The sequence below is a fragment of the Equus caballus genome, chromosome 15 (assembly GCF_041296265.1).
Source record: "Equus caballus isolate H_3958 breed thoroughbred chromosome 15, TB-T2T, whole genome shotgun sequence".
Lineage (NCBI taxonomy): Eukaryota > Metazoa > Chordata > Mammalia > Perissodactyla > Equidae > Equus > Equus caballus.
The window spans coordinates 52,981,119-53,053,207 of record NC_091698.1 but is presented as its reverse complement, the minus strand read 5'-3'; the positions used below and the strand labels follow the sequence as shown (position 1 = coordinate 53,053,207).

Genomic DNA, 72,089 nt, shown 5'->3' with positions numbered 1-72,089 from the left:
GCTCTGGCCAGTGGTTCTCCCTCCTGCCAAACATTGGAATTACTGGGGGAGCTTTAAAAAATGCTGATGGCCTGGGGGGGCGAGTCCGGTGGCACAGCAGTTAAGTGTGCATGTTCCAATTGTCAGTGGCCCGGGGTTCACCGGTTCGGATCCTGGTGTGTACATGGCACCACTTGGCAAAAGCCATGCTGTGGTAGGCGTCCCACGTATAAAGTAGAGGAAGATGGGCATGGATGTTAGCTCAGGTCCAGTCTTCCTCAGCAAAAAGAGGAGGATTGGCAGTAGTTAGCTCAGGGCTAATCTTCCTCAAAAAAAAAAAAAAAATGCTGATGGCCGGGACCGTCCCCAGAGATTATGATTTCTTGGTCTGGGTGTGGCCGGGTTGTCCATAGTCTTCAAAGCTGCCCAGGTGAGTCTGATGCACAGCCAAGGCCAAGCACTCTATTCCAGGCCATGCTGGCACTAGCTTCACATGTTTTTTCTTCACCACAGCTGATATCCAGCAGTAGGACTTCAGCTCCAGAAAGCCACAGGTTTGCATTTATCCTGTGTCATCTTCCCATCATGTCCAGTGTAGGTTTCTCTTTCCCCAATAGACCGTGAGTTCTTCGAGCACTGGGGCTGTGTCATTCATCTGTTTCTCTACGTCCAGGACACCAAGTTAAATGTCAGCTCAGTGAACGGATGGATGTCCCAAGATGCTTGCTGCCAGTCCCCATGCCCTGCCTTCACCTTTGGGGTCTGCACCATCAGCTGCACGGTGGGTGTGCACTTTGTACACAATACATTCCAAGTTCAGGTGTCCCAGGTTCCCAGGCAGGGCACTCCGAGTGCTTCCATTGTTCTGCCGCCTCCTCCATCAGGGCGGGGAAACCCATCACAATAGGTTGGTTCCCTCTTTGCCACTGGTGGAGACTGTCACCCAAGAATGTTTCATCCAGCCACTCCAAGCCTGCTCTCCCACTGGCCCAGGAATGTGGTACCCTGAACACCGGAAGGTGTGGAATCTAAGGGGTGGATCTGAGAAAGCTCCTGGAGGCCTTGGAAGCAAGTGTTGCATGAGGGATGGTTTCTCTTTGGGATGTGTCACTGGTTTGACTTTGTCATCTGTCATTCTCTGAGTCTCAGGATGACATCATTTAGCTCAGAACTCTGGGTGTGGTGCCAGCATTGTTTGTGTTCTGCTTTTGTCCAGCTCTGTTCCTCAGGACTGACCTTCAGAATGGGATGTCCTAACCCAGGCCTGACAGATGAGTCTTAGGGAGGAGGACTTGACTGCCCGAAATTGTATGTACAGTACTGCATCAGTACGCTTTAAACATGCTTCTCCAAGGAAAGAGCCCCTTGGTTCTCATCAGACTCTTAAAGTTGTCCAGGAAACTGCAAAACTTTTGGCCCATCAACCTCCCACTGTCTTTCCCTCTTTTAACTTCCCTCTGTTCCTCGACGGCCTTGACAGGGTGAGATCTAACATCATTGCGGCACTAAGACCTGGAATGAGATCGTCTAGGTTAGACAAGCCTCTGTGGACAGGGAGAGAGTTTATCTGGTCTTCTGAGAACTTGGAAGGTAGACAAGCCTGTTAGAGGCCATCCCTCATCCTTCATCTTGGACAAGAATGCCTTAGGTGTGGCTGTGTGTGCATGTGCGTATGTGTGTTTGTCACCTGCAGTCCTCCTCACACTGAGCATGTGTGTAACATCCCACAGGCAGCTGTGTCTCATTTTTCCTGGGCTTGTCCCTGTTGGCAGGTTCTAGTTTTCTTGGGCTCTATGACGCTTTCTCAAAACGGCTGGAATCTCCTCAGGGAGACCAAGCTCCCCCCACCAGCACACCCACCTGCTGCCCACCGTGAACTCCTCAGACAAGCCCCTGTATCATCCTTTCCTCCAGGGTGGGTTTGGTTTATTTTCAACAAGACCCATGCCCCACAGCTCCCTCCCTGGGCCGTGGCTGTGGATGAAGGCAAGCAGTGTTTTCCTGCCCGGGAGAGAATGCAGCCAGTGGAGCCAGCGGCCCCATTCCCCTTGGCAGTGGAAAAAGTGACCAGCAAGGACTGAAGCTGGGACGCCAGTCCAGGGACTAAGACTCTAATAAGACCGACTCCGAGAGGAGCTGGAGCGACCACACCCAGGACTGAGTCATGTCCACGTCAGCATGGGCTGGCCTGGAAACGCAGAGTCAGACCTGCTTGCTCCGTGTGCTCTGACAGCTGGGGACTCCGGCCCACAGCCATCCTCGGGAGAGCATAACGCGTGGGGGCCTCCCTCACTGCCCTCCCCGATGGGCGGGGTGGTTTCCAGCCTTCTTTTCCGCCGCCTTTTCTCGTAGAGCCTTGTGTTCTTCCCAGAGAGCTGGCAGGGCCCCTCTCTCCTCAGGTTCTTGGTGCTGATGTGGTAAAAAGGAGGATGGTGCTAAGGGACACTTTTCCTAGCAGACGCTGGGCCCAGGAATCAGTGAGTAGCTGCAGGAGGAGGAACACCGATCTCCTGGGCTTTGCTGACTGTAGGGGCCCAAACCCATTGTCCTCTCTCCTTGCCCAGAATTTTCTACGTATCAACCTCATGCATATATGAGCACCTTCTAAGTACATAAGTTACTGTAGCTGGTGCCCACCTTCAAGGAAGCTGCAGTATAGTGTGGAAACCACATCTGCACACAAGAATAACGACAAGCATTTCAAAACAATAGCTGGCATTTATTGAGCATGGACCATGACAGATACATTGCTAAGCCCTTCCCATGGATTACCCATTTTATCCTCACCATACATCTGAAGTAGGTACCATTATGATACTTTGCAGAGGAAAGTAAAGCTTAGAGAAGTTAAGCAACTTGCCCAGGGTCACACAGTAGGTAAGTGGTTAAGATGAGCAGCAAATCCAAGTCCATCACCAAAGCCTGTGCTCGTAACCAGCAGCAGGAGTTAGGCCTACGAGGATGCCGAGGTGACCCGGCAGCCCCGCGAGTGGTACCAGATGCAGACGATATAGTAATTCAGAAGAACGAAAAAACCAGGAGATAAGAACAGGGGGAAGGAGTGGAGAAATACAACTCTGGAAAAAAAAAAAAAGCCTTGAAGTCTGCCGTGAAAATCCACTGGTTCCCCTAAAAGCTTGATACTGGGAGGACTTACAGGGCTGCGCGTAGTGATGCCGGAAACCGTGCCCAATCCCTCCACTCTGCCGGCCAGCCCTCCCAACGTGTGCGAGCCCTATGTGCTCAGCTCGGACCCCGACCCGACCCGTTTCGGCTGGTTGCCGTGGGGCGCCAGCCACCCCTCCGCCTCCGCGTATTCTGACGGTGCTCCACCCAGAGCCTCTTGGATCCCTCCTCGCGGCTGCATGTGCTTAGCTTTGGACACCGGCCCCTGTGGCCTCTTCAGAGGCCTGCCCGTGGGCTCCTGGCACCACTTTCCCCCTCAGGAGCAGCAAGAGCCGGGAAATGCGTAAACCCACAAGGTCACCTGCAGCCGAGGACTGACGCAGGAGGAGAGCCCAGCAATCTTGCCTCAAGGTGGCACAGACGCTAAGGTGTCATTTCTACTCCGGAGCTCCTCGGGGACCGCCGGCCCGTCCCTGCTTGGCTCCTTCCCCGCTCCCTGTGATTTCCGGGAGCACTGCTGTCATATGCACGTGCGCGCAAACCTTGTCTCGGCGTCTGCTCCCGGGAACCAGGCTCAAGACGGTGGCTGTGAAGTTCCACCAACGTCTCTGGGGAGACCGAGTCGACTTGAGCTGACCAGAGACCACCCCACCCTGAGGATCTGGGGACATTTGTGCTCAAAGAATCCCGAAAAGACAGAGAGAGATGGCAGAGGGCAGGGCGGGGACATGGGCCGATGTTCACCCGGCACAGCGCTGCCTACTGCACACAGTGACCTCTGGGGTGGCCGTGGGCCTTACTCTCAGAGACTCGGAGACTCTGGCCTACTCGTTCCCACATCACAAGCACGGGAGGGGCTAGAGTTACCAGGAACAGAGCAGGGGAAAGGAGGTGGCTCCTGAAGGACAGGTAAAGACTGAGGGAGAACATTCTTGGGGGAGGAGCAAGGTGAACAATGAGGAAGAGGTCGTCTTGGGAATTCCTCCCTTCAACAGAGCCAGGCCTGGGGGCACAGCCAGGCAACCACCTCTGTGGGTCACCTGCAGAGCCCTCCCCCACGGCTGGGACAGCCGCTGAACATGAGCCCTTTCTTCCCGCGGTAACTCCTACTCCTGCAAACCTCAGTCCACTGAGCTGAGAGTAGGTGGCAACTCCCACAGGGCTTAGCTCACCTGAGGAGCCGTGTTCCCTGAGTTTTAGGTAAGGACGCTCTAGTGAGAAGACACCCAGTGCATAGGACTCCCTCTGTGGGGATTCCACGACACCCACTACACACACACACACACACACACACTCCTCCTGAATCCTCTCATCCACGCATTAGCTCAGGTCACAGGAAAAGTGGTGGGATCGGGAGAAAGAAAGTGAAGCACCCCAGGGCCTTGAGACCTGCCTGACACAGTGGGCCACTCCCTCACTCCAGAGTCATCTCGACTCTCTCCTTCCACACCTGCTCAGAGAGTGTGACCTGCTGCCTGAGGAATGCAGGTGCCTCCCTCCACAGCCTTGTCACAGGAGAAGGACAGCTGTTCCACCTCTGGGGAGAAGGAGTCTCTCCCTTGGCCCCAGAGGGATGCTGGCTCCTGCCTTCTTCCTCGTTCCCAAAGTTGTGGCAATTCTCCCTCCATGGGTGATGCTAGGTGTGGTCTTTATTGGAGCTCATCCTCCACCTGCGGGTGTTTATCCATCACGGACCAAGAATGTGCGTCCTCCTTTCAGCATGGGAAGATCTTGAGGTAGTGCACAATTCCTGCTTCCCCTGTCAGAACTTCCAATGATTCTTCTCCCCACAGTCAAACTCGGACCTCACATAGGCTGAGAAAATCTTCAGCAGGAAAGATAGAATTCCTAACGGTGTATTTCCATCCACTGAGGAAAAGCAGCAAATTCAGATTCTCTCACTAATAACTCAGTCAATGCTTAGGACCACTGTGGACAGTTGTGTAGGTTGTATACTGCACAAATATGCCCTAATGAGGAGATGAGTGGAGGCTGAAATTCAGCCAGAGCTTTATTTGCCAAGCCTTGTACTCTGGTGTGGGACTATATCCTTTTATTCTTCCCACAAAGGCACCCCATGCTCACTGGGCTTTGTGCCCAGAAGGGGCACCTTTTCCTAATTCATACAAAGGCTCCCTAAAATCTAGGCTCTGACCCGGCAACCTTGTTTCCCTCACCGTCTTCTGCCTAGAAATGTTTTTCACCTTTGCAGTCTCAAAAGGCAACATCGTTCCCTTGTCATCTCTTCCCCTCCTTTCTGAGGATGGTCTAATAAAATCAGAGACCTACAGTCTCTCACTGAAATTGAGAAAGTAAAGCCCGTGTGCCTTTTCGGATTCTCCATCCTCAGTGAAGAGCAGCCCCACTCAGCCTGGCAATGCTGTGAAGGCTGGTTTGCCCATCTGCTCAGCCTGATCTTCCTTCTTTTCCTCCCGAGGTGTCCAGCGAGGTCATTTCTTACGAGGCTTTCTCCTGAGGAGGTGAACAAGGACGAGCCTGGAAAGATGCGCTACTCCTACTGCAGCCTCGAGAAATGCCAGGCGGAGCTCGTGGCCAAGCCTGGCTCCAGGTTCCCTGGCTCTTCTGTGTAATCTGCATTTCCTTTCACTGGGTCTTCTTTCACTAGGCTGTGAGCTAGAACTAAGCCCCGAGTCGGGGGCGGTGGCCAGCCCAGAGAGAAGCTTAAGCAAAGACTGGGGTCAATGGCCTCGCCAGCTTCAGTCCGTTTGACGGATGTTCCTTTGCAACTTCCCTCCTCAGCTGTTTGCAAGAAGCAGAAATAAAGAGTTTAATCCTGTGTTGTTGGAGCCCCTCAAGATGAACTCTGAAGCCCCCAACTGGGCAGACTTCCCTTGGGCTCCCCCAGGGGGTGGGAGTAGGGAGTGGATAAAGGATTTGGAGCTGGTCTGGTCCTACAGGCCACCCTGCAACCACAGCCTTCCCCAGTGGCACAGGGAGCCCAGGGAGCTTGTTCACAGTATGAGTGAGAGCACGTGGGCCCTGAGCTGGGGCTCTGCCAAGCTCACGGCCAGGCCGCAGCCCGTGCCCGTATCATATTGTGGGGGGACGGTCTAAGCACAGCTTAGGGGGTGGAAGGCAAGGCTCAGATGGACCCAGGTCTTGGTTTGTAAACATAAACACCATTCTCCTCTAGGAGGAATCAGCGCTCCTTGGAAAAGTAGCCAGGTCTGGGGCTGAAGCAGAGAAAGTACATGAGCCTGGAGAATCTTGTGCCAGAGAGCAAGGAGGCACTCAAAGGATGATGGGAAATGTCAAAAGGGCACAGAGGCCAGCTCTGGGGAGCTCCCATGGGACATGTCTGGAACCATTTGAGCATCAAAATATAATCATGGTCATGAATTATAATCCGCTTAATAAGATAGGAATCTCTGAGTCCATACTGATGTAAATAAATGAAAAAATGGAATGTTTGATGGAAAACATGGTATTTAACAATCTGAAAGTACAGCCCTGTAAAACACTTACTCATTACAAAGGGAAAAATAATAATTTACAGTGTAGAAACTGGCAGACACCACCTTAATCAAGTGATCGAAGTTAACATGACCAGTTAACTGGAACAAACTGAAATTGTGTGCCACCTGGTAAAACACGACACCTAGAGCATAGCATCATCGCTCTGCTACGTCTACTCATGAGGCAAGACGTGGATCCCTTTGTGTGGAAACATGAGACAAACCCAAATTCTACAGAAGGAATGGGCTGTGATCTTCAAAAGTGTCAAGGCCATGAAGATGGAGGGAAGTTGGAAGCACTGTCCCAGAACGAAGGGGTCTAAAGACACTGGACCACTACGGGCGATGCATCATCCGGGCCTGAATCCTTTTACTGTAAAGAGCATGTTTAGGACAATCAGCAGAACTCAAATGTTGTGCAGGAATTAGATGCTGGTAATAGGTCAGCCTTCGCTTCCTGATTTCAGTGGTTGTTTGTGGTTGTGTAGAAGAATCTCGTTGTTTTTAGGAAATACACAATAAGGAATTCAGGGGTGCTGGAGCACCATGCTGTGAACGTACTCTCAATTGTTTCAGGGTGAAACAGCGCTGTTCTTGCAAATATTCTGTAAATTTGAGATGTTTCAAAAAATGTTTAAAATTGAAAATGAAGCCCCGTCCCTATGATAAAGTTCAGGATGGGGAGGACTACTTTCTCAGAAGTCCAGATATACGGCATTTAGGGATTTTGTTTGGCTACAAACTCAATAGCTATGAAAACTGCAATGATAATATATCGCTTGAAATGTTATTAAAATTAAAAATAATTCCACCATACTGTGAGGGCAGGAAATTGTCTGTTTTATCTACTACTATAGTCTCAGTACAGTGTCTGGCATTAATAAATACCTGTTAAATAAATGAATAATATGTGGCAAATAATAACCCCTCAATAAATGGTCATTTTAACAGTGACTGTTAATAGTAAGAATGCAAGCCAACCACATGAGGCCGCCAAGATGTTGGTCTTTGGGTGGCATGAGGTAGAGAGTAGCTCACACACATATCATTATGGTCATGCCCAATCTCGATCATCATGCTCAGTTCTGAAAGCAGCATTTTAAGGTGTATCAGGTATAATTGCTTTCAACTGTAAATGACATAAAACTTGATTTACAAGGTCTTAAACAAATGAGGGTTTAATTCTTTCATGAAGTTGAAAGTCTGGAAGAAGGCAGCTGATGGCACCAATTCTGCACTTCAACAAATTTGTTGCTGGAGTGTCTAAGATATTTTTTAACCTCTCCCTCATGGTCATAAGACGGCTACTGCAGCTCCCGGCATCACATCCACTTTCAATGGAGCAAGAAACGATAAAGGGATTGTGCCGATGGCATTTATCACTTCAATTAGAAAAGCAAAAGCTTTCCCATAAGCCCTTCATTACATCTCTGCTTATGTGTCATTGGCTAGAACTGGGTCACATGGACACCCCTCGTTTCAGGGAGGGTTGAGAAAGAGAGTGTTTAGCTTTTTCTTTCTTTGCATTGGAGGTGGCCAAGGAGAAAGGATCGCAAACAATTGCTGGCTTAGCTAATGAACAACATCTGCCATAGATGGACACTGACAAACCCAAATATGTCCAAAGGAATACAATAAAGATGCTAAGGTGTGTGGATATCATGTGCAAGAAACTGAAGATGTTTGGATTGAAACAGAAACAAATTAGGAAGATGTAAGAGTCATCTTACAGAATTGTCACATGGAAGGGAGATTTACTTACTCTGCACCACTGTGGAGGACACACATGGGAGGTATTAAGAGGTGACTTAGACTGGCCCTGCCCTACAAGGAATGCCCTGTTCCATGAGGGAGTGAGTCCCTCTTGTCTGGGAGTGACCAGTGGTGGCTGGACCATCACTATTGGGGGCATCCTTCATCGCATGGGAGATTAGAGTGAAGAACCTCTAGGATTCCTTTCATTGCAAAGATTTGCTGACTTTCCTGTGACTCAATTAGAAGCCAGGCCCATGAAGACGCAGGCTGATTCCTGATTGTGCTTTGTCACCACAGTGTAAGTTTGTTTGTGATAGCATCTTGGTGAAAGAAAGATGGTTTCTTTTGAAGAAGTCAAAGCACTTATTTATCTCTTTAACCCCGTGGCACTGGGCCTCCTCTCTCCTGCTTACAGCTTTAGGAATGTTTCCATCTACTGATCCTCTTGAGCTTGGTGTACAACTGAAGAAAAAACAGTTCTTCCTAACAAGCGAATGCAACAAGAACTCACAGTGGGCAGGGGGTAGAGCAGAAAGAGTGACATTTTGACCTCAAGGCTCGATTTTTCCTTGAGGATGAAGACAATACGTGATCTGCTTGATCACACAGTCGTAAGACTAAGTGTGGTTGAAACACTTTGGTCAGCCTGCAAGTGCTAAACTGACAAGAGTCATATTACAGTGGATCTAATCGCTCTGCCTTTCATCCTGTCCTGTCACGGACAGAATATTGAACCTGGGGAATCTCTACACTAATAGAAAAGTCTAATCCCCCAAAACATAATTGTTTTCTCGTCACTGGGCCTTCGTTAGCAGTTGTTTGAATGTTTGGATGAGCTTTGCTTTGAATCTTCTCCACTAGTAGTGATTTTTCTGCTTCTGTCTTAGGAGGCATCAGCAAAATGATCAGTCTGGGTTCGTCCTCCCTCAGCCCTCGAGGCTAGGCCCCTGATCCTGCAACCCAGTGCTTGCTCCAGAACCTGACCCAGAGGGGCCCAGGAAATGTAAAACACCTCCAGAAAAGCGTGCTTTTCATGATCCAAATGGGCAAATGTCACCTGCTGAGAAGCAGTTTAAGTTGCTGTTGCTCAAGAGGAGAAAGACAAGGGACCGATGTTAACCGCACATCTGGCGTTCCGACCAGGCACTGTATTCGATACTTCAGTGCTGACACATTTAACTCTCGGACCAATTTGTACAGAATAAAGAGAAGCGTCCTTCTGTTGCACAAAAGGGATTTGAAGTGCTTCAGTTGGGTACATTGCCTGAGGTGGCATACCTTACAAGATGGTGATCAGTTTCTGAAACAAGTGTTTTTGACTTCAAAGCTTGTCAATACACGCTCATCACGCACAGGGTGGCTAGGCTGAGCCTGGACCGTAAGGGTTTTAAAACTGGAATGACAGGAAAAGAAGCAGGGTTGGGATGCAGTGGGGCTAACAGCCTGGGAAATGGCGATCCATTTAAAGCTGCCAGGAGATTTTTTGCCTCTAGGTGTGGACATGTCTATTGACCTTTGGGGAGTACTCTTTGCTTTGAGGACCAACACCAGCAAAATGGGCTTTTCAGTGCTGAGAACTGCTTGCAGGAATTGAGGGGAATGGTTTCATGAAAGACCTGGGGGCCTGGCTGTGGGCAGCTCCTTCTACCCAGAGGGAACAAGCTTGGCACAGACTAGGGGAGATACCAGTGCCACCCTTAGGGTGTGTGGGGTCCCAGGCGGATATGTTTTCTGGTCTCTGTCTATATAAACCATGTGATTTAAAAATGTATTACTAAATTCATAGGTTCGTGTTAGATGTAGCCATTTAATGATGAAGGTTTAGAATAATGGGTAGAAAAGAGGTACTTCTCTATGTGTTTATTGTTCAATCAGTGCACCTGGAGATTCTTCGTAAAGTCCGAGCACCCAAACAGGTGGCCATGGTGCTGTTCCTCACAGTCCTGTGGGCCTTGGACCCCTTTGTCATTAAACAGTGTGGATCTTCTTACCTCTGCGGCTCTGGGACCATTATTTACTACTGGTTATATCCTTACTCCTGACGAGGCAGCGTCCATCATGCGGCCGGCTGTCGATCATGCTCTCCAAGGTGGTTCTGTGCTTCCTTGATGATGACCACACATGGTAGACTCACCCAGAGGATGCACGGAAATGTGAACAGCAATCTGTTTTCTAGTCACATTCAACTTACTGATAGGAATTTTACAGCAAAAGCATAAAGACATCTTCTGATCTTGTCTTTTCCTATTAGACTCTCTAGGCTGAATCACGGCGTTCCTAGAACGTGATCTCTTTCAAGAGGAGGTGCCCCTGCCTTCCAAACACGGCTGCCAGCAGGGAGGACAAGTAAGGGACCGGAAGGCGGAGCCAGAAGATCTGTCCCACTAGCACAAAAAGAGTCAGACCTTGTCCTGCAAGGTTTAAGACCCACCTGGGAGACCATGATGTCATTGATTAAAAAGCCCACTAGCATGGCAAGACCAAGCATGTTTAAAAATCCTTCCAGGATGGGTGGTGTAATGGTTAAGTTTGCACGGTTAGGATTCCAGGTAGGGACCTACACACCGCTCACCAAGCTATGCTGTGGCGGCATCCCACATACAAAATAGAGGAAGATGGGCACAGATGTTAGGTCAGCGAAAATCTTCCTCAAGCAAAAGAGGAAGATTGGCAACAGATGTTAGCTCAGGGCCAATCTTCCTCACCAAAAAGGAAAAAACAACCCTTGAGGAGACAGGCAAGGCAATCCAAGGAGACTGTGCAACAAGTGTCCCAGAGCCTGTGGTACAGGTGGGGTGACAGTGATGAGAGGAGGAGCGTATGCCACAGGATAAAGGACACTCACTGCCACCCCTGCTGCCCTCAGGTACTGTCCACTGGGAGTGACACGGCAGTGGGAACACTCGTGGGTGAGAGTTGATGCATGGCTGATATGTGCAGCTCAGGCCCAACTCAGAGGTGGGCCATGGCTACCCCAAAACCCCGACCTTGTCCTTAGTCCAACATGAGTGAGAATGTCCCAAAACAAGCGTGTCCACACCGTTCCAGTGCCCCAATCTCCCGTGACCCTGAACACAACACTGCACCCACTGGTGGGAGGGGCCACTCACTAGCCTCTCCACAGGTGCCAGGAACCTCCCTACATTTCGAGACAGGCGTTCCAGAGCAGGAGCGGAGGGATTGTGAGAGGGGCAGGGCCCCACTTGCCTGGACCTACGGGAGGTAGGGGAACACCCTCTCCCTGCTCATGCCTGGAAGTGAGCATCTCTGGGAAGAGGCAGCGTTGGCAGCATCTGCAGGAGGCTCTCTGCGCTCTGACTTGGAGGGAAGGGCCCATAGCAGGGGGCCTGGAGGGGAGAGGGAGATCCTCCAGATCCTGCCTGGTGACGGCCGCGGACAGAAGGGTTTGGGGCACCTGGGGGTATCTTTTTAAGGACTTCCAGAAATTCTTGGGAAACACCCTGGAGTGGGCAGAGGTGACTGGGCGATTGGGGCTGAGATCCAGGAATCCCTCTCATTTGGGGAATTGCAAGTTTGATCTCATTTTACACTCACCGGTGAGGGGATGGACAAGTTCACTTTGGTGATTTTAAAAACAATCTTAATTGCACTAGATAATCAGATATATTTATACAAGCATTCACAGAGCACAAGATGTTTCAAACCTGCTTTCAGTTCAACAGCACAGCATAATTAACTTCATAGGTCAATAATTACTTCTTCATTTTATTATTATTTTTTTAGTTTTGGAGGTAAACTTTACATACGGCATCACTCATGGACACAAATGTACAATCTAACAAGTTTTAACAGATGTATACAACTGTGTCACCACCACCACCATCAAGACGTAGACTCTTCATCACCCCAGAAAGTTCCCTCACTCCCCCTCCAGGCAAACCCACCCTCATGGGCACCCACTATTCTGATTTCTGTCACCACGGATTGGTTCTGTAGGTTCTGGGACTTCACATAAATGGAATCATACATTATTTACTCTTTTATTACTGGCTTCTTTCACTGAGTGTGTTTCTGAAATTCACCCATGTTACAGTGTATATTAGCAGTTCATTCTCTTTTATTGCTGAGTTCATCCTTTTGTTCTTTTTTCATTCTGTTGTATGGATGAACACAACTTATTCTCCAGTTGATGGACTTTGGGTGTTTCCATTATCTATGAAATTAAACTGTGTTCAGAGGCGCCTCAGAGTCACTGTAGCGTACCCTTAGGATCAGCTGCTGACGTAGAGCTCAGAACCACCGTGTTGTACCTTTTGGGGAAAAATTTTTTAGCTTTCTCGGGGCTGGGATTCCCTTGGCTTGTGTGTCCTTGGTGCAGCATCCGCGTTAAGGGAGAGGCAACCAAGGTAAGTCAGAAACCAGTAAACCAGGTGCCGTCACAGCTGCCTGACGACTGACTACCAGATAGGCCTGTCCAGATATGCCGCCTCAGCTCACCCTGGTGAGTAACTCTGCTCCTGGAACAATGGCCCTTCTGTGATTAAAGAAGTTCGCAGAATGAATTGGACTCTGACCGTCTACCACATTCCAAAGCGATGAACCAACTGAGGGCTAAGATGGGAACCTCAGCTTCAGCTGAAGTTTGGGTCAGACATGTAAATACAAGGGGATAAAACAAAATGTAACTGGAGTGTCTCCAATTTATCGTTCACCCAGAAAGTGGACGATGGGTGCTGTATCTCTCATGGGAGGAAGGGGAGATGGGGTGACAAGGCTGGAGGTCTCAAGTTAGGCCCAGCAACTGGGTTTGCTGAGGCCCAGCTAAGAAAATTGGACAAAACAGGAGGTGTGGCCATCCACAGAGTTGGACTTTCAAAGTGAATCCTCCATCCCAACCCTCCCTTCCTCTCCACCCCCAAATTATTGGAGCAAGAGGAAAGGTAAGACTGGGTCCCCCAATCCAGCCCCTCTGAAGAGATCCACAGCGAGCCACGAGATTCTCCTGTCAACCACGGCCCCACCTTCCTTTTTTGTGTCCCCATGTAGTTTCATAGGACATTTCGTGCCTTCTGCTTGTGGTTACCAGCAAACTCAGAGATACGTTTGCCACCCAAATGTGTCAGGTGTATGAGACCTTGTCACCTGGATAATCTATTCTGACTGGTCATTTCCCTCATCCTAATTTTATTCTGTATTTATATTTCACTGATGTACTGTTTATTTCCTGTAAGCCACATCTAATCTTTTGTGGAATGAGGTGGGATATGAATAAATAAATGCCATAAAGCCTGACCTCGGAACTAAATTGAAACAATCCATGTCTCTTCTGTACTCCACCGTCGCGCCTGCGTCCCTCCCCCCCCCCCCCCAACAGGGGCGGCTGCTACAATGGCTCCTTCTTCCTGCAGAAAGAGTGGGCAAAGGGGAGGTTAGCTGTCTCTGGGGCTGATGCTATCCAGGCTTGTCACCAATACTTTGAATATTCACTCATTCATTCATTCAGGTATCTACTGAGCACCTAATATATGTCAGGCCCTGGGAAATAAGATCCCTGCTCTTGTGGGATCATCATTGTACTGGGCGAGACAGAGAAGCCAGTGAGCAAAGAAATAAATCACATGATTTCAGGTAAGTGCTTTAAGGAAAAATAAGTGAGGGTCGGGTGATTCATTGTTTTAGCTGAGATGGTCAGGCAAGGCCTCTGGGGGGAGGGTGATGTTTGAACAAAGACATGAATAAAGGGAAGGAGGTGAGCCAGAGGATGCTCTGGGGAAAGGCTCTTCCAGGCAGAAGAAACAGCCCTGCAAAGGCCCTGCGAGGGGAATGAGCTTGATCCATTCTGGGAACCGTAAGAAAGTTCCAGGGAGTGACTGGAGCACAGCAAGTAAGGAGGGCAGCGGCAGGAGACGAGGAACCGGATCGTGTAGGGCCTCACACTGTGGCAGAGTTTGGAATTTATCTGAGTATAATGGGAGGCTGTTGAAACCTTTTGAGCGAGAGAGTAGGGTGAACTGATTTATAATTTTAAAAGATCTCTCTGGCTGCTGCATGCTGAACAGACTGAAGTGGAGCCAGCGTGGAAGCAGGAGGATTAGTCAGGAGGCCCCTGCATGGCGCAGGGCGGGTTGGACCAGAGCGTTAGTGGAGGAGATGGTGAGGGCGGTCAAATCTCACTAAGGAAGGAAGATGCTGTTAAGTAAACTGTGGTGTGCCATTGATTGTAAGACGCATTCTGAATTCATAGATGTTGTCGTATGTATCTTAGAATCGAAGAACTATGGTAATCAGAGAGTCAAACCCAAAAGCCTTGCTAACAGATCAGATGTAGAGGGGTGAGGAAAGAAGAGGAAGCAAGGTTGATTGCTAGGTTTTTGGCCTAAGCTCACGGTGAATGATAGAGCTATTGACTGGGAACAGGAAGATAGGGACAGACAGCACGGGGACTGTGGGGAGGGGTGGGCAGAGGTGAGGACTTGTTTTGGCTGTGTTGTGTTTGAGCTTCCTGTTAGGCAGCCAGGTGGAGATGTGAGGCAGACTTGGCCAACTTCACTTGAGATATGAGGTTGGAGCTCGGGGACGTAAGGGTGGATTTATAAATTTGGGAATCCTCAGTGGTGAGACGGTTTATAGCCATGAAATGGGGTACAATGACTCTTTTCCCCTTTTCTGGCAACCCCCAGAGACCCTCTCAGCCCACCATGCTGCAGAGAGCAGAGGGTAAGAGCGAGACGATCTTATGTCATGTCGTATCCTGTCTTCTCCCTAAGACCCTTCTGTGTGCCCTGTGTGGGTTTCCTCCAAAAGGCAAAACCTGAGACAAGGGCTTTTATGCAAGTAGTTTATTTTGGGAAATGAACCCAAAGAGCCAGGGTGGAGGACAGTGGATGATGACATGAGGAAGGAGGGAAAGCCAATCCAAGGGTACTCGATGGAGCTGTGGGCAGCATGACACTACTGGGACTTCCTGGGGAATCACATAGAATGCGCCTGAGAATTTTCCACCTGAGACTCTGGAGAGGGGAGTATTTATCCAGCCTGTCCCATATCCCATCGGTCAGCGGCTGCCCTGAGAGTGTTAACCCTCTCAGACTCCTGGGTGTGTACACACCCCAGCAAGGCTAATCAGGCTCTCGCTGGCTTCCCACTTGGCAGTGGCAGGAAGTCCCAGGGTAGAAATTCTAGCAACAGATGCAGGAGCAGCTGAAGTGAGGTGCCGCCACACTACACCTGCTCACAGCTGGTTGCAACAGTGGCCAGAGCAAAGAATGGGCCAAGGGACAAGAGATGGGACGTGAAAGATGTCTGTCAGCGTCTCCTGAAACCCTGTTGCAAACCCAAGTCAGTGTTTGATGGTGTGTGTCCACGAGGGCCTAGGGATACATGGACTACAGAAATGTAGCGCAAAATGAGACAATCATGCAAGGTCAGGTGTATTTAGGACTTTTCCTCCAAGTACTGGAGGTAGGAGGCTTTTCAGAGCTGATTCACTTCTTACTATGAATCAGGATTAAAATGCTTCATTCCAACCCTGTCTCCTTTCCCCCGAAGACACAGAGGACTTTTCTCCCAGGATGGAAGCTCTCCTAGAGTTTGGCAGAATCCGAGGTCCTGATCATCTGTATTTGTGACTTGAGTGGAGATGTGTGACTATTGTTCCTGGTCTGGGGACCTTTGGCCTCTCAACCAAAAGTGGCTGGGTGACATCTTCTTTGACCCAGAATTAGTTTCACTTAGCCCAGATCAAGGTCATATTGCCTGGGAATTGACACTATCAGCTGTGGCTTGGCTCTGTGCCAGGAGCTGCTGCAGTCAAGTTGGGACTCATCACTGGTAGGCGTCTGCAGGATGCTCTGAGTGCTCCGAATGAGGTCAGCCCTGCGTGCAAGGTCGCATAGCAGAGACATAGAATTTCTCAGTGTGCTCTGATCTGGTCTCTGTGAGCTCTTCTAGTAGTCACACCTTCACCACTACCACCACCAACAACAACAACAACAACACTACCAGTACCGCCATCACCACCACCTCTATCACCACTACAACAACTACCTCCATGACTACCACCACCAACAATGACACTACCACCACCACCATCACTACTACTACCACCAACAACAACACTACAACCACCACCATCACCACCACTGCCACCACTACCACCACCACCACTACCAACAACACTACCACCACCATAACCACCATCACCACCACCACTGCCACTATCACCACTACCACCACCACCACCACCACCACTATCACCACTTCATATTGTACCAAAATCTTCCATGATAATTATGCTAGTTTATATCTGTAAACTATATATATATATATATATATATATATATATATATATATATAGCACCTAATGTATGGCAGACACTGTTCTTAGCACTTTCCACATAATAGCTCCTTTAAGCTTCACATTTAATATATAAAAAAATTTTTTTTTGAGGAAGGTTAGCCCTGAGCTAACATCCGCCACCAACCCTTCTCTTTTTGCTGAGGAAGACTGGCCCTGAGCTAACATCTGTGCCCATCTTCCTCCACTTTATGTGGGACACCTGCCACAGCACGGCTTGACAAGTGGTGCATAGGTCTGCACCCAGGATCCAAACCAGCAAACCCCAGGTCGCCAAAGCAGAACGTGGAAACTTAACTGTTGAGCCACTGGGCTGGCCCCTTAATATATAAATTTATATAAGTTTAATTTATATATAAATATAAAGCCTCACATTTTCACATAATAGCCCATTTAAGCTTCAACAATGCTGAAGGGAGAGTACTGTTATTATCATTGTCATCTCCATTTTACAGATAAGGAAACTGAGGCATAGAGTGGCTGAATAATTTGTCCAAGGTTAACTAGCTAGTAAGTGGTAGAGCCAGGGTTCAAAGCCAGGTAGTCTGGCCCTGGAGTGCAATGTTTAGCCATTACTCTCTGAGGCCATGTTCCTGTAATGCAGCCCTGTCTCCTTGGACAGGGTCGGTGGGATGGATGCAACTCCAGTCAGGATGTTAAAGGAGGGGCATGCCCTCCTTACCCCATTCCCCCATCTCTCTGGCTGGGATGGAGATAGGGTGGTGGGCCATCTTGGAGAAAGCAGATAAAGGCAATAACTGAAATTTAGCAAAGCAATAAAATAGAAGGAAGCTGGATCCCCGACGGGATGGAGCCCCTTGATCAGTCCTGGACTGCTTAGGGGAAATCAACTTATGCTCGGTTTAAGCTTCTGTTATTTCAGGTCTTAATGACAACAGCTGACTCAATATCTGTAATGATACAGTGGGCAAAGTCAATCTGGAAAGCAGAGGTTTGCCAGCAACATAGCCACCTGTTCCCATCTCAGAAGCTGCTGTCTGCAGCTGTGACACGCCAAGGGGCCAGTTCTGTCTCTGTGTGAGGTTGGAGCTTCTGAAGCCTACTGTGCAAGGCTGCACAGACCAGACTTGCAGGCTGGAGCGGGGAGGGGCCCATCTCCATGACGACAAGGTAGTGATGTTTTTATTTATGTAGAATCCTACATGCCCCAGTAGTTTTTATGAGCATAAAGCAGAAAATTATCAAACCAGAGCAAGACTTCTTAAGCAAAGAGCTGACACTCCAAAAAGAGGCCTCATCTCACAAAGCAGGGTGTGTGTATATTTGGAGAACATAAGATCACAGGAGAAACTAGGTAAGCCATCTGATCTGATCTGAGGTCTGGGGAAGAGAAAAGGAGAGTGAGATGAAAGAGGCCAGACTGAGTTGAGAGGTTTGAGCATGGTTTGGGAGGTGCAAAAGCAGGATGCAAGTGTTTTTTCAAATCTCTTTTTCATTGAAAAATCAATATATAGTGAAAGAATTTTTTTAAGCATTTACGATCTCACTAATCTTTAACGGAACTGTTTTTTAATCTTTTAAATATCCATCTCTTCTAGTCTTTGTACCCATAATTATCAAGCTTATCTACAAATCTATTCAACTTTTTTCACTTCTAATTATACTTCTCCATATTTCTACCTACTCATTGCAGTTGTTAGGCAAGTCACTTAATTCACAGAGCCTCAGTTTCCTCATCTTTAAAACAGGGCTGATAATACCTAGGGACTTGTCTTAAGGATTAATTGTAGTAAAGAGGGTCAAACACCTAGCAGAGTGCCTGCCACATGGTCCCTGTAACCCAGAGGCATCCTTTCTCCCCAGAGAGTTAGATAAAGTTTCCCCAAAACTTCAATTCAAGGGCCCTGCAAGTTGAAAACATCCCGTACAATTCTGTGAATTCCTAACAATAAATTTCCTCAAGTTTCTCTCTGCCTTCATGCTTTGAAGGTACCTCTCGTCTATTCACACCAAACCAGTAGAGGAGTATCTTAAATGAAGGCTGTGGGTACATAACACTAGACAGCAATAAAAAAGAGGAAACCACGCGGATACACGACAACATGGGTGCAGCTCACGGTCGTAATCTTAGCTGGAAGACGTTAGACACAAAATAATACATACTGTATGATCCCCTTATGTAAAGTTCCAAATCAGGCAAAACTAATCTATGAGATGTCAGAAGAGTGGTTCCCTTTGGGAGAAACAGCTGGGAGGGGAGACACGGGCAGTTTCTGGGGTTCAGGTAATGTCCTATATTTTGATCTTAGAGGTGGTTACACAGGTGTGTTTACTTGGTAAAAATATGTCACACACTTCACCTCTGATTTGTGCAGTTTATTGTATGTTCTGCTTCAATTAAAAGTTAATTAACAAAGTAAATTTGAAGAGTCAGAGGAGAAGATTCCAACACAGGATGCCTGGCTTGCTGTGATCCCTCTGGCCCCACCCTACTGCCTGCCATCTCCTCTGTGGGGTCCAAACACATTTTTCCCCTTTCTCAGGCAGACAATTACTCCAACACTTAGAGTCCCAGGAGAGCTCAGAGTCTGCTCTTGAGTGTCATGTTGAGGAATTTCTTCGCCCCCAAATTCTTTTCTCCTTCATATCATTGTGATTGACTCCTTTATGTGTGGGTATTTTTTCTTTTGGATAGCTTTCGGAAGTGAAAGTACATCTTTGTAATTTTTTATTCATATTACCACTTCACTATTTTCGCCACTTTATTCCTTATTCATATGGTCACTTTACTTTCTTAAGATGGCTGTCCTCAGTCACCCAAGGCATCTTCATACACACCCAACAGTTTGTTCTCTCTGGTCTGTAGACAAGGAGAAAAGACCGCTTCTAAGGACAGGGGCCTGCTACTCTTAGGCCATGGGCCTGCAGGGAACAGTTCCCTGACAGTGATGACACTTCTCAAGAATGTGGGGTGATTGTTCGTGTCAAACACGTCATCATCATCCACATTCACACATTCCACACACTGAGTGCCTGCTCCGGCCTGGCGCTATACTGTGTGCTAGGATAGCATTGCAGTGGTGTGTAACCAGCATGGTGATCTCCACTTCCTGGCAACGGGACCCACAGATGAAGGGTCACACATGGTGGAGTTGGCTGATGCAGAAATGAGGGAATCCTCAACTTCCCTGTGTGCCATCATTATAGGAGATCTATCTACCAGACTCAAAAAGGAGTCCAGAATCACAAACATCACTCTTATAGACGATGAGTTACTTCTTGGCAAATGAGTCCTAAGAGGCTCTGTTCCTTTCCTTTTAGCTACAATTCAAAAATTCTCAGTGGAGATTCTGATTGGCCCTTCTTAGGTTATCTGCTCATCTCCTAGACTAATCACTGAGGCCAAGATGGTGGAATCATGCAAGGGGCAGCTTCCATTTGGACCACATGATTCTTAGGGAAGAGGGAAAGGCACCCCAAAACAAGGGGGGCATTTTCCAGTGGGAAAGAGAGGTAGGTGTTGGACAGGCCAAACAAGAAATGATCTTTATAACACGGTGGCATGTGTGCACACACACGAAGATGGACTCGGTCTTAGCTTCAGTTCCCCGAGAAAGAGAGCCTGAGACAAAGATTTGAGCACAAACAGTTTCTTTGGGAGGTGATCTGAGGCAACACAAGTACAGAAGTGGGGAAGGGAACGTGTCCACGAAGGGGATGTTTTCAGGGGTAACTGGAGCTTAATCCCACAAGACAACACTGGAATCTACACAGGACAGTCACCTCGGAGTTAACCCGCCTGAGTAGCTGTTTCTATACCAACTACCATCAATTACTGGTGGAGGGGTGCTCTGGGGTTTAGAGGGATGTTAATTCTCTGGAACTTCTGGCCTGTCATTAGCCAGACAGAGCAGGCTCCAGAAGCCAGAAAAAGCCCAGCCCTGGTGCAGCTGGAAGTCTGGCTGGTGTTCACACAGTAGTAAGGCCCAGGGGAATGTTGCACGGGTGCTGACAGTGTCTGCTCCACACATGCTTATGTTTCAAGGGGAGAGACAGCAATGGGCAGCGCTGTGTCTTTATATGTGATGTCAAGGGCACAAGGAACTTGCGTTCTCTCTCAGGGTTCACGAGGGTGAGTCTCAGGTCACAGTGGCTCTTGGGGGATGGGCAAAGGAAGAGCTTTACCTGAAAATCTGTTGTTTCCACCAGGGTGGTTCACCTGCAGTGCTGGGCAATGCTGTCACGTGCAATGACCCTGAACATAGCATTCACGTATAGGCACGCCTGTGGGTCTCTTTCCATGCAGGATGAAAACCTAGCCCTGGCCTGGCCAATCAGTATATTTCATGCCCCTAGCCACAGCATTTGGTTCAGGGATGGACTTACAGCCCACATTGGTAAAATTCAGCATTAATCCTAGGATGTTTGCTGGAATAACCAGAAAAGGGTCCTCTCTTTCTGCAGATTTGATCCTGAGAGACTGTAAGCCTGGAGCATTTGGGGGCTACTGTGTAAAGAGAGCCTGCCTGAAGAAAAGCAAGGGAAAAGAAGAAAAGAGCCAAAGGTAATGGAGAGACTTAAGGCTGAGGACATCATGTGAGCTGCTGGATCCAACTATGCCTGAACGCCGACAAATCCACTCCTGACTTTTCGGTTACATGTGTGAAAATGAGTGCCCTGTTCTGCTGAAGCAATTTTTTTTGTGTTGTTTTTCTATCATTCATACCTAGAAGAGTCCTGACAAAAATATGATATGAACTTGCAAAATAGTAAGATTTCCAGGTAAGCCCTGGTTGAAGAATCCAAGAGACTGTCAACTGCTCTTAATGCTTCTAAGACCTAACTTTCTGGAGCCTTGATGAGTGGCTATCAGCATCTTAAGAGTTACTGAGGCAACAGAATCAGTCCTTAGAAGTGAGTTTCAGCCTTTCCTTCTTTATTTCTGGTGGATAATTGATAGTACGCTTGCTAGAGAAAAGTCTACGTTGGCTAGTTGAAAAAGTAAGTAACTTCTAGAGGTTTCCCATGAGTTATCGGTCCATTATAGCTTTAGCCATAACTTTCTCTGCCTCTTTCAAGGCCAACTGGGATAAGAGATCAGAAGAAGATCTCACAATAATAGCTAACATTTTGGGGCACTTATTATGGGCTTGGCATAGTTCTAAAATGTTTCATATACACAAACTCATTTAATCCTCACAACAGTCCTATAGATAGGCACTATTATTATCCCTGTTGTACAGATGGGGAAGCTGAAGCCCAGAGAGGTTAAGTCACTTACTCAAAGTCACACAGCTGGTACATATTGGAGTCAGGATTCAGTCTAGGAATCTAGAACCTACACTCTTTTCTAATTGCCCCTCCTGGAGAAAGAAACAAAACCTGCTTTCCACTAATGCCATGGCACCAGCCAAGCACGTCCCTAAGCTAACCCCCTCAGATGAGATGTGGACCATATCTCTCAAGATGAGATGGGCCAGGAGGAGGCAGGCAAGCTGGGGAGAGAGGCTGCTTCATGGAATTAGTTGGAAATGCACAATATGGCTAAAGTCTTTGAGGATATTCTTGGGGAGCGTGGGGCCTAGCTACTGCTCACTAATTCCTTTCCTTGTTCCTTTCTCATTCCCTGAGGTGGCCATACCAAAGTGCTTTTGTCCCCTCCTCAGCTAATGGCCTCACCACCAAGAAAACAGGGTACGAGCCTGTCAAGCTCCGCTCCCATAAATTTACTGGTATCCCCAAATGGTCCTGGGTCCCTGTGTTCAGACTAAGAGGACGTGTCCTGGTCTCTCCAGGGCGGCTTCCCCTACGCCTGACCCTGTTCCTTGCTCCCTCTGCAGATCTCCCGGGCCTGGTTATTTTCTCGCTGCCCTAGCTACTTCTCACCAGTAACTCTGCTCAAGTCCCTCCCAACCTCGGAAAAAAGCACAATCCAACCACAAACTCCCTTTAATCGCCTCACTTCATGAGAGAGGCCTACAGAAGAGTTTTCTACTTCCTCATCCCCGTCCCCCTCAACCTGCTGCAATCCGGTTTCCGCACACCACAGCCCTCCCTTTCCAGACGGTTCTTGTGACAGGCACGGGTGCCCTCATCTTATTTGACTTCGCTACAGTGCTCAAGCCTCCTTCTCCCTTTGTGAGCGTGAGCAGTAGAGTGTGGCAATGAGCGCTGGCTCAGGAGACAGACTACCTGAGTTCGAATCCCAGCTTCTACCTGTGTGACCTTGGGGAGGCGACTTAATCTCTCTGCGCTTCACCTTCCTCCACTATACCACGGCACTGGTAATACTCTGCCTCATAGGGCTGTTTAAGGATTAAATGAGAGCATGAGGGTAAAGCCAGCATCTGTAGGTGCCATGTGTTCCCCCTCAGTCCCTCCATCCATCAGGGACCATCTCCCTCTCCTTGGTGCTGACTTTAGAGCCACCAGACAACCTTTCCAGAATTATTTGTCCCCCTTTGAGGTGGCCTTCAGGGAGCACACACGCTAGTCTAGAACATGTGTCTCCCAGTGCCCTTGGCGGTGTATGTTGCACTGCATGTCAATTAAGTTCTCTTCTCATTAACACTGTTTGATCTCAAGTAAGTCAGATCCTGAGATCTGATCATTTGTGGGTACAAACAAGGTGAGATTCCTGGGCCTGCAAAGGGTATCTGAGTGAGGAACTGACAATCTAGGGACCCCAAGCTTCTCAATCTACAACCAGGAGTGAGGGAGAATGAATCATCTAGAACAACTCCCAGTTTCTGCCTTGGGTGACTGAGGAGCCCACAGGAGGAGGAGCAGGTCCCAGGAAAGGGACCTCCTTTGCTATGAAGCGTTGGAGGGTTGGAGAGGTCCCGCAGCCAGCCTCAAGATACGAACTTCATGTCCCCAACTAGGAGGACCTCTGAGAACCACTGTTGCGTTTGCTTCCGCCAGCACAACCTGAGATCTACTCACATTTTCTGCTTCCGATTCTTAGACCACATCGATGGTGTGGCTTCAGACCTCACACCTGTGTGAGTGTCAGCCGCAGGGGAGACTGTTGTTTTCTTCCTTCCACCTGGTGACGAGGTTGAGGCCTTCAGTTGTCCTTGCTGGCCCTTTCTGCAATTGGGTTCCTTTCTTGTTTACACTTCTAGTGAGAGTGTAGCCCTTTGGTGTCCTACTCTGCCCCCTCCCCATCTTGGGTGTGTTTTCTTTCCTATAGATACATATAATAATGGTGGGTCTTACAGTCAGGTACCTTAGATTAGGGGAAATGTGGTACCTTCCTGAACACAGATTAATGGTCTTTCTCCCTATTAAGAGCCTTAGTGACTCTCTTTTGCCTAGAGTATGAAGTCCAACTCCTTAGCAACAAATTCAGGGCCCATTCTTTTCTTCCCCAATGCCACAGGAACCTTGAGTCTACTGACATCAGATCACAGCAATTCCCCAAAAAAACTACACTCGCCACTGTAGGTGACCAGTTCAGAGGGGCATATGAGGGATGCTGTGCTGCTGGAGCCTCATTTACAGAAGTCAGCAAGCTGGACCTGAGCTCCTCCTGCCTTCTGAGCTTCCCCTTGAGTAGTGGCTCATATTCAATTTTTCAACAAGAAATAAAATAATAACATCCCACAACTGGAAGGACCTGCAACTAAGATATACAACTATGTACCGGCAGGGGGTGGGGGGGGGGGGAGGTGTTTGGGGAGATAAAGCAGAAAAAAAAAAAAAGAGAAAGATTGGCAACAGTTGTTAGCCCAGATGCCAATCTTTAAAAAAAAAAAAAAAGAAATGAAATAATAAATTTTCAGATTGTAGCTTACGAAGATAGAACAATTTGGGGCAAAAGAAGCATTTAAAACTGGGATTAAATTTGGGAAATAAAGAAAGACAACATGTTTGGGGAAAATAATGTTATTTCAAAGATGTATAAGGATGGCTCAATGTACAGATATTTCAAACCCACATTTAAGTGGTTTCTAAATGTGTAATAGAAAGAGTTGATCTCACCAAGAAACGTAATACTTAATTCAAGTACAATTCTACAATAAACATTTGTTACAGTGTTGTTTAGCTTGGTTGTTGTTTTTTGTTTGCTTGTTTTTCACTCTTTATTTTGAAATAATTCTTGACACAGGAAATTGTACAAATGTTAAAGGAGGTTCTGTGTACCCCGGAGATTTGTTCTTAACAGATGATAGAAACCAATATCATAAAATATGTCCATAACATTTAAAAATTCAAAGAAAATGTAATAAAGAGGGATTTTATGCATTTTATGCCTCTCATATAATAAACTCGATAATCAAGTTTTTCCTAACTCAGTGCCCGCTATCTCCCACTTCCCTCAGGGCTGATGTGAGCCTAATAATTCACTGGATTTTAAAAATTAAATATCAAATCTTTAATAAATTAAAAGTAAATATTAAATTTAATGCTAATCTAGTGGAATCATGGAAAAAAGTGTGCTTGGAAACCCGTTATTTTACAAAAAGAGCCCTTCACACCTCCGGTCTGCATGAATTCCCTGCTCCTGCCTCTCAGGCCTGCCAGGACTGTCCTGAGGCTGATGACATGTTCCTCCCTCCGGAAAGCCTGCTCTAGAATTTCTTTCCTACAGAATCTCCTCATCTGGGTTCCCAGACTACTAGAATAATTCTTCTCAGTCATGTTGTAGTTAATTGTATGCATTGCTCTCTTGGTAGATTATGGGAAGCCATTCAGTATGGTGGGAAACACAAGTTATGGAGGAGACAAAAACTGTATTTCAGGTCCCAGCCACGCCATTAATCTCTCTGAGACTCAAACTTCTCATTTGTGAAATGAGAAGAATCGAGCTCAGAGTTTCTAAAGCAGATAAAATACGTTTGGCACAAAGGAAGACTTTGCTGATATTATCAACAGTGAAAAGATCGGGGGGAAAACTATTGTTATTTTTTCAACTAGCAGCTGTTTGAGTAAATGCCCTTAGCAGAATGAGAGAATTTCTCTTAGAAAGAGAACTGCCCTTTTGTCTAAGAGAATTACTTGTTTTTTTCCCCCACTTGGTTGTAAAAGTTGAGGCTCCCTAGGGCATGGTTTAGAAGGAAAAAAATGAGTTTAAATTATAAAATAATAATATAACCAAGAGTTAAATCCATCTGTTCCTTTTCTTCTTCTACGTGTCACTTCCCTTTTCTTCCTGAACCACTTGGTCTAAACCCACGAAGGAGGCAAGACAAGGTAGGTAGGTAGGTCAGAGTCCTCAACGGCCCAGAGCAGTGTGTTCAAGAGCCAGTGGGGTAGGGAGGGCATCCCCATCAAGGGACAGCCCAATATGCTGCGTCAGAGCCTGTGTGTGGTAAAGATGGCATCCAGGGGGGAAGAGGGTGGTGGGAGAGTTGCAAGAATGATTACATACCAGGGGACTGAATGACTTGTAAATACGTTAAGATAGTGGATGTCACTGTCAAAGAAGAGGGTTACAAATATGGAAAGAGGGAAAAGTGAAACTTGCAGTGGCTAGATCAGAATTGTGGGCATCAATGTGGACTCACAGTTTTCCATATGTACAGATTCAGGAATAAAAATAAACGTAAATGTATATGAAGAGAGAGAGATTGCTAAGTAGCATTTCATTGTATGAATATTCCACAATTGTTTATCCATCCTGTTGACAGGCATTTGGGTTATTTCCAGTTTGGAGGCCATTATGAATAAAGTTTCTGTGAACATCTTTACACTTTATTTTTTTATTCCCAATCTTTAATTCTTTTATTTATTTTATTGTCTCATTGCACTAGCTAAACCTCCACTTGCAAGGTTGAATAGAAGTTCTTGAAATGGATAACTCTTTCTTTTTCCTAATCATAGGAGGGAAATAGTCAATATTTCACCATTGTACAATTTGTGAGCTGTAGGTTTTTCACAGATGCACTTTATCGGAGAGCTGAAGTTCCCTTCTATTCCTAGATTTCAGAGCATTTTTTTTATCATGAGTGGGTGTCGAATTTTGTCACATGTTTTTTCTGCTTCTACTGAGATGATTATATAGTTTTTCTCCTTTATTCTGTTGATATTGTGGATTAAATTGGTTGATTTTCAAATATTAAACCAACTTTATATTCCTGAGATAACCTCCACTTGATCATGATGTATTATTATTTTTACACATTGCTGAATTCCCTTTGCTAATATGTTGTTAAGGACGTCTGTGTCTAGGTTCACAGGTATATTGGTCTGTCATTTTCATTTCTCTAGATGTCTTTGTTAGGTCTTGATATCAGGGTTACACTGACCTCATAAAGTAAAATGGAAAATTTTCCCTTCTTCTCTCTTTTTGATAGAGTTTATGCAAGATTTTTATTATTTTTTTTCTGTAAATGAACAAAATTCACAAGCAAAATCATCTAAGTATAGAGGTGTTATTGTGGGAAGTTTTTGATAATGAATTCAATTTTTTAAAAAAATATTGATTATTTAGAATTTTCTATTTCTTCCTGTGTCAATTTTGGTAAGCTGTATTTTTCAAAGAATTTTTTTCCTTTCACCTAAGTTATCAGCTTTATTGGCGTAAAATTGTTCATAACATTCTCCTCTTATCATTATAATGCCTGTAGGATTGGTAATGATAGCCCTTCTTCCATGCCATATATTGGTAATTTATATTTTCTCTTCTTTAATTGATCAATCTTGGTAGGAGTTTATCAATTTTATGAAATTTTCAAAGAATCGATTTCCAACTTTGTTAAAAATCCCTACAGTTTGTCTTCCAATGTATTGATTTCTGCCTTTATACTTACTATTTCCTTCTACTTACTTTGGATTTAATTTCTTTGTTTTTCTTCCTTTTTAAAGTGAAAAATTGGGTTATTAATTTTAAAGCTTTCCTCTTTTCTAATATGATAGGGTTAATGCTTATTAATTTTTCTCTAATCACTGCTTTACCTGCTTTACTCCACAAATTTTGAAATGTAATATTGAATTTTCTGCTAACATTCAATCTGAATATTTTCCAGTTACTCTTAAAATTTCTTCTTTGATCCATGGTTATTTAGAAGTATATTATTCAGGGCCGGCCCGGTGGCGCAGCGGTTAAGTTCACATGTTCCGCTTCTGGGCGGACCAGGGTTCGCCAGTTCGGATCCCAGGTGCAGACATGGCACCGCCTGTCAAGCCAGGCTGTGGTAGGTGTTCTACATATAAAGTAGAGGAAGATGGGCATGGATGTTAGCTCAGGGCCGGTCTTCCTCAGCAAAAAGAGGAGGATTGGCAGCAGATGTTAGCTCAGGGATAACGTTCCTCAAAAAAAAAAATGAGTGCATTATTTAATTTCCAAATATTTAGGATTATCTAGGTGGTTTATTAATTTTTAATTTAATTCCATTGTGGTCAAAGAACATAATCGGTAAGATTTCAATCTTTTGAAACTTATTGATATGAAATAGGTGCATAACTTACCTTTAGAAAGTGGAAAATGGGCATCAGAGACGGGTAGATAAAGTTCCATTGGAGTTAGAGGAGAGAGAGGTAAATTCCAACTAGGGTCAATCATGGAACACTTACGAAAGGAGGTGAAAGATGGATAGGATTGGGAAATAAGGAGATAGAGGACAGCACCTCAGGTAGAAAAGACTACAATTAAATTCAACTTTTCTTAAAGGGAGGAATTATGATTATTTTTTATGAAACCCAAGACCTCAGAGCACTGCTGAGAAGGTGACTATAGACTCATGGCTCCGATATTCTCCTCTAAGCTCCCTTCAAACATCTGCTCCCAAACAACCGTTTTGAATCTGGCCACCTCGTTTTAGACACTGAAGAAACACCACATACTTTAAACTAGCAATGCTGAGGGCCAGATTCCATAATTTGAAAAGCATTTTTCTTTTTATTTTAAAACCAACATTCTAAGATTTCCTTTTCTGCCTACAAATCTGGGAGTATAAGAAGCGAGATACACTGGGAAGTCTGTATTCCCAGTCACAGCCTCTTCCTTCTGGGAAGTTTAGAAATCTCACTGACATCATTGGAGAAAAGCTTTGCTTGTCGCTATAGTCATGTGGCAAGAGTCACTCTTAGAAGTGTCACAGGCAGGAGGCAAGTGCCTCCTGGGGATCTATGTCATCTGAAAATAGCTCCTGGTCAGAGTGAATAATGCAAGTGAGTTTAGGCCTGAGACAACTGTCCTTAAGCCATGCAGCATGAAGCCACTATTCACATCTGCAGGCATCTTGGGGGCTACAGCCACCATCCCAGATCTCAGGGCAGGGATGCAGTTTTCTTCCCCACTTCACATGCCCTACTCTCCAAGGTAAATTTCATGGCAGTCCATCAAGTGAATGAGCAGGTCCCAGCTGAGCCTCCCTCTTCCCTGAGCTCCGGCGCACAGCAGGCACGGCCTCGACCCTGCACTTCCCTCTGAGAGGTGAGACAGACGTTGTCCTTATCTTGATTGTTCCTTAGGGGTTGAGTTCCCAGTGTGGAAGGGTTGCTTTGGAAGGTTTTCTCAGATCTGCTCTGACGTGCTAACACCTACGTTGCCACCTCAACTTAATAGCCCTGCCAGCCCTGCTAGATGTCATGGGTTTATCTGTGTCACAGATGCCCTGGGAGAAAGGGGGTAAGGGCTGATCTGGGATAAGTATGAGCCCTTGATAGCTGACTCTTGAAAGACTGAGAAACCATACCGAAGTCTATCAAGACCTTCAGTTCCAGATAGAATCACTTAATATAATTACTGGCAAGAAAAGCATAGTCCAAAGTTAAGCTTCAGGTTGGTCCTCTGTGGGTCTAATGAAGCCTATTTGAAAAAACCAGCTTGCTGTTTCATTTAGCCTTGCTGAAGTCAGTGTCCTCTGGCTGGAGGCTGCATACAAGGCACACTAGCATGCCTGCCCACCTACATTCCAGCCACGTGTTCACAATGAAACCTGCCCCAAGGACTCCACCTCCAGGGAGTGGCCCCTCCCTGACTTTTGCAACTCCGAGTCTGGAAGGGTTCCCTAGCCAGGACGGTAGTGAAGATGAAACTCTCCTTAGAATGTTCCTCCTCAAAGGCACCTGTTGATTTTGTGTTAGTGACCTAGACAAAGAACGAGAGCTTCCTCTGGGAGTGCGCCATCTCCAGCGATGGCATCTGGTTGTGTTTGGGGCTGGGTGATCTGGACAAAGCCTGCCAGGTCAGTTCTTAACATTGGGCAGAAACCGGGCATCTGGTCCCTCAGCCTCCAAGTGAGAGGGCAGAATATGCTGGCTGCGGGCTAGAGGCCCCCTGAAGTTATTAGCTTGGATGAGTTTTAGGGAGTTTAGAGACAAACACTTCAAACTTGAGTCTGATACCTTCTTCCTGATGCATTACTTTATGTTGCTAGTCCCCATAACAACTCATCAACGACCTTTCCACTTCCCCTTCCCTGCTTTTGTCTCTCTTTGTAGAGGGGGCCAATATTTGAGGAGTAAAAGATTTAGAAGCATTGGAGCTGAGACTGAGAACTAGAAAGACGCGCAAGTGAAAAGCCTAGATGCCTAATCGGGCCCTATGGCATATGTTTGTCAAGGGAGAGGAGGAGGGAATGCTGATAACCAGAAAGGTCAAGGGAGGCCTCCTTGCAATGCCTCCTACAGATTCTGATAATGCATTTATAAGCCAAGTCAGATGTTACAGAGAGCCATGTTCCAAATGTAATGGGTTTGACAAGCTGGGGTAACGTCGATGTCACACTTGTTTGAGATGTTTCCAGCATCCTCCCAGAATGTGCTCAGAGCAATAACTATTACATCAACCTCATCGAAACAGGAGTGCCCTGGAGTGCTCCACCCTCCGACTTTAGGGGTTAGGCTTTGTACATTAGCATACATTTCTGACACTTACTAGAACTCCCTCCTTGTGTATAAGATGCTTTGGCTCCAACATAATTGGTTTTCATTTAAATGCCAAAATATGATTATATAACCTTGATACAATTAACAGGTCCAACTTGATTCAAGCCTTGCTCAGGAATGAGCCAAATAGTCACCTAAATAATAATTAGAACAAGACAAACCAGCCTTGCTGGTCGCCAGTGTTGGATTGAAGGGACTTCTAAGTCATCAGATGGAGTTGTTGGATCTAAAGGTCCAACTCCCGAGACTGTGTTCACTCGCCTTTGAGGTCCAGGGGTGTGGGTCTGGGGTTCTCTCGCAGTTGCCAGTGAGGGCTCTGACAAGTCCTCCCTCTTTCCAACTTAGCAATGATAAAATGGAGCCCAGGAGATGTTGTGTTGCCGACCCAGGTTTGTTCCATCAGCTGAAAGTGGAGTGAGGGCTTAGGTTCAGCACAAAGGGCTGCAGAGTTCATTTGATCCAACTTCCCACCCAGTTTAGGAACCCTTGACTGTCGTTACACCTCTGCTTGGCTTCTGTCAACAACAGGAAACCCATTACCCCCATCAATCTTGGATGCCTCCAACTATGATAATGTCTTCTTTGCTTTGATCTCAAGCCTACTTTCCTGTAACTTTCATCCAAAGATCCTTTTATCCTGAGGCTTCCCAATGTCATTTCTTAACTTTCTCAACTCACTCCTTCCAAGTAAATTCTGGTTCCCAAACACCTTGCTCTGCTGAGACATGTTAAGCAGCAGCTTAGACTCATGGATTCTCAGGAAATCCCATCATGGACTCTGCCTTGACTTTTGAATGCTTCAGCTGCCCCACCATTAAACACCACCACTGCCCCAGACCTGGTGGGGGTCAGAGGAATTAAGGAATCCAGCACAATGTTATATAAAGTCATTTTGAAGACTAGAACAAAACTGTAGAGGAAAATGACACAACTAATTAGAGCTTTTGCCAATAAGTGATATACGTTGAATTTTCTGAATTTTTTTTCTGAATAGATTTTTGTATCAAACTGATAATGTCATTTATGATTCGTTCTCTAATCATAATACTGTGAAATTTTCATAATGAAAGACCTGGATCCCAAGGAGGGCCAGTTTGTAGAGGATAACCCAGTGTCCTGATTAGACGTTCAACAGGAAGAGATTAGAATTCTTCACAGTTTACACATGCCATGGCACCCAGGATGCTGTACTATAGGAAACTGTGTACCTGCCTGTTTTTGTCACTAAACTGTGAAGTCCTTGGAGGTAGGAAGCATATACTCTTCATCACTGTGCCCTTGGAGTTGGCACAAGTGGGGTCTCAGCAAACGTTTGTTGGATAAACTGATTCGTAAAAGGTTTTCACACCCTGGTTGGTTTACCAGTTCACAGGAGTTAATCAGTGATATATTCTGACTTCAGCCTCACACTGTGCCTTGCAGCACACCTGGGTTCATAAAGGAACATGTCCTATATTGGAAATCCCAACGTCTAGATCAGGAAACAATTTACAGTACAAGAGAATTGCTCGCTATAAAAATTACTCACTATAAAAAAGGAATTGCCACATAGCCCTTCTAAACAATGAGCTCCCCTACAACATTTGAAATGATCCAATTTAAAAGATTTTGGTCAGTAATTCTTGGGACCATGTATCGCAAGTGGATGATACCCTATGTAGCTACTAAGCTACATCAGTATATGGTGAATGATGCATTTGAGTTCAGCCCTGCCAACCTCAGGGATCTGACTCGATACCATTTTGATCTTTTCCATCCTTCTATTGCATATACCATCCAATCAAGGGGCATGGAGGAAAAGCGAGAAAGAAGGACTTTCAGCAGTTTGAGGTAAGCTCCTTCATATCCCTGAGCTCTAGGCAGGCAAAGCCTGGAGAGCGTGGCACACGAAGGCCCAGGCTCCCTAACCTTGGGGACATATATGAACCACAATATGTCAATCCAAAAGGTCTCTAGAGTCAAGGGAAGGAGATCTCCATTTAAATCTGTTATTTAATTACAACAGCCACCCTGTGGTGCATTTTTAAGATAATAATGCTGAAGCTTAAAGAGATTCATGTCTCCCAAAGTCACTCAGAAGTGAGGAGCTGGGCTTCAAACCCAGGCCTGCCCATGTCCACACAGGGAGAACCTGAGCTTCCAAGGCCCTTCCCAGAGCAAGTGCATCTGGCCCACAGCCTCCTGTGAGAGAAGGAGCTTTGGCTTCTTGGAAAGGACAGCTATTGCCTTCAGGTTTTGATTTCTTACCACAGATCCACTGTCAACCCAGAATTCCTTTGCTTTCTGCTTCTATTTGTAAATTACTTAGAAACACATGTCTGGGAATTGAATTCTGATGTCAGGGGGGTGGGGAAGACAGCTCTTGTGAGTAAAGTCCTGGAGAATACCTGTCGTGGATGGTGAACTGGGTTTTGACCCCATTCCACTATCACCTCTTCCACTTTCTTTCCATGTCTTCCTCTGCCTCCTCCATCACCGCTCAGCCCATGGGAGAGGAAAGAAGCCACAGTGATCCTGGCATCCCCAGCCTTCAATTCTGTCTTTGCAGATGTCAAATAGAGACCTTGGCTTCTAGATAACCAATTTGGAGTTTGACTTTGTCGGACCCTATAAGCCAAAAAGAGGGGGAGAGAAAATCTATCACGAGTCCCTCATCACCTACAGCCTAAGGGGGAAGTGATATTTTGGGAATAAGGATGTCCTTAGGTGGTCTCTTTTCTGGCCTTTGCCTAGAATGACCCAGTTGTGAGGCATGGGAGATGACCCCAGGATGGCTGGGGTGAGCCTGCCCTCTGGGAAGGAGTGGAGTTGGAATGAAATGGGTAATCAGTTTCATTTCCCATTGTTCACTCCAGCCAGGGGAAACTTTGTATAAGATGGCTCTGGTCATATTAGCCGCCCACTAATAATCCCATTGCCTTAGCTGCAGAATCATGGCCCTTTACCCCAGCACCCCCCACCACCCAGCTACTCAAGTCTCTTCCCCAACTGTGACTCTGCCCATGCTTTGCCCTCACTCTACCTATCATTTATCCTGAAATACACCACACTCTTCAACACCATTGAGACTTTGTCGTCCCTTCTTTATAAAATAATTCTCCCCCAATCCTCTCTTTGCTGTCTATACCCAGCTCAGATGTCCCCTTCTTGTTTTAGCTTGCCACAGCTTGTCAGGCAATATGAGTTACTCCCTCATCAGAATTTCCATAGCACTTTGTGTATCACTCTACATCGCTTGTAACATGATATGAGAGTATTTCTTCATGTGTCTGCATTACTGGTTGACGATGCATTCTTTGGAGAGGAGGGATCATTTCTTATTCCTACTTACATCCCTGGGACCTAGAACATAAGAGGGGCTCCATGAATGCTATTGGAAAGTGGCAGCAGCAGCAGCAGAGGAAGATATATCTTGTGCTCCAAGGGTCCCGGGAAGCACCTTGGAGCCAGGAGCACAGGACAGACTCCTGAGTAATGGGATATCATCTTTCCTTACCGCATTCTCCAGTGGGGCTCAGCTAGGGTCCTAGAGAAGACAGTCCACCAGCTCTAGTCCAAGGAGGGCGTTCAGGGGGCAATGTTTGGCTTGGGGGCTCAAAGTGTCCTTTGGAAGGACATCAAGGTTATTTTTCAAACCCATGATGATGGCTCCCTAGGAGATAGGGGTAGACAGAGAGATGGAGTTGCCATTTATGATCTAGGTAACTTGAAACAAGTTACGCAATCTCTCTGAGGCACAGTATCCCCATCTACACAAATGGGGAGATAAGGCATACCTCATGTTCCTGTGAAGATTAATAACTACTATTTAATAAATTTATATAGCACTAAGGGCTCTACAAACATCACCCAGTAAGAAAGCAACAGAGAGAGAATCAGAACTTGAACCTACACCTTATGAAAAGGATGTGGAAAACTGCAGGACTACACAAATGTTAGCTACAGCTATTTATAGACAGTACATTTAGACCTCAAAATCTTTGTCTTTTTAGGAACTGAAACTGGGAAAAAAGAGACCTTTTTTCCTGGGCCATGGTAAATAGCTGTTACAGAAAGTGCAAAGGTGGGGCTGGCCTGGTGGCATAGTGGTTAACTTCATATGCTCCACTTTAGCGGCCCAGGGTTTGCAGGTTCGGATCCCAGGCGTGGACCGAGCATCACTCGTCGGGCCACACTGTGGTGGCATCCTCCATAAAATAGAGGAAAATTGACATAGATGTTAGCTCAACGACAATCTTCTCAAAAAAAGAAAGAAAGGAAGTGCAAAGGTGAGAGGGTGGCAGGGATGGCTTGTTGTCCAACAACAAATTGTGCCTTGCCTTCCATAAGCTGAATTATTTCTAGGAAGTGGCTGCCCAGCCATAGATTACATTTCCTGACTCTCCTTGCATGTAGGTGGGGCCATGCCATAGGTTCTCCTATGGAATGTCATCAGAAATGACAGGTGTCACTTGCAGGTCAAGATGGTTAAGAAGAAGGTGTGAAAAGCCAAAAGGTAAAAACAGCCCAAGTGTCCATTAGTGGATGAGTGAATAAACAACATGTGATGTAAATGTACGATGGAATATTACTCAGCCTTGAAAAGGAAGGAAATTCTAAGACGTGCCACAACATACGTGAACCTTGAATACATTATGCTAAGTGAAATAAGCCAGTCACAAAGGGACAAATGCTGTCTGATTCCACTTACATGAGGTACTTAGAGTAGCCGAATTTATAGAGACAGAAGGTAGAATGATAGCTGCCGAGGGCTGGAGGAAGGGAGATGGGGAGTCAGTGTTTAACGGGTACAGAGTTTCGGTTTGGGAAAATGAAAAAGTTCTGGAGATGGATGGTGGTTATGGTTGTGTGAATGTGCTTAATGCCACTGGACTGTACACTTAAAAATGGTTGAAATGGTAAATTCTGTGCATATTTTACCACAATAGAAAAAAAAAAAAGGAGAGGTTGTGCCTTCTCTCCATCTGCCAGTTAAATGCAGAGAACTTCTAGGTCCCAGGATTGAAAAGCCCACACAAAGAAAGGAGCCATATAACAAAAAGCCACTTGGTGACTAAGAATCTGGCGCTGGACTCTTACTGAGTGACAAGTAGACTTCTAATGTGTTAAGCCATGGAAATTGGGGTTTAATTTGTTACAGCAGCTAGTGAAACACTAACTAACACAACTTGTAGCCAATACTCATGGCTGATGTCACAGGATGATAACACTGCAACAAGGTCCCCTGAAATTAAGATGGGGGATAGTTTTAGAGTTTGGTTTGGGGCTGAGGAGACGCTTGTGCTGAAGGCTCACCTTCAAGTTCAGCAGTCCTCAAAGACTGAGTTACAACCTCTTGGCCGCAAGACGGAGTCCAAGCACTTTTTTACTGAGGAAACCCAAAGGATTTTCTCTCCTTGAAAGACATATCACCCATTCAGTAATAGAAACTGATGGGCTTGGCATGTAGGAATGCAGAGGGGAAAGGGAACTGTGGCCCTCAGTTGGCTGGGGCAGAGGAGAATCTGTACCCACACCCTCTCCCAGGCCAACCGTGCCCAGGGGAAGTGACTCCAGTTGGGCAGCAGCCTTAGATGAGCATAGCATTGAAGGGACCGGGGATTGTCCTGTCTTGTGCTCAAAAGACAATTGCTGGTGGGAACTGCACTAGGGCTGCTGGCTACGCCACAAACTCCAGGATCAGCAACAAGAGGAGCCCCAGCCTCAGGAACCTAGTGGAGGTGGGAGCAATGAGGACAGGCTCTGGGGCTCAAACGGGGTCATGGAATCACAAAATGGCAGCAATTATGCAAATTGGCTGTCCAGGCTCCAGCTTCCTTGGCTTTGGCGGCTGTCCAGGAGCCCTGGGTTTGGCAGCGACTGAGGAGCCCCCCAGCCTCAAGGCTTGCATCTGAGGTGGTTCCAGTGACCCAAGAGACCAAGAGTGACCTCGGGTTTCAGATAAGCATGCTGGGAACCTGGACTTCTCAGGCTCATCACAGGACAGTGACCTCAGGAAAGAGAGAAGGCCATCCTTGCAACAGAGAGGCTGAAGCAGGAGTCAAACGAATGGAATGGGTAAGAGAGATGTAACCTCATTTCAGTCTCAATTTTGCAAAGGATTTATTGTTGTGATGAATTAGAGCGATTCAAAGTTACCCTATAATGACAATACTCTCACGTGCATTCTTCCTGCGCTCCTGAACTGGAGAGGAAGAGGTGGAGTCAGGGCTAGGGAGTTAGGAATTGCACACAAATTTGACAGTTGTGTCAAAATCTGGCACTGTCCATAGGGGTAAGTCATGCAGGTAAAGGTCATGTGAGTTGCATTCAAATAAAGGTTGAGAAAGACTTGTTTTTATAGACTTTTTTCAGGAATTCAATGTTTGTTAAATGCATGAATGCCTCCCTATTCCCCATCATAGCTTAAAATCTCCAGAATTCTCCCGCAGGGGCCATCAATGCTGCTCTTGGCTCTTACCTCTCCTTAGCTTGCCCCAGGCACTCACTGTGGGATGTGACACCAGGCTCTGAGGCATTCAAAGATGACAGACTGCACCACATTCAAAGAAAAGATCAAGTGCAGACCCTGCCTTTCTTTGCAGCCTCTGTCCCTTGGAGTCTCTTGGCGTCAGTCCCCCATCTTCCTAAAAGCTGGTATCTGTTTCTTTCTCCAACTCTGGGCTAATTTTGCATTTTCCTTCACTAACGCTGAAGTGGAGTCTAAGCACCCTGCCTACGGTCTGAGCCCGATTAAAGAAAGCTGTTCTGGCTTTCCTGGCATTTTTCGCATTCTCTTAAGCCACCTCAGCCTAGGCCTTGTACAAAAGCCAGCTGATAAGTGTATGAAGCCAGCCTTTGAAATGGTGCCAAGGTCACCTGGGTCCCTTGCTGCTTCCCAGGAGCCAGTCGCAGGGACAGCACTAAGCAGCAGCCCCGCCCACCGGCCTGACCTGGGCAGGGCCCGGCTGAGAGTGGAAATCTTTAGGAAGGAGGGGCCTGTCCCTGGTCAACCAGAGGCTGACTCAGAGCTGCTAATCCAGAATCCCAGTTCCACAACACGAAGAACACTCTGCTCGCCACCTGCTTGCCAGGATGACCCACCCCTCTTTCTGGCTGCCAGTGCTCACCTTTGTGGCAAGCACTCATTGGGTCATTCCCTTCAGCACTGGAGGAGGTTGGTGGTTGTGGTGACTCGAGGTCATTCAGACACCTGCCTGCTCAGTCTCCTGTGTCCCTCCTGCCCTCTCACTGCCGCTGGGAACAGGCTGAACTATTCCTGACACCTGAGTTGAGCAACACTGGAGGGAGGCCATGCGAGAATCAGTGTGACCACGCTGGGCTCATCTTCCCTCCTCAAATGCACAGCAGATGGTCTCTAACCTCAGGTCCGCTCCGTGGAGAGGCCAATGCCCCCAGGTCTCTGCATATTCTTGGGTGAGGGGATGAGAGTGAACTTCCATTCTTGGGATCACCTCTGCCCCCTAGTTTCTGCTTGCACTGGATTCTTTCCGTTTGAGTCACTTTGTCACCTGTGTGCACTTTCCCAGGTCTTCACCCAGATGTGGAACTCGGCCCCTTGCCTTGATTTCCAGCAAAACCAAACCAAACACCGTGCAAGACCTTTGTGAGTGTAGCAGACAGACTCTGTCAAGGGCTGCTCAGGCCAAGGGGATTTATCCTGCAGCAGTGCACACAACTTCAAACGGAATTTCTGATCTTTAATGATCCTCTTTGAGGCCACCCCCACCCCCAGAGATTTCTCACCAGCCAGACTACCCCACATTGCTAACCAAGCCCATGTTTCTCAAAAGTGTGGTTCCTGAATCAACTGGAAGAGAATTGCCAGTGGAGGCGGGCGCGGGGGAGCCAGTTGGGGGCGCAGTGTGTTTGTGTGTGTTTGTAAGAAAGAGAAAGGGGAGTCGTACTTTTGGACTGTGGTGGTTTTGGTTTTTTTTTCTCTTAGTGAGGAAGATTGGCCCTGAGCTAACATCTGTTGCCAACCCTCCTCTTTTTGCTTGAGGAAGATTGTTACTGAGCTAACATTGTGCCAGTCTTCCTCTATTTTATATGTGGGATACTACCACAGCATAGCTTGATGAGCGGTGTACAGGTCCTCGCCTGGGATCCGAACCTCAGAACCCCGGGCCGCTGAAACCAAGCGCTCCAACTTAACCACCATGCCACAGGGCTGGCCCCTGGATTTTGTTTTTTGTTGGGAGACTTGTTTGTAGGTGAACTTTTACATTTGGGGATATTTTCCCACGCTGTTTACAGTGCCCGCTCACTAGAGTGACCTCTTAGGCCACATCCAAAAATCCAGAGCTGAAAGGAACAGCAAATGCCATCTAGTTGAGGGGTTTCAAGCATTTTGCTTGCATATCCCTCAACAGAATTTGAAAACATTAGGCACTCCCCTCAAACATTTTTTGTTGGTATCTAAGAATTTCCATCCTAAGTTTAAATTGCTGCAAAAGATTAAATTCCACTATGAATCTGAAATATTTTAACAGTTTAAACATTTTAAAATAACTAGTCACTCATTTAAATGTATCCCAATAGAATTGAAATGTTATAGCAATTGATATCCTCCATCATCCTTGTAAAAATACCATAAATGAGCTCTTCTTTAACAGTCAGAAATTTTACATTATTTCTTTTTCTCCTCAAAGTTATATTTCCATTTCTCTTCCCTTTAGAACTTTATCCTAATATAACATATATTTGCAATTAAAATCTTTTATTACTCCCCTTATCATATTTTTCTTAAAAGTTAAACATACTCATACTTAATTTGGGGGGGTCCTTTTCTATTACCATAAAGCTCTAAAGCTGTGTTGTCCAATAGTATATAGCTGCTGGCCACATGTGGTTATTTAAATTTTTTTAATTAAATAAAATAAAAAATTCAGCTCCTCATTCACACTAGCCACATTTCACGTGCTCAATAGCCATCTGTGGCTTGTGGAACAGTACTGGACAGAGCAAATAGAAAACATTTCCATCCTCGCAGAAAGTTCTATTGAACAATCCTGGTCTACAGCATGAAAAGATTTCCTTCCAGGATTAGTTAGCATTACAAATAGTAGTAACACACCATTTGTCAAAATAACATAAATATGTCATATGTTTATTGAACATTTTGATAAGATATTACCCAAAAAGTAAATTTTTATAGGAAATGCCTTTCTTAACGAGGTGCTTGGTGCTTTTTTTTTTTCACATATCCATGGACGAATGTCACTTTCTCTAGAGTGAGAGTGGGTTCCACACCAATTCTATCCATTTTCACTTTTAAAAATATAAGTGCCTAGAAAACTCACTCACAATGGAGAGTTTCTATTGTAGTGTTATTATTAATTCTTTGAGCTTTTTCTGAACGGTGTCCCAAAAATCACACATAATGACAAGGTTATTTTTAGTGATCCATCATTTGATATTATTAAATGTTCATTAGTTTCTCCTCCACCTTTGTTGAAATTGTGGGATAATATCTGATTTGCAAAATGATTTGTAATCCAATCATTAGAATAATTCACTTTCTCAGCTCAAACCAATAATTCAAATTGTCTCTTTGATTAAAGTCCGGAAATTTTTATGAACGGCAAGATGACGCGATGGACCACATCTTTCTTCTGAAAAAAAATGGGACAGAACCCTTATGAAAGAGGAGAGGGGAAAGGCGAACAGCCCAAAAGCAGAGCGTTCTGGGGAGTCCAGTTTCAGCAAAGAGGACTCCTGGAAGTGAGTGTCTAGAAATTAATTTCTTTAATATTATCTGTCCAGTAACCCTTCAGAATGTCTTCACGGACCCCGGGAATATGCGTCCCCAGTTTAAAGAGTGCTGCTCCGCAAATTCCAAGTGTTTCTCAACTCAGCTGTCATCATCCCCTCTCTCGGCCCCACCTTTTTTTTTTTTTTTTAAAGATTTTATTTTTTCTCTCCAAAGCCCCCTGATACATAGTTGTATATTCTTTGTTGTGGGTCCTTCTAGTTGTGGCATGTGGGACGCTGCCTCAGCGTGGTTTGATGAGCAGTGCCATGCCCGCGCCCAGGATTCGAACCAACGAAACACTGGGCCGCCTGCAGCGGAGTGCGCGAACTTAACCACTGGGCCACGGGGCCAGCCCCTTGGCCCCACCTTTTTTTATTCAAATACATGAATTTGGTCAACACAATTAAGGGCCGGTTCTTATTTTCTCTCTACTTTCTTTCCAATATTTTATATCTAAAAAATATATTTATATATAAGATAGTATATAACAATAATAAATTTATATATAAATATATGTAATATATAATAATTAAGCAAATACTTCTGTACCCACCACTCAAGAAGCCAAACAATGACATGTGGTCTCTAATATTTCAGTTTCCCTCCTTCCAGGCTCATGGAGATTGCACTTCCCCACTCCCTTGAAGTTACGTGTGGCCATGTGACTTGCTCTGGCCAATGGAATGTGGGCAGAAGCAACACGAGCCACTTCTAGACAGCCTTTAAGAGCCAGTGCATGGTCTGTCATGTTCCCTTCCCCGCCACACTTACTAGAGACATGCAAATTGACGGGGGCCTATTAGCTGGACCCAGAATGAATCTTGGTTGTATTTAAGCCACTGAGATTTCAGGGGTCATTTGTTACAGTAGCATAACTAACCCATCATAACTGAAACAGAAATGTCTCTGAGACTTCATGGATATCCCTCAGCAATGGTATTCCCTTCTCTCTCCCCCAGAGATAGCCACTGTCCTTGCATCTCTTAAAGGTTTTACTATATATTTATACCCCTAAATAATATTTTTATGTGTTTTTGAACTCTATAGATATGAAATCATATTTTTTTAAAGTTTTGTCTGTGAGATTCTTTGATACTATGAATATACCACAATTTATTTATCCATTCTACTTTTCATAAACATTTCAGTTGGGTCTTTTGCTGTTATAAATAATACCACTCTGAACATGCCTGTACACACCTGCTGGGATGGAAGTATGAAATTTTCTGTGGAGCAGCAGTTCTCAAGGTGTGGTCTGGAGACCTCTGGGAGCCCCCGAGACCCTCTCAGGGGAGTCTGTGAAGTCAAAACTATTTTCATAATAATACTAAGATGTTATTTGCCTTTTTCACCCTCATTCTTTCACAAGTGAACAGTGGAGTTTTCCAGCAGCTACAGGACATGAGATATTGCAACACGCTGAAGCAGAGGCTGATATGAGAATCCAGCTGTCTTCTATTAAGTCAGATTTGCAAGACTATAAAACAGCGCCACGCTTCCCACTATGTTGTTTTGTTTTGGAAAATATAGTTATTTTTCATAAAAGTTATTTATGTTAGTATGTAATGAGTTTATTATTGTTCCTTTTAAATGAATTAATAATGTTTTTGAATTCTTAGTTTTAATTTCAAATGTGGTAAATATTGGTTGATATAATTCACCTAAGCAAAGTTATTTGGGGAAATCAATAACATTTCAGAGTGAAGAGTGGTCCTGGGACCAAAAGTCTCGAGAACTGCTGCTCTAGGATATGGAACTAGGAATGGAACTGCTGCGCTGTAGGTTTTTCACGTCTTTGACTTTCCTGTATAACACAGTAAGTTTTCCCAAGTGGTTGTACCAATTCACCCTCCCACCAGCAACACGGGAGAGTTCCTACAGCAGTATAGATGCCCCACCTTCTCAGAAAGCTTTGTGAAGGGGCTGGGTTTAAGAAGCATCCTTTTCTCCTGCCTGCCCTTGCCCAACACAGGTTTTCCAGGTGGGCTGCCCAGGTGACCAGATTCACAGTCCACTTCCTGAGGTGAGGGGGTTCCTATGGTTCTGGGGGCCACAGCAAGGCTCTGAAGCCAAAGTGATGGTGAAATGCTCCAAACCCACTGGGGACAGCTTTGGGTTGGGGTTCTGGAAAGGAGAATGAGTTATTGCAGATGATGGTCTGTTTATCCACTTTGGGTCTCGTTGGAACCATGTCGATTTTAGACCTTTTTGCAATTAAAAGTATGCAGCTACTTTCCCCCTCCTCGTCAAGGCCCCTTGGTCCTCCCTCAGAGCTTTCCTTCCCTGGGTTCACCTTGCTGGAACCGTCAGCTAGGGCAGATTTTCTGCACATCCAGACCCTTTATCCTCTCCAGCCTAAAAAAAAAGCCCTGAAGAGGCCATCATTGGCCCTCTGGCTTTCATGGGCTGAAAAGGAGCTTCCCAAGAGAAAAAGTAAGGTCCCAGCCCTGTCCTGGAAGAGGAAATGTAGAAGGCCTGATCCAGCCTTGGAAACACAAAGAGATAGAGATGACTTTTGCATTCCATTATTCCAGAGCATTCTCAGGCAGGAACCATAAACAGTTATAATACCCCTTCTTTGAAAACAAACATACACACCTGGGAATAATTGTACTCACAGGAAGTAGGCCAATCGTGTGCACAACAGCCTGGAAGAATTAAAAACCCCCTGATTTTCAGAAACATGTTTACTTCAGAGCAGGGTTTTTACTGGGAAAAGTGCTGCTGGGTTGTGTCTGCTCCCTTCGATGCCCTTGTCCCTCCGCCCTTCCCACAAATCCCCCTCTTCTGTCACAAGTTGGCAGAAACTTGCTGTTCCTCAGGCCTGGGCAGCCAGCCAGAGCCCTCCCATTTTCCAGAGAGCTTCTCATCTATTTCGAAGCAGAGTTGTTTAAAACCGGATGCCCCAGGGAGCCCAGGCTCCTCGCCCGTGAACTCCCCCTCCCTAAGCCCTGACCCCACGGAGCAGGCCCCTCCTCCCTTCACTGTTCTTGACTTTAGAGCCCAACAGTGTGATGGCAGCCAACATCCTTCTGTGAGGCAGGCAGGCGCAGGCTCCAGGCCAAGGTGGGGAAGCTGCCAGAGGAAATGAGCTTCCCAAAAGAGCTTTCAGCCACCTCTTCCCTCAGCCCCCTCATTTCCTTTTCCCCCTGCCTCACTGTCCTAGAATGCCTAGGCCAGAAGAACCAGACCAGCTCACTTAGCCCTGGTCCCTCATTCAGACAGGCCCAAACTTAAGCCATCACAGATCACCCGGGGATATTTCTAGTTGAAAAAACAACAGAAGGAGTGTCTACGGCTTTCATTTATGTAGTTCTAATAGACGGCTCTTTGGGCAGAAAGTGTTCATTCATTCATACTTTCATTCATTTATTCATTTTCTATTCAACAAGGTATCTACTACATACCAGCTACTGTTCACTGTACTGTACCCTTGTGGATCTCATGTACTGACGGATGTTGGGAATTTAATACAAGGAAGGAAGGAACAGGAAGTCGTTGGAAGTACGATAATAAAGAAAGTAATTAGAAGGCCGCTCAGTCCCAGAGAACGACAATATCCTTTGACTCTGTTGCAATCCCTTAGTACATCCAGGACTCAAGCCAGATCTGGCAGGCAGGAAGGTCAGCACACCAGCCAAGAGTGTAACAGCAAGTGGAAATGGGACATTGAAGACATGGCTTTGGATTTCTCTAACACACTTGTGGGAGGAGGTGGGCCATCTGAAGCTTCAGAGGGCTGGGCCCTGGACCCAGCACAGCAGACCCCTCTGCTCACGTCTGGGGAGCAGCTGGCAGTCAGAAGGTCTCCCTCAGGCTGGGAGAGCAGCCACGGCCTCCTTGCCTGGGGCTGCTATTCTCTCTGTTGCAGGAGTTGTGACAATGTTATACCCACAAGCAACCCAGGACAGAGGGGGAGGACCCAGGAAGAGACCACCACTGCCTTCCTCAAGAACTGTAGTGACATCCACGTCTTTGCAAACCAAATTCCATTTCCACCCCCCATGAACAAGTCATTTGTGTGGGGAGGCTTTACCACTGTTCCTGATGACTGTTTCTTCAGCAAGGCCTCCAACATTTTGCTTTCAGTTTCTCTGCTTCCAGCTTATCTGCCGCATGGATAGTGATCTGTAAATACACATTCACTGATTCAACGAACATACACTGGGTGGCAACCATGGGCCAGGCCCTGCACAGGGCACTGAGGATGTACTTTTGAAGGAGAGGCCCAAGTCCTGCCCTGAGGGCTGTAATGGGAGAGGCAGGGATGACCAAGAAGGGCACCCACCTAAGAAATGCTCTCCTGGAGGGACAGTGAGCTGAGGGCTCTGGGGGCAGATGAGAGGGCAGTCCTGACTCCACAGTGGGCGGCCTCGAGAGTTCATTGAGTGTTGGTTGCACTGTGCTGGGCACTGGGATCTCAAAGGGCTTAACTCAGAAGGGACAGTGAGCTCATGTGAGATGAATAAATAGAAGTCTCCAAGGCAGGTGCCTGATGAGGAGAGAGTGGGGGAGTTTTACAATCAGAGTGAACAGGCTGTGCAAAGGCTCAGGGGTGGGAAAGGGCAAGGGTCAGGGCAGAGCCAATGAGTGGTTCCCATGGTCGGAGCCTGAGAGTGAGGCTGGGGAGGTGGCCTGATTGGAGAAGAGCTTGGGACTGGCAGGTGGAGAGGCGGGAGGGCGTGGAGGCCGTGCCAAGCAGAGTTTGGACTTTATCCTGTAATAAGCGAGATGGAACTATGGAAGGTTTTTAAAGCTAGGCATGACATGATCAGATCTGAGAGATACACTCACACACATGCATACATATATTTATATATCACACATGCACATTGACAAATAAAAATGGCAAGCAATAGGATATATTGGAGAATATGAGGAAGCCATTTGGTATAAACCTAATTCAGCCTGACCTTTTTTTTCCAAAAGGGCCTGACCGAGGCCGTTGAGCGTGCATTGTATACCTGCTTTAGATTTTCCCTATGGCAAGAACAAAGGCCCTTGAGGTAAAGGTGCAACTTCCCTCCCCATCCCAACTTTGGCGTCTCCTTAAGGATTAAGCATCTTTCCTTAGGCTAGGAACTGATTGCTGCGCTCACCTGTGACCGCCCAGTTCCAGACGATAGACTTGCCTCCTGCTACGCCCACCAAGATAGCAGACCCACTAGCTGCTGTGTCCATCGAGCGCTGTGCCGACAGGGCAATCTTGTGACTATTGTGGGAGGGACATTTCAATCATATGTAAAGCACCCTCTTTGGGGGTATATAACCACTCTGTACACCTCATTTCTTTGGTGCCCTTTCTTCCTTTGGGAAGAAAGGCCCCGGGCCATGGTCCTCAGATTTCAGCTCAGAATAAACACACCCAAATTTTCATTTACAGATTGGTTATGGATTATTTTCATCGACAACATTATATACACAGATAGCTTACCTATAAAATAAAATCAATTAAACTATCTAAATATTCTAAACATATACATACACACTCTAAATACATATGTATATATATATTTCACCCGTATAAACCTAGATAAATCAGTTACTATGCTTTTCTTCCTCTATTTAGCTTCCCTCTCAGTCAGAGGCCCACACATTGCCCAGGAGAATTATGATTTTCTCAGCAGAAATATAAAGAGAAAAAGTTAATATTCAGTTAGAGCTTTTTCCCTTTCTTCTAAATGATGCTCTTGACAATCCATAGGCAAGGCTCTAGGAGAGCGAATTTGAAAGAGAGGGGTGGACAGGTGACATCTCTCCCATGGGCATCTTCTGCTCCTCCACCAGGGGCTGGGGGATGGCACAAAAGGAGGCTGGAGATGCAGGCCCGGCTGTGGGGCAGAGGGGTCCAAGTGAAAGGCTGCCAGCACTAGGGGGATGTTGAGTGCTAGGGGTACTAGGATGTTGAGTACTAGGGGGCAGTGGAGAAAAATGACGCCCACAGGTGCGGCCCATTCCTCGTCTTCCCTTGAGCAGATCTCCATGCCTGGGCAAAGGTGTTTGCATCTCTGTGGGGCTAAGTTACCCATCAATAGCTGACTGATCGCTGCGGCAGTCACACTGCAGAGGGAGGGGCACCTGGGTCCACCCAAACTGGCTGAATCGAGAGTCTAGGAGAGCCCTCGCTCTCCCTACTCCAAAAGTACCCCAGAAGCATAGTCCCTGACACCCCACACACGAGGGGGAAGGCGGTGGGGAAGGGGACGCTGAATACATACTGCATAGCACTATTTTTTAAGAAGACTTAGAAAACCCACTCAATCAGATTTTTTTTTAATTTGATAAAGAAATCAGGAGTAAGGAGAAAATAAAGAAGTAGAAGAAAGGAGATTAATGTAGAAGGAAAGTTAGTAGTCAGTGATTTATACTGATCTTATAAAATTACCACAAGTAGGATATGAATTCGACTCTGAGCTTCCCATGGTTCAAAGCAAAAACGAAAATGTGAAAGTTATGAAACTGACAATGTATGAAAGAGAAAAGAAAACCAGTTCCTCAGCAATAGCTCCCCTTTCCTTGTTCGGAGACCGAGTGACATGTTCCTCCGAGTTCTCACACAGAAGTCTCCGGTTCCTCAACAGCTTCTCAGCCATCTGTCCAGCAGGAAGCCTTCTACAGCCATTTCCAGAGGTCCCTGTGGGTGAAACTCCAAACCTCAGTGTAGGAAGAGCGGTTCTATGAGGTGACAGAGGAGGAAGGGCAAATCCATCAACCCCTGGGAGTAAACTTAACCTTATTTGGACCCAAGAATAAGCTCTACATTGTCTAAAGAGAGGACTGCATATCCTTCAGGCAATCCTCCATGAATATTTGTTAGAAGTTGAGTCGTACGTAGTTCAAAGTTATATTATTTGAAAAAATCCAGCTGAATAATTTTCTATTATTGATTAAAGGCAGATCAGTAATCTTAAAAATTGATCTAATATGTCCAAAGACATACTAGAAAGTATTAACAATGATTAACAATTATTTTCTATATCATAATTTTCATGATCTGACCAATCTTTGTAATACCAAAGTTAAATTAAAAAAATCAGTAACAAAATATGATGTACAGCCTGAAACACTGAGGAAAAAAATAAAGGATATAAAATATTAACTGGTTACTTCTACACAGAAGACTATATATAGGAACTGTCCACGAACTGCAGGGGACCCCCGGGGAAGTTGAGAAATACGGGCAGATTGCAGACAGTGTAGTGTCCAAATTTTCTCTATTACTTTTGTTATCAGGAAAATATTTATAAAAATCGATTTGTCAGGAGCTCCCTTGTGGCACCTGTTATGAGAATTAAGGACCTGACCATGACTCTCTCCTGAACAATGGCAATCCCATCTCTTTTCAAAGGTGGGCTGGGACAATACTATTGAAGGAATGGTTTTTCTCAGAGAATACTTCCGGGACCAATCCAGACCACAAACAAATGAGAAGTCAAAATCTCAAATTTTCACCCAGAAAATATTGGCCTCGTTGAAGTTGGCCTAAAATTTCTTCCTACTGGGAGTTACCAACTGTCCACAGAGCCATAGAGCTCAACCACGCATTCATGAAGTGTTTAAATCTGAGAATTATGGTTTCCACTGAAAGACAGCTTTCACTTTAAATTCATAATCACGAACTTCAGATGGGTGCCCAACACTGTCCTGCAGCATGACTGCCTCTGTTCTAGCAAGCTCTTCTTCCCCATTGTGGCCGCTGTGAGAATGCCTCACAGAGAGCGTTAACCAAAGCCCCAGTCACTGTGCTCTGAAATCCATGACTGTGTGGACACTAAGGCCACCTTCTCATGGCCTGTTTCCAGCCAATGGCTGAGCTCAGAAGGGATAACAAGTCAAGCTTGTTCCAAGGAACCAGGGGATTCCTCTGACGGCTGACTTTGGCTCCCCCTTGGTCTTGCCAAACCGTCTCTAAACTTCACGATAATCTAGCACGCTTCCACCCAACCCTCCTGAGAGCTCTCCCAACCTCCCCATTTTTTTGCACACACACTTCCACTAATAAAATCCTTGTATGTTTATTCGCTTCTTGGCATCTGCTTCTTGCAGGACCTGGACCAACACACCACTGGCTCTTTCCTCGCCTCTCCTGCCTTCTCAAGAACTCCCTTCTCTTCCCCCTTCCAGCTGATGACCTGGCTCCCTGCTTCATTGCGACAATGGAAGGCATTGGATGGAGCCTAAATCGACCAGCATCTCCTCCTTCTATGCTAACACGCAGAGAGGAAGTGTCTCTCCTCCTGTCCAAGCTCTGCCTTTCCAAGGGCACCCAGGATCTCCCTCCTTCTCTCCCAAAGGAGATCTTCACTCCTTCAGATCTCTCCTCCCTCTCCTGTGACACCAATCTCTCCCTCACTCTCTGCTGTCCTGCCTCCTCAATCATTCCAGCTGTCACTTCATCCTTTACTCTTCTCCAAAATCAAATTTTTAAAAGGTATTTACACATCTTGTCTCCATTTAGTCACTTCCCATTCACTCTTAACCCACTTCATTTTAACTGAAGCAACCACACTCCAGTGCTCTTGCCAAGGGAAAAATGACCTCCATGCTGGCAAATCCATGGAACGTTCTCCCATCTTCATCCCACTCAGCTGTTCAGTAGCATTTGGCACAGTTGACCATTTCTTCATTCTTTAAACTTTATTCTCATTTGACTGACACCATAGACTCCTGATTTTCCTCCCACCTCACTGGCTACTCCTTCTCAGTCTCTTTTCCTGACTCTTCCTCCCTTGCCAAATATCCAAATGTGGGTGTCTTGCAAGGCTCTCAGCTCTTTCCTTTACCCTTCTAAGTGAGCTCATTGACTCCCTTGGCTTTCAATACCACAGATATGCATGTGACTGTCAACTCTATATCTCCAGCTCTTGCATTTCCCCTGATCTTCAGACTTGTTACAGCTGTCTGCCTACTCCACGTCTCCACTCAGATGTCTAATGCGCATCTCAAATTTAACAGGTCAAGAGCTTTTGATTTCTCTCCCCAAATATGCTCCTCCCCAGCCTTCCCCTTCTCAGTAAATGGCACCACCATCCCCTCTGGTCGCATAAGCCAGAGATCTGGAGGTCACCCCTAATTCCTCCCTCTTCCTATTTAACCCATCTGTCAATCCTTCCTCAGAAATACATCTCAAGTCCACCTACATCTCTTCATCTTCACTGCCCCCAGCCTGGCCCATGCTGCATCATTTCTCACTTGGTGTATTAGTTTGTCAGGGCCACCATAACAAAGCACCACAGATTGAGTGGCTTAAACAACAGAAATTTATTTTCTCACAATTCTGGAGTCTAGAAGTCTGAGATCAAGGTGTCAGCAGAGTTAGTTTCTTTAGAGGCCTCTCTCCTGGGCTTGTAGATGCCATCTTCTCCCTGTCTTCACACAGTCTTTTCCTCTGTGCGTGTCTGTGTCCTAATATCCTCTTCTTATAGAGACACTTATCATATTTGATTAGGGCCCACCTTAATGACCTCATTTCACCTTATGACCTCTTTAAAGGCCCCATCTCCAAATACACTCACATTCTGAGGTACTGGGGGTTAGGACTTCAACATATGAAATTTAGGGGGACAGAATTCAGCCAATATCATTTGGACCACTACAAGAGTAATGGGGAAAGCAAAAGTCTTAAAACTGGTCTCCCCACTTTCATCCTTGCCCTTCTCCAATGCACTTTCCACACAGAACCTAGAGTGAATTTTTAAAAACATAAATCTTTTTATGCTACTCCTCTCTCAAATCCTTTAGCGCCTTCCTATTGCACTTAGAACAAAACCCAAACTCCTTGCCATGTGCCATCTGGCTCCAGTCTATCCCACCAATTTCATCTCTTGTTCCTCTCCTCCTCAGTCACCACGCTGCCATCACACCCAACTTCTTTCAGTTCCTAGGAAAATCCAAGCCTTGTGATGGCTCAGAGGCTTTGCACACAGGATGTGTTTGCCTGAAAGTTCCTTCCTGCTGCATGTAGCACGGCTGTCTCCTCCTTACTCTTCATGTCTCAGGTTAAATGTCGCCCCACCCCTGTTATTGTCTATGACAGCACCGTATACGTGTCCCTCATAGCACTTATATATGATCCTTCATCCTTTTGTCTGGTTATCTATTTATTGCCTGTGTTCTATTTCTCCTACTAAGATGCAAGCTTCAAGAGGGCAAGGACTTTGTCTTCTTTTTCATGGCTATATCTCTAGCACCCAGAAGAGTGCCTGGCATATTATAGGTGCTCTGTAAATACAGGCTGAATGAATGAATGATCATGCCAGAATAAACTATGTGGAAAATGTACCCACAAGGAACTGAATGATTTGACCTGTTGCATAATATTATTGGGTACATGTTAATTAAATTTCAAAGACTTCTGCCAAAATGACTGTTGTGTTTTTAGAATAGTTGTTCTTGGGCCTTCCTTTCTGGCAATAGTTGAGGAGCGGGAGCAACTTCCTGTTGAAACCACTTCCGGTTCTCCACCATTAAATCATTTCATCAGTGGAGGAGAGCACACCCCTTATTGTCCAGGGCAGGATCGCCTAGCCAGTAGAGCGCCACATTAGAGTGTAACAGACTCTAGCATTGACACACCCAGGTTTGAATTCCATCTCTGCTATTATGAGCTGCATGGCCTTGTGAGGTCCAAACTCTCTGAGTCTTTCTGTCTTCATAGGGAGGTTGGAGAGAAAAGTATCTACCTCTCAGGAATGTTCTGAAATTAAATGATGTGACTTATAGGAAGTGCCTTACATAGTTCTCGACACACGGTGAATGTTAGTAAGTGGTAGCCATCATTATGAATCCAGGAAGCAACGATGCAGGACTTTGGAGCAGACTCATGGATATGAAGAAGAAGAGATATATTAAACACATGATTATGAGATTACGCTGATAGAATTTGTAATTTTGTGGATTGGGTGTGAGAGACGCGGCAACATTAATTGAACAGGACTTGAAATTTCTACCTGGATGATTAGATGGGCAGTCATGACAGGAACAAACCCTTCCATGCAAAAGCTGCTGTGTAGAATAACTCTACGAATTATTCTGAATTCTATTTTTAGCTCTGGATATCCTTAAAATGGGATTCACCTGTATTTAAGGATTCCTTGTGAGACCTGTTTAGCTCCTGGCCAGTGGAAGAAATCTCAAGCTATGGGGAAAGCCTGGAGTATTTCTCTTTTTGTGTACTTATAAGTTTTGTTCATCACCTGGCCATTCCTCTCGAATATGACCGAATCTTTCCATTTCCCTGGCACTGGAAGGGGAAAGCCTCCTCCTGGGGTGGAGCCCGACTCCAGCCGTCTTCCTCTGGTTAGAGTTAGGCTCTGGCCCTTTGGAGGGCTTTGTAGGGGTCCTGTGTTGTCCAGGCCTCTCAGACATGTGCAGACTGAAACCATGCACTGAGAAAAGCCCAGAAAGGGGTGTCCCTGTGAGCTGGAAACCTAGATCCCGCTGAAACCAGATTAGCAGCCACGAGGCAGTCCCTCAAGTTTAGGGAGGGTGGGTGCTGTTTTATGTTTTATTGGTTACTGAAAGAAAAGGCGGAGGGGAGAGGAATCATCAGCAAAGCTTTCATACAATAGGCCACAATCACCACGGCCCTTGGCAAGGGGGGCGGAGGTGAACCATAACCGTCACATCAAAAGTCAACCCCTCTTTGATCTTCCAGCCCAATCCCGAGCCGCGAATTTTAAAATTGCCACAAGAAGGGCTTAGTGTAAACAAGTGTTAAATAAATTAAATTACAGAATTAAAAAAACCTAAGCATGTCTGATTACATATCCCAGAGAAACGAATGCACATGTTCATCTAGAGATATGTGCAAGAATATGTAAAACAGCTTTATTCACAAAAACCAAAAAGTAGAAACATCCCAAATATCCATGAGTAGTAGAATGTATAGATAAACTGTGGTTTATTCATGTAGAGAAATACTATACAACGTGAAAAAAATGAACAATGGATACATTCATCAACATGGATGAGTCTCATAGACATCAGATTGAATAAAAGAAATCAGACACAAAGTCGAATGTGGTAGACACACTCTACAGTGATGCCCAACAAGTCACATCCTTGTATAGTCCCCTCCTTTTAACTGCATGTGGAGTCTGTGACTTGTGTCTAATAAATAGAATAAGGCAAAGGTGATGGGATGTCGCTTCCTTGATTACGTTATGTTATATGTCACAAGTAATGGGACCTCACCCCCATGATCATGTTACTTCATATAAGCCTCTGTCTTTGTAAACTAGAGAGAGAGTTTCTCTCTTACTTCTGCGAAGTAAGTTGTCCTGTTGTGAGAAGGCCAGTTGGAAGGAACTACAGGTGTTCTCTAGGAGCTGAGAGTGGCCTCAGCCACTCAGAACTAAGAATTTTAAAGTACGCTCATGATATTAATTTGATGATGAGGGCTTGATTATCCTTTGTGACCCACAATGCCTATGACACCGGTGCACTTTGGATGAGGCTCACTTGTGCATTTCTCCCTCTGGAAGCTCAGTGCTCCAGAATGTCACTTAGCTAGTGTGAGTGAACCTGGCCAACTGTGCAACAACTGCATTACAAGAGGACGTGATTGTTCTCTGCTGTCCTTGTGTCCACTTTCCATTGGGTATAGTCTATATTGTTGTGTATTCACATATTTGGGGATTCTGGAAGGTCTCCATTTGTCTCCTGCCTCCTGAAGTCGATCACCCAGACAGGCACCTTCCCTGCCCAGTCCCACTCCCCACCCCCAGCAGGGTTCCCTCTCCCATCCTTGCTGAAGCCTCTCCCTGCTCTGCTCCCAGCATGACAATGTCAGCCATATTCTTTGGTGGATCCTCTGACAGGCTAGGCTTGCCTGACTCTCCTTAAGTGGGTGCCAAGGAAGTGCTGCTCTTTCTCAGCCCTTTTTTGAGATAATTATTCATCTTAGAATTTTCCTCCCCACTCCTCTGAAAGATTATCCCTCACCTTTTTTATGAAGAGGGGGTGATAAAGAAAGCTAACTGGGGAGTATCAGCTCAGTTTCCTGGACAGGTGTGACTCTAGCCTTCCCGATTCCCAGGCAGGGGATGAGAGAAGAGAGGGAAGGAGTATCAGCTAGGCCCACACCCACACCACTGCTGTGGGCACAGCTCTTTACCCTAGAGGTATGAGCCCCAACATTTCAAAACACTCAGCACCCTCAGGGCAAGAATCTCAGCCCTGTGATTCCCACAGTCAACCCTGGGCTCTGTCCCAGAGTGAGAGCAGAGATAGATCTACTGTAAAGTCAGCAAAGCTTTAAGTTCCAGGGCCACTCCTTGCACTGGCTCCTCCGTGGCTCTCAAAGAGTGCCAGCAATGGGTTCACATGGCCATATATTTTTGTCAATTTTGCAATATATCTGTGAGTGTGTGTGTGTGTATATGTTTACAACATATATAGTATGTGTATATATATTATATATTATATAATGTATAATATATGTTATATATATAATATATAGTATATATTGTGTATATATGGTGTATATATGCATATAGTAGATATATATATAGTGAGTAACTTTATATAATATTATACAAGTCACAAATTTTCCCTGTAATATGTATTATACCATACACACTATAAATAATAAAATGCACGTATATAAATATAATATATGTATCTCTAACTGCAATAGTTTAAGACTGCAGCCTCTTTCCACTCTCCCTCCTCCTCTGCCCTGTGTCCCAGGGGTCAGGCAGCTGTGGAGTGGCCGTGGGCATTTGGGGATCTGGCGAAGAAGAATCCAAGCTGAGGCTGCATCTGGTGTGGGTTTAGGGGATGTTGGTGGCACGTGCACCTGTGATTCAGGGATGGCCAGCCTCCACCATAGGAATGGCTTCGACGGTCTGCTCTGCCAGCTCACCCAACGTCTGAACGTGGAGCCACAGAGGGCATTTGTGACATGAATGTGACCTGTGGCACCCAGCATCGGAACTATTCAGGTAATGGAGAAAAAACAAGAATTATAACGCAGATGACTGAAGCCAGTATACGGAAAACTTCTTCCAGCTCTTATAGCTCTGAATGGAGAGAAACTCCATTAGGGTCTTCCTAGACTTGACTACAATGCTAAAAACACACATGACATTACCAGCAATGAGTTGTGAAACTGAAAGAAGCTTTACTAAATCACCAATAGCTTAGAAAAACAAGTTTCAAACACATTGGAGGAAAGACTGACTTGTCTGTCTATTCTCTCCAAAGAAAGTGATAATACAAAACTACTGTCACATGAAGAGAAAATCAAAGTGTATGTAGACCTAAACTATAGGAAAAAGGTATTGTAAAGATGTATCATAATAAAAATATTATGTTGGGGCTGGCCCTGGGTGTAGTGGTTAAGTTCAGCGCACTCTGCTTTGGCAGCCCAGGTTTGTGGGTTCGGATCCTGGGTGCAGACCTACACCACTCATCAGCCATGCTGTGGTGGTGACCACATATAAAGTGGAAAAAGATTGGCACAGATGTTAGCTCAGGGCTAATCTTCCTTAAGTAAAGAAAAGAGGAAGATTGGCAACCGATGTTAGCTCAGGGCTAATCTTCCTCAGCAAACAAAAATTATGTTATTTTTCTGGATTCTGTATTTATGATATTTTTCATAAAATACATAGTTTGCTGTGATTTCTTTTATCGTTCTAAATCGATACTCACTTTAATATCTAATTTTTAATGGTAATTTTGCATTCTTTTCCTTAAAGAGGGACCCTCAAAGTATATAAGCTTCAGGGATTCACCCTAATGGAGAGCCCACTTGCTTGAGACTCTTTCCCCTCTTGCCTCCACACCCACGCCTCTCTTCCCTCCCTGCATCCACACAGAGATCTTCACAGAACCCCTCAGCGGCTCCAGATGTTTGTGTCATAGACAACCTTTGAATTATAATATGGGTGCTGGATGGAATGCTAGCACTTATTTAAGTCCACCACCTGTTTTACAGATAAGAAAACTGAGACCCAGCGAGGCAACGTGACTTATACAAGGTCACACAGCAGCTGGTAGCAGAATTGAAACACAGGACCCTGACTCCTAGTCCAGTGCTGTTTACAGTGAGCTTACAGTGTTATTGGTATTCCAGTGGTTTGCAAACCAACCAATGCATCAAAATTACCTGGTTGTTTGAAATGCAGATCTCTGTGCCCCACCCTTAGAAACTGTGATTCATTAGAGCTTTGTCTAGAAATCTACGTTTCCAAAGCGAAGCTAAGGCAGAGGTGGATAGGCCTAGCTCACTTATCCCAGTCTTCTTACTCCTAAAGCCTCCTTCTTGTTAGTTCCCCCCACCTCCCAAACACAACCCAGAAAGGGAGCAGCAGATACCAGCTCTCTTTGTAGCTTCTTACTGTCCCACCACCCTCCAGATACACACACACACACACACACACACACACACACACACACACACACAGACAATACTGTAATCTTAGTCCCTAACACATTTAGCTTGCAAGGCATTTATAAGGATAAATACCCAGTGAGTGCCAAGGATCGTCTAGAATGTAAACAGCAAATAGACCACAGATCAAATACCAGGATTTGGCCAAAATAAGTCCTGGCAGATTTCAAAAGTGCTTATTTATCCTCCGTCTGAAATGTGAAATCTGGATCTGTCACATCCAGTTTCACTATTGACCATGGGGATAACCACAGGGTGAACCAGAGAATAGCTGGTGTGATTAATTTCTGACTCAGGCCTTCAACACCATCCTGATGCTAACCAGTAGTGACCTGATCTTTTGGCTCCAGTTGTCTGGGGCCTTGTAAGATTTGGCAACCAGAAGGGGTTGGCATCCAAACAAAGTGGATGCCATTTGAAGCCTTAAACAATCATGGTCCCTGAACTTCACCTGCCCCCAGGAGCCCAAGTCAGGAGGGGATGGCGTTTGCCTATTCCCGGGCATAGTGAGAGAATGCCTGTGAAACTCTTTGCAAATACTCAGGAGCTATATAAATGGAGTGTTTCTACTCACTATTTGTATAGGGCCTAGATCTGGAAGTCCTCGAAAGGTGCTCCTGAGCCCAGAGTAATCAGTTGGCGCTCTCCTAAAGCATGTGAGCGTAGACCCGGCTAATAACTTGGCCCAAAAAGACTCCCTCATGGCACTACAGTTCTATTTTTATAAGAGCTCCAAGGAAGATTATTAATGGCAATGCTTTCTGTTATTAATAACCAAGCTTGCCAAAAACAGTTTCCTATGGTGTGCAGGTCCTCAGGCACAGCTCTGGGTGGGGGTCCCCGAGGCACCAGGGGCCTCCCGCAGCCCAAACCAACCAGCCCGTGGGAGCCACAGGCTTCTTTTGCTACCAAAGGTTAGCCATCCTAAAAGCATAGCTATTTTATGTTCATTGGCCTTTCTGCTTCCTTATGTTCAATGTCCCCAAACAAAATTTGAAAGAGGAGCTAAAGGCTACTTGTTTCTCTTAATAGACTTGCATTTAGTGCTTCAAGAAGAAATTCCATTCCTACCTTCACGAACACAGTGGTCCTCATTCTGGAGGTAATAGTAAACAGCAGCTCATCCCAGTGGTTTAGGAAATTCTTTTCTCCGTTTTTCAGGATAAAAATAGAGATTACTCAGATAGATGTGCGATTCTTTCTTGGCAGGCAGTTTCAGGGTCTGGGAACCAGAATCTATTGGATGAACATCACAGGCTTAGTTTCAGAATCTCAGATGACAGAAACGTTCTCAGTGACAGCAAATGAGGACTAGAATGCTTAGTTATTTTTCATATCTTAAACTAACAACCTTAAAACAATAGCGAAGACCGTCTCTTGATTCTTTTCACGTCAAAATGTATTCTCACGAACTCCCAGTTATAAAATAAATAAGACATGGGAATGTAATTTTCAGCGTGGTGGACTATAGTCACTAACACTGTACTGCACATTTGAAAGTTGCTAAGAGAGTAAATCTTTAAAGTTCCCATTAGAAGGAAAAATTTTTGTAACTGTGTGGTGGCGGATGTTAACTAGACTTATTGTGGTGATCATTTCACAATATATACAAATATCGAATCATTACATTGTAGTCCTGAAACTAACATAATGTTATAAGTCAATTATATCTCAATAAATAAATAAATAAATAAAAATACAAAGGTTTTTAAAAGTTAAAAAAATGTATTCTCAAACTGCCTCAACAAATAATAGTTGAAGTTCTATCAATAAGAAAATTACCTAATAAATTATCAATAAATGCTTGTTGATATGCAAAGAGTTATGTGAAGTACCTTGGTGCCACCAAAATAAATAGGACACCATTTCCTTGGGGAGGACTTTACAATCCAGTCAGGGAGACAAAACATGTATATTGATAAATATAAGTAGAATACGGAGAAGGGCCACAAAAGAAGTACAAATAAAGCTATAGGATTTCAGATGCAAGAGATTCCTTCTAGCTGAAGGGAATCCTTGAAGATCTTAAAGGAGGTGACATTTGAGCTGTGTCTTAAAGCAAGTGCGCAGTCTTGCTACCGGATCTGCTGTGGGTTTCTCCGATTACCCACTCAACACAGTTTCCTTGCCAGCGGAGCTCACGGTTAGGACTTGGGTTAGTTTTCTATTGCTGCATAACACATTATCACAAACTAGGTAGCTTAAAACCATACTCCTTTCTCATCTCATAGTTTCTGTTGGTCAGAAACCTGGGCATGGAATAGCTAGGTCTCTACTCAAGGTCTCACAAAGCTGAAATCAAGACGTCAGCCGGGCTGTGTTCTCATCTGAGTTTGTACAAATTCATTCAGGCTGTTGGCAGAATTTTCTTGCCATTGTAGGACTGAGGTCCCCCTTTTCTTGCTGGCTGCTATTTGGGGATTGCTCTTAGCTCCTAGAGGCCATCCTCATATTGTAGCCACATGGCCATCTCATAACATGGCAGCTTACTCCTCCAAAGCCAGCAGGAGAATCTGTCTCTTTAGGGAAGGCCTGAATTCTCCTTTAAAGGACTCACCTGATGATGTCAGGCTCACCCAGGGTAATCTCCCTTTGGACTAACCCAAAGTAACTGATGAGAGACCTTAATTACATCTGCAAAATCCCTTCACCTTTGCCATCCCATATAACCTAATCACCCCAGTAAAATCCCATCATTTCACAGGTTCCCCACACTCAAGGGGAAGAGACTATTCAGGGCATGTCTAACAGCAGGCAAAAACCTTGGGACCTATCCTGGGACCATTCTGCCTACCACATGATTCAAACAAAATTATCAGCTTTAGCACCCAGGTGATAACACAATCCTTACTATAAATTATATTTCTGTCTATAAATTTAAACCAATAGGACTATAAGATGCAAAGAAAGGGATGATGGTGTGGAAAGAGATGTGGCAGACTGCATTTTCAAACATGGATGACACAACACAGTGTGTGTTCACTACACTTCATATGTGTACACTACATTACTACATGACAGTGCATAGCACATCACACACACACACACACACACACACACACACTCTACACATGCTCTTCTTACAATGTGACGTTGAACTCTCCTCCCACTGAGTGGTTGGGTTTATGTCACCCCTTCTTGGACTTGCACAGAACTTCGTAACTGCCTTGGCCAATAGAGTATGGCAGAAGTGACACTAAATGACTTCTGAGACTAAGTCATTAAAATAATACACACTTCCACCTTGTCTCTTGAGACATTTACTCTTGGAACCCAGCCACCATGCTGTGAGAACGCCAGACAGTCACACAGAAAAGCCACATATAGGTGTTCCAGCTGACAGTCCCAGCCAAGGTCCCAGCCAACAGCCAGCATAAACACCAGACATGTGAGTGAAGGAGCTTCAGACGACTCCAGCCTCCTGTTGTGGAGTCACCCCTCACCTTTGAGCCACCCCAGCAAGTGCCGTGTGGGAGCAGAGCCCTGACCAAGTTGCAGATTCATGAACAAAATCAATGATTGTTGTTTCAAGCCGCCTAATTTAGGGTGATTTGTTAAGCAGCAACACACACCTGGAACAGATGTGGAACGGCAAGCTGGACCCTGGCAGCTCTGTGCATCCCCAGAAGCAAGAGGAAACCCTCTCATAATCAGGAGGGTGGAAGTATTGAAAGACTCCGAGGCCCAGCATCCTGGCAATCGCGCAGCATTCTAATCTTCCCTGCTTTGATCCGGGGCCTCCTCCTCCCGGCAGATTAAGAACGCTGAATGACCATTGACAAGGAGCCTGGCATACTGTTCTGAGGCAAAGGGTAAGCAAGGGGGCTGGAGAGATGAGTGAAGAGCAATAGAACTAGAGGAAGAGATGCAGAGGAAAGAAGAGGCTGACTTTAAAATTGGAGTCTGAAATGCAAATGCACATGTAAAAGGAGGAATGCTAGAGAACACAGAGATTTTAATGAAAAATACCCCTAGACACACACACCCTTAGGAGCCAGCAAGAGACAGCCCAGCCTCTAGCCTGTCTTGCCCTCTCAGGTTTGGAAAAAGGAATCTGGCTTGCAAATACAAACTGAATTTCCCTTTGCTCTTTGCCACGTCCCTGATTCTCTACAAAGCATGTAATTCCAGCTGTTTGGCTGCATCTCAAGAGGCACCGGAATAAGGAAGGCTTTTCACATGTGTTCTTGCTTATTTGGCTTGATGTGGGAGAGAGGATTTCTGAAGGATCCGGAAATCCAGCATAGATGGGGCAATGTGGGGGGTTGCTTGGGACAGCAAGAATAAATAGTGCATGACACACCAAACACACACATACTATACACACAAGCCACACACACTACACACAACACACACATATACCACACACACAACACACATACACAAAACCTATACTACCCCACACACATTATACACACCCGCACCACACACATATTATGCATACAGGTCATATACACTACACTCACACACATAAGTGCACACACATTCACAGCCATCTAACCTTCAGGAAGAGGAACCTAGTGATAAGGAGGGTTTGACTCAAACACTGGTAAGGATCAAAGTAAAATTACAAATCCTAGAATTATAATGTTCTGCAGTGATTTAATCCAAGCTCTCCACTTTTAGGGAAAGATGTTGGGGTTTAGCTGAAAATAGGAGTGTCTATTTTCGTTCCCAGGCTAGAGGGATTTCCTCAGATCTCAGGGCTAGGGAGGCCCTCGCTGTGCCTCTCCCAGAGTTTTAGAAATATCCACGTTGGTTCGACTTCAGCCCTAGTCACACACACACACACACACTTCCTCAGCTGTGCAACTGTTATTTTGACTTAAGTTTAAAAAAAAGAATGGAATCGGTTACTTCCTCTCCTTACCCATGCATAAAACCACAGTCTTTCTTTTGGTCCAACATATACAATCTTGTCATTTATGTTTCAATTCGAGCACCAAACGGAGACCTGAAAACTCCAAGGATAGATTTGCTGTGGCGGCTGAAGCCCAGAGCAGAATGAGAAATTGTAGGCAATGACAGAGCTTCTCATCACCCAGATGGCTCTCATTTCCCCACACTCAGAGGTCACCCTTCCCTTTGGTGCCCGAGAGACACTGAGCCTCTGAACTACACACCCCAGGAAGCTGGCCTTTCCCTGGATCCTCTCCCCAAGGCTTCCTCCAACTCCGCAGGAACACAAACCCGTGAGTCTCACTGTGGACGGCTGCTGCCCAGGGGCCGTGCTGGTCACTGGCCATTTCATAACCTACCCCTCCAGGCCACCCTGAGTCTGGTTAGACAAGGCACAGCCCCACCAACTCAACTGAGTGAGAAAGAAACCAATTTCCCCTTGCCCTGCTCTCTCCGGGACACAGGCCGCTTCACGGTCAAGTTCGGTCAAGTTAGGTCAAGTTAATCATAACCTCCAGAGATGCAGCTCTGTCCTCCGCCCCCCGCCCCACCCTCTGAGGAACTTCTGTGCCTGTAACCGGGAAGGCTTTCCCCGTGGTCTAGCCCCACCCAAGGTCCTCTGCCGAGTCCTCCCTTCCACACCATCCCCACCCAGTCTTGGGGCCAAGGAGCCTGTGTTGTGGAGGGTGTTGTAGTGCCTTGAGCTGTTGTTGAAGCAGTCTGTCGAGGGTGGTGGGGATGCAGCTTGGGAAAGTCACTGGGCATGGGAAGGCATCTTTTCTGTGGTTGATGGGAGACCCTTGCCAGATGGCAGTCTGCTAGGGCTGTCATAACAAACCACAGATTGGGTGGCTTAAACAACAGAAATTTATCTTCTCACAGTTCTGGAGGCCAGAAGTCCAAGATCAAGGTGTTGGCAGGTCTGGTTTCTCCTGGGGCCTCTCTCCTTGGCTGGCAGATGGCAGTCTTCTCACTGTGTCCTCACATGGTCCTTCCTCTGTGCACACATGTCCCTGGTGTCTGTGTGTCCAAATTTCCTCTTCTTATAAGGACACCAGTCAGATGGATTAGGGCCCACCCTAACGGCCTCATTTTAACATAATCACCCCTTCAAAGGCCCCGTCTCCAAATACAGTCACATTCTGAGGTACTGGGCTTCAACATATGAGTCCGGGGGTACATAATTCAGCCTATAATAGCAGAAGAAGAAGTGCCACGTGACTCCCCTGCCTAGCACACAAGTGATGTTCCCTGTCAAACGGTGCAGAATGGCCCTCAGGGCAAGGTCCGCTAGCTCTCTCCCTCTCCGCATAGGAGACCCCTGTGTGGTCTTCCTGGAGTGCAGGGGCCTGGGTGAAGGATGGCTTCCCCTTTCTCATCTCCTTCCTGTCCCTGCTATGGCATAAACCCTGTGCCCCAGGGCCCTCAGAGCCTTGGCTTTTGCTTTGCAAGAACCTGATTCGAAAGTTTACAATAACCTAAACATTAGTATTTTCTTCTCTTTGCATTCTTAAATTCTTTGTATTCTTCCCCTAAAGGAAGGACCCAGAAGGCAGGGAGAGCAGGAACAGCCCAAAGATTAATATTTCAAGTCCACCTTTCTTTGCACATTTTAACGTAGAGCTTTTCAAGATTTGTTGTCCTAATTTTGGAGTTCAGTCTCAGCACACTCCCATTATACTCTTCTTGATGATGGCCAAAGACTTGGGAAAGCAGGAGGCAGGAAAGCTTGACGAAGACTAACTCTGAGAATGAAATCAGAGAAGGACCGAATATCAAAGTGCCCGGCGCAGAGTAGAATCTAAATTTAAACCTTTCTGCACCTCAAGTTGGTCATCTGTGAAACGTGGATAATCGTTAGGTACACAAGTTAATTTCATACAGAAATCTCATGCCTCACACAGAGCAAATGGCCAATAAATATTCATGAAGTTTTTAAAACATTTTATTTTTTCAGGACTCTGAATTACGTCTAGCAGTGTCCAGGTTCACATCAATGATTACAAGAGCAGCATGGTAATTCCTTGGGGTTTATATACTGTGTAATTTCTCCTTTTCTCTGGAGGGCTTAGTATCAAGTCTTCAAATCAGTACTTGGTTCTATCTTCTATATGTTTTTTTCTCTTTCAGTCTTCGCAGGCAGGAGTGGTGGCTCCAGAATTTCTATATAGGAGCTGTCAACTGGATTAAAAAGAGGATTAGTCCAGGGGGCTTGAAGATGCATTTACATAAAATATAGCTGTTTCATACTTTTATGTGCAGGTTTTTGTGTGAACATAAGTCTTGATTTCTCTGGGATAAACACCCAGGAGAACAATTGCTGGGTTGTACGGTAGTTGCATGTTTCGTTTTTTCTGTTTTTGTGTGTGTGTGAGGAAGATTGGCCCTGGGCTAACATCTGTTGCCAATCTTCCTTTTTATGCCTGAGGAAGATTGCCCCTAACATCTATGCCAGTCTTCCTCTATTTTGTATGTGGGACACTGCCACAGCACGGCTTGATGAGTAGTGTGTAGGTCCGCACCTGGGATCTGGGCCCCCAAACCCGGGGCTGCCGAAGTGGAGTGTGTGAACTTAACCACTACGCCATTGGCCAGGCCCCTCACGTTTTGTTTTTTAAGAAACCATCAAACTTGTCTCCAGAGTGGCTGTACCACTTGACATTCCCACCAGCAGTGTGAGGGATCCAGTTTCTTCAAATCCTCGCCAGCATTTGATGGTGATGCCACTATTTTATTTTAGCTCTTCTAATAGGTGTATAGTGATATCTCATTGTGGTTTTAATTTGCCTTTCTCTAATGGCTAATGATGTTGAACATATTTTCAGGTGCTTATTTGCCATCTGTGTGTCTTCTTTCATGAAACGTCTTTTCATGTCTTTCACCCATTTCTAATTGGATTCTTCGGTTTTTTTTACTGTTGAGTTTCTAGAGTCCTTTGTTTATTCTAGGTACTAGTCCTTTGTCAGATATGGGGTTTGCAAATATTTTCTCCCACTCTTTCTTTTGCCTTTTGATCCTCTTACCAGGGCCTTTTGCAGAACAAAAATTTATAATTTTGAGGAAGTCCAATTTATCAATATTTTCTCTTATGAATTGTGCTTTTGGTGACAAGTCTGAGAACTCTCTATGTGACCCAAGATCCTGAAGATTTTCTCCCATATTTCTTTCTAAAAGTTTTCTATTTTACACTTAAATCCATTATCCATTTTAAGTTAATTTTTGTATAAGGTGTACAACTTAGGTCAAGGTTCAGTTTTTAGGCTAAGGCTGTTCAGTTGTCCAGTTGCTACAGCACCATTTATTGAAAAGTGCGTCTTTCTATTACTGAACTTCTTTTGCACCTTTGTCAAAAACCAGTTGGGCATATTTATGTGGTTTATTTCTGGGCTCTCTGTTCTGTTCCATGGATCTATGTGTTTATCCCTCCACCAATACCACACAGTCTTGATTACTGTCACTATATAATATATCTTGAAATCAGGTAGACCAATTCCTTCTACTTAACTCTTCTTTTTAAAAATTATTTTAGCTATTCTAGCTCCCTTGCCTTCTGATATGAAATTGAGAACATTCTTGTTTATGTCTGCAAAAACTCTTTCTGGGATTTTAATTGGAATTAAGTTAAGCCTATAAATCAGTTTGGAGAGAATTGACATCTTTACTCTGTCGAGTCTTCCAATCAACGAACATTCTCAGTAGGATTTTTTTTTGTAGATGTCCCTTATCAAGTTGAAGAAGTTCCCCTCTATTCCTATTTTTCTGAGAGTTTTTATCATGAATGGATTCAAACGCTGTTCCTATATTGACTGATACCATCGTGTGATTTTTCTTTTCTAGCCTGTTAATATGATATATTACTTTGATTTTTTAATATTGAACCAGGCTTGCATCCTGGAATAAACAGTATTTGGTCATGGTGTATAACCATTTTTATATTGCTGAATTTTATTTGCTGGTATTTTGTTAAGGATTTTGCATCTATCATAAGGGATGTTGGCCTGCAGTTTTGTTTTTTTCTGGTTTTTTTAATACTGTTTTGTATTGTTTGGGTATAAAGTAATACTAACATCATAAAACTAATTGGTAAGTATTCCCTCCTTTTGTATATTCTAAAAGAGATTATATAGAATTGCCGTTAATTCTTCTTTAAACATTTGGTAGAATTCTTCAGCAAAACGATTTGGACTTGGAGATTTCTTTTGGAGAGTTTTTTTAAATTACTAATTCAATTTCCTTAAAGTTATAGAACTATTCAAATTATTTCATATTGGGTGAGTTGTGGTGGTGTTTTTTCAAGGAATCAGTTTATTTCATTTATGTTGTCAACTTTGTGTGTGTAGAGTTGTTCATACTATTCCCTTATCCTTTTGATGTCCACAGGATCTGTGATATAGCCTATTTCATCCCTGATATTGGGAACTTGTGCCTTCTCTCTCTTTTTTCTTTGTCAGTCTTGATCAAAGTTTGCCAATTTTATCAATCTTTTGAAAAGAATCAGCCTTTTGTCTTGTTGGTTTTTTTCTATTGCCTTTCTATTTTCAACATTTTTAATTTCTTCTTTTGTCTTTACTATTTTATTCCTTGTATTTTTGGGGGGATTATTTTGCTCTTCTTTTCCTAGGTTCTGGGGATGGGAGCTTAGATAATTGATTTAAGACTTTTCCTCCTTCTAGTTATACATTGAGTTTTATAAATTTTCCCCTCAGCACTTCCTTAGATATGTCCCCAAAATTTTGATATGCTGTATTTTCATTTTCATTCAATTCAATGTATTTTTTTCTTCCCTTTAAGACTTCTTCTTTGACCCACAGATCTTTTTGAAAATGTGCTATTTAATTACCAAGTGCTTGGAAATTTTCCTGTTATGTTTCTGTTATTTGTTTTTAGTTTTATTCCATTGTGTTCAGAGAACACACTCTGTATGATTTCAATTATTTTAAATTTGTTGAGGTTTCTTTTATGGCCCAGGATATGATCTATCGTGGCATATGTTCCATACACTCTTGAAAAGAATGTATATTCTGCTATGTTTGGATGGACTGTTCTATAAATGTCAGCTAGATACTGTTGGTTGATAGTGTTGTTGAGTTCTTTTATATCCTTGCTGATTTTCTGTCTAATCATTGTACTAATTTTTGAGAGAAGGATATTGAAGTCTCCAACTATAATTGTTGATTTGTTTATTTCTTTGTTCATTTCTATCAGTTTTTACTTCACGTATATTACAGTTTTTTGTTTGGTGCATACACATTTAGGATTGCTATGCTTTCTTGGTGAATTGACCATTTTATCATTACATATTATTCCCCTTTGTCTCTAGTAATTTTCTTTGCCCAGAAGTCTATTCTTTCTAATATTAATATAGCCACTCTCACTTTCCTTTGATTAACATTTGCATGACATACCTTTTTTCCATCCTTTTATGTTCAACCTATATCATTTTATTTGAAGTGAGTTTCTTTTAGACAGCATACAGTTGAGTCATGTTTTTAATTCACTCTGGTGAGCCTCTGTCTTTTAACTGGTGTATTTAAACCACTAACATTTAATGTAATTATTGATATGTTAGGGCTTAAGTCTGCCATTTTTTGTTTTTCGCTTGTTCTCTCTGTTTTTTGCCTCCCTCTTTTTGAGTTACGTGGATGCTTTTTAGAATTCAATTTTGATTTATCTATGATGGTTTTGAATATATATCTTTGTATCGCTTTTATAGTAGTTGTTTTAAGTATTACCTTATGTATACATAACTTACTATAGTTGGCTAATGTCATCATTTTACTAATTTGAGTGAAGTATAGAAAACTTACCTCCCTTTACTTCCTTTTACCCTCCCTCATTTAAAATATAATTGTCTTAAATATACATATTTAGAACCATATTAGACAGTACTATCATTTTTGCTTTAACTGTCAAGCATATTTTAGAAAACTCAAGATGAGAAGGAGAGCCTATTGTATTTAACCATATTTTTGCTTATAGTGTTCTTCCTTCCTGATGTTTCAAGTTTCCTTATTTTATTGGTTCCTTTCTGTTTAGAGAACTTCCTTTAGTCATTCTTTTAGAGTACTGGTGTCAAATTCTCTTAGTTTTCCTTCATCTGAGAATGAGTTGATTTTCCCTTCATTCCCAAAGGATATTTTTGCTGTGTTAATAGTTTTTTTTTCTTTTTGAACTTGAGAAATGTTGGTCACTTCCTTCTTGTCCCTATGATTTCTGATAAGAAAAATTCTGTCATTCTAATTGTCTTTCCCGTATAGGTAAAATGTCACTTCTCTCCAGCTTCCTCCAAGAATTTTTCACTGTCTTTAGTTTTCACTTTAATTATGATGTGGCTTGGTGTGGATTTCTTTGGATTTATCCTGTTTGTAATCCACTCAGCTTCTTGAATCTGTAGGTTTATGTCTCTTACCAAAGTTAGAAAATTTTTACCTATTACTTTTTCAAGTACTTTTTCAGCCCTACTGTCTTCTCTCCTTCCCGGGCTCTGGTGACACACTTGTTGGATCTTTTGTTATAATCCCACAGGTCTCTGAGGCTCTGTTCATTTTTCTTCTAGTCTATTTTCTCTCTGTCATTCAGACTGCGTAATTTCTATTGTTCTCTTTTCCAGTTCACTGATTCTTTCCCCTGTCTCCTCCATTCTGATGTTACATTTACTCACTGAAGTTTTTGTTTTTGTTTGGTGTTTTTCAGTTCATTTGGCTCTTCTTTGTATGCTTCTGTTTCTTTTCTAAGCCTTTCTACTTCTTTGCTGAGGTTTTCTATTTTTTTCACTTGTTTCAAGTGTGTTGATAATTGCTATTGAAACACTTTTATCATGGCTACTTAAAATCTTTGTCAGATAATTCTAACCTTACTCTTATCTTAGTGTGGCATCTATGTATTGTCTTTTTTCATTCAGTTTGAAACCTTCCTGGTCCTGCTATGATTAAGTGGTTTTGGACTGAATCCTAAACATGTTCATATTATGTTGTGAGATGCTGGATCTTATTTAAATCTGTTTTAGCTGGCTTTTTTCTGACATAGTTCTGACGAGTGAATGAGAGGAATCCTTATTACTCCTAGGTGTAGGTAGCAGTCCGGGTTCCCCCACTCAGCCAATGAAAAGCAAAGTTTTTTGTTACTGCTGGGCAGAGGTGAGAGTTCCAGCTCTCCACATGGTCATCACTGACACTGTAGTAGCGATAGCTTCATTACTGCAGAGTAATGGTGAAAGTCCTGACTCTTCACTAGGCCTCCTCTGACACCACCCCAGCAAAGAGGGGAGGGGGTACTTCATTATTACTGGGTGGGAGTAGAAGTCCAGGCTCCCCATGCAGTCTTTACTCAAGATCACACAACTAGTAAGTTGTAGAGTGGGGACTCAAGCCAAAGCCCAAGGTCTTAAATCATAATGCTATGAACTATGATTATAAATTCATACAAATATTTATATATCCGGCCAAAGACTAGAAAGTTATGGAGGCGTGAGAATAGTAACTTGGCAAGAGTGAAATATGATGACTCTTTTTATTTAAAAAAATATTTTAAAGTACTTCTGCCTTCAGGAAGATGGAGTAGACATATTTTTCTCTATTCCTCCTACGAGGTACTACTACAAACTCTGGATGTTATATATAAATCAAACACAAGATAACTCGAAAAGGGAGTGAGAAGAAGGCAGACAGGCTATGAAACTCAGGACCTGAGAAGCAACATAGTGGTGAGTTCTCTGGTTTATGCTTAATCTTCATAAGCCTAAATTTCCTCATCTATAAAACGTGGATACTAATCGTACCTCATGAACTTGTTAAGAGAATTCAGTGATACAATGAATATTAAATACCTGTCACAGGGGTCAGCCTGTAGGAAGTGCTTACTGTTAGAACCATCATCTTATTAGCTGTCATATACAACTGTGGATCCAAACACTGGCTTTAAGGCAAGGAAATCCATGTTCCTGGTGAGTTGTTTTATTATCTTCAAGTTTGCCATTTCCGTTTGGATTGATTCCATTAAATCTGTGAGGTCATAGATTTTGAAACATCTTTCTAAAGCTTGTGTTGCCCAACTGCTCCAAATGACAGTCCGGTGGCTCCATCAGAATGATCTGGAGTCCTTGTTACAAATATAAATTTCCAGGACCCATCCAACCCACAAAATCAGAAAGTCTTGGGTACCACCCTATAAATCCCTTTCATTCTTAACATTCCTGGACTGTTTCCCCTTTGCTCACCCCTTTGCTTTCTTACTGACTTCTGAGATTTGTAACGCTTCTTTCTTCCTTGCTTCTGAGATTCTAGCATAATAAAACTTCCTTCAAGCAAGGAATAAACTTTACTATCCAGATTCCTATAAAAGATCAAGTAATGACATTAACATTCTGTTTTGTTTCTATTTGAAAGCTAAGTTATATAGCTTTTAATAATTCTCAAAAGTTGAATTGACACCTCAGATCCATAATCTTGCATCTGTTTGTGAAGGCTCATATTATCAGCTGCTCTAAAAGGTCGTATTGCCAGAATATCTGTGCTGACTATATTCCATTTGTCCTTCTAGATTGATCCACCTCTCTTTTTCATTCTGCTTAGGGCTCCAGGAGGGTGACCTTTATGGATTGCATTAACTGCCCTCTGGCAGTTGGGTTGGGTCAAGGGGCGATACCCCAGGAGATCAGAGAAATCATCAAGGTCAGGATATTTATTTCTCATTTTTCCTCTGATGGGTCACCATGGGTTGACTCTGTCTCTCTTTCAAAATCCATTGATCCTGTCAGGCAGCCCTTTCCTATAACTATGTCTTTGGGTTCCATTATCTGAGCTCTCGCCTTATCTCTTCAGGCCTAGAAATGGTACCATTATTGCCAGCCCAGGATACTGCACCACCCCTTGTTAGCTTCCCTTCACATTACCACACCTTTATAAATATCCCCTTTGGTAAACATCCTCAACATATTCAAGAATAAGACAGAATATCCTACCCAATTCTTCATTTTCTTTCAACATTCCAAGGGCAACGTCCATAGCCTTTCAATTTTAAAAGTAAACAAATGTGTCATCAACAAGTTTACATTTATGCTAAGACCAACAGGATGCCTCTACAGGCAGAGATACAATTAGCAAAACAATCATATGGAAAAATACTCAATATTTAGCCTCAATTGTTATCAAAACACAAATTAAGCAACAATGACCTTTGTTTTCTGCCAGTCAATTACCATTATGCTGGCAAAAATATAAAAAATAATGAGATTACTAGTTCTGGTAAGGGTACGGTAAAACTGGTACACTCGTACTTTGTTAACAGGTATAATCCTTGGAAACTAGGTTAATTGACATAACTCTTAGAAAGATATTCAGCAACATATTTTGAAAATGATTCACTGTTCATACCCTTTGACCCAATAATTCTGCTGCTGATATTTCATCCAAGAGGAAATAATTTATAAAAATTAAAGGGCTATATTAATGTTTAAGTTAATTAGATCATCATTTGAAATGAAGCAAAAAATAACCCTGAAACAACTTTAACGTCTACTGATTGGAAAATTGGTGAGTAAATAAAATGATAATTAAGAAAATTAAGTAACAATGACAGGAAATTCTTAGGGTATAATGCTAAGTTCAAAATTGTAGTGATGCTATATCTATGTAAAATTATAGATGCATGTGGTCAAGTGTTACCGAAATGAAAGTGAATTTGATGAGGATTTTAGGCTGGTTAATTTTTAAAAACTGCAGATGAGAAGCAGGCTCTGAGGACTGGAATTTGCTTACTCTTTGAGAGATATTTACATTTGTGAAGGAAGGGGGGATGACCTTGTAGGGACCTGAAATTGGCCACCCCAGGATATGTCTCTTTGGCAGTGGGATTGTTTTGGGCTGATTGCTTTCAATAAACTGGGACAGGGAAGGAGGCTCTGGGGAATGGAACTTGCCCTTGTTGGGACACATTTACATTTGTAAGGTAAATCTCTATCTGTAAAAGGTGCCTCCCTCTCTGTACCAGGAAGAAGAAGAGAGATGACCTTATCCCTAGAAACTCTTAATGGGGAAGGCAAGAACTTAAGTTGGTTGCTGTCTGGCAATCTCATGTAACTGATTTAGGGTGGTGGCTTCTGACCTTTACTTAATCCGATTTGATTCTTGTCTAAAAGTCATGGGATCACCCAACGACCAGACCCCACCTGCACTGATACCATTTTAACTTTTTTTCATGTTCTTTCCTTTGTCTTGTAAAGAAATGACTCACATACCCATGCCTTATAAAATTAGCCCTAACCCTCAACTCGGGGGCAGCAGCAGAGGCTCTGCCTGCCCATGGGTCCTGTCCCCATGCCAGCGGAGGCAGCAGAAGCGGCAGCAGCAGCAGCTCTGACTGCCCACGGGCCCTGTCCCCATGCTATTCCACACTATTCTCTAAATAAAAGAGCAATACTGCCAGATCTTGAGAGTCCAAGAAATCTTTCTTTCAACTCCTCAGCTCACTGACCCCGCATCAAATTCGCTTCCTGGAGAGTTAAATCAGACTCTCCATCAGAAGTAGTTGTCTTACGAAGTAAAGTATATTTGCAGCAAATAGGAGACCATGAGGAATCATTCCCAAAGTCATGGTGTCCCCAAACAAAGGGAAGCAGGGACCTTCTATTTCAGATGGGGAATGAATATTCAAAAAGGAGAGGTGGGTATTGACTCGTGCAGGCTCAGTTGGAAATATGCTTCCACACACACAGCAAGTCATGGTAATAAGACCTAAGCTCCTCCTGGAGAGATCTTAGCATTAAAAATAAGGCAGAGGTCATAGGTGTAGCTCTAGTGGTGAGGCTTGGTCTGGCTCAGGGTGGTTGGTGACTGTATCTCCTGAACATAACAAAAGAAAAAAAACCAACTTGGAAAAACAGTTAAATGCTTCCCAACCCACCCTTGAGTTCCTCCAGGCAACTAGTCAGTGACCTAAGGACTAAAGTTAAAACATTAAAATAAAAAGAATTAATTAATTTTTCGTGTGTGTGTGTGTGAGAGAGAGAGAGAGAGGAAGATCCTTCTGAGCTAACATCCATTGCCAGTCCTCCTCTTTTTTTTTCTTGAGGAAGATTAGCCCTGAGCTAACATCTGTGCCAATCTTCCTCTCCTTTGTATGTAGGACACCGTCACAACACGGCTGATGAGTGGAGTAGGTCCACACCCAGGATCTGAACTGCAAATCCAGGACGCCGACGTGGAGCACATGGAACTTTAACCACTCGGCCATGGGGTTGACCCCCAAGAATTAATTTTTAAGATGAGAGAATTATGATCGATTATTTCTCTTTTTCACTTATTTTGTCTATTCAACTAATTTTTAATGGGGTCAAAGGACACCTCACTAAGATGATAATAATAGTATATAATGTATTATACCTATATAATATATATACTATATTGTATACCATATTACATGGTATTACAATAGGCACTTACCTATCGTACGGAGGTAATGTAATACTCATTTTATACATGAGGAAACAGAGGCTCTGAAAGATTAACTTGCTCAAGAAATCATGTAAGTAACAATTGGAGCTGGGAGTCAGGCCCAAAGCTTGCAGCACCACAGCCTGCTATAAGATCT

General features: G+C 44.6%; 3 long non-coding RNA genes across 3 annotated transcripts; 1 reads left to right on the top strand and 2 right to left on the bottom strand.

Annotated features, from left to right (window-relative positions):
* The first annotated feature begins 12,886 nt into the window (after positions 1-12,886).
* On the top strand, positions 12,887-24,663 carry LOC138917675 (uncharacterized). The gene is made up of 4 exons (XR_011426019.1): positions 12,887-13,237; positions 13,801-13,925; positions 21,079-21,528; positions 23,999-24,663. It is a non-coding gene; the product is annotated as an uncharacterized lncRNA (long non-coding RNA).
* Positions 24,664-32,427: 7,764 nt separating this feature from the next.
* LOC138917674 (uncharacterized) lies at positions 32,428-42,963 on the bottom strand. The gene is made up of 2 exons (XR_011426018.1): positions 42,826-42,963; positions 32,428-33,060 (listed from the first exon to the last, which is right to left on the bottom strand). It is a non-coding gene; the product is annotated as an uncharacterized lncRNA (long non-coding RNA).
* A 3,501-nt stretch (positions 42,964-46,464) lies between these two features.
* On the bottom strand, positions 46,465-56,808 carry LOC138917673 (uncharacterized). Its single transcript, XR_011426017.1, has 2 exons — positions 56,676-56,808; positions 46,465-46,841 (listed from the first exon to the last, which is right to left on the bottom strand). It is a non-coding gene; the product is annotated as an uncharacterized lncRNA (long non-coding RNA).
* Positions 56,809-72,089: the final 15,281 nt, after the last annotated feature.